At 33.4% G+C, this 62302-nt stretch overlaps 4 protein-coding genes across 4 annotated transcripts; 2 read left to right on the top strand and 2 right to left on the bottom strand.

Moving 5' to 3' along the window:
- Window positions 1-5084: 5084 nt before the first annotated feature.
- On the bottom strand, window positions 5085-8271 carry LOC7457180 (porphobilinogen deaminase, chloroplastic). The gene is made up of 5 exons (XM_002310037.4): window positions 7850-8271; window positions 6771-7176; window positions 6018-6224; window positions 5632-5809; window positions 5085-5431 (listed from the first exon to the last, which is right to left on the bottom strand). The coding sequence occupies exons 1-5, from the start codon at window positions 8074-8076 to the stop codon at window positions 5319-5321; spliced, it is 1131 nt and encodes a 376-aa protein (XP_002310073.4). The 5' UTR covers window positions 8077-8271; the 3' UTR covers window positions 5085-5318.
- A 14581-nt stretch (window positions 8272-22852) lies between these two features.
- Window positions 22853-25287, top strand: LOC7456308 (chaperone protein dnaJ C76, chloroplastic). Its single transcript, XM_002310612.4, has 4 exons — window positions 22853-23339; window positions 23896-24152; window positions 24269-24452; window positions 24554-25287. The coding sequence occupies exons 1-4, from the start codon at window positions 22968-22970 to the stop codon at window positions 25169-25171; spliced, it is 1431 nt and encodes a 476-aa protein (XP_002310648.3). The 5' UTR covers window positions 22853-22967; the 3' UTR covers window positions 25172-25287.
- A 2384-nt stretch (window positions 25288-27671) lies between these two features.
- LOC7456307 (thioredoxin-like protein YLS8) lies at window positions 27672-30183 on the bottom strand. Its single transcript, XM_002310036.3, has 2 exons — window positions 29998-30183; window positions 27672-28205 (listed from the first exon to the last, which is right to left on the bottom strand). Exons 1-2 carry the CDS (start codon window positions 30115-30117, stop codon window positions 27897-27899), a joined length of 429 nt encoding a protein of 142 aa, XP_002310072.1. The 5' UTR covers window positions 30118-30183; the 3' UTR covers window positions 27672-27896.
- A 24097-nt stretch (window positions 30184-54280) lies between these two features.
- Window positions 54281-58455, top strand: LOC7457178 (sugar transport protein 10). The gene is made up of 4 exons (XM_002310611.4): window positions 54281-54521; window positions 54626-54948; window positions 57139-57768; window positions 57882-58455. Exons 1-4 carry the CDS (start codon window positions 54386-54388, stop codon window positions 58329-58331), a joined length of 1539 nt encoding a protein of 512 aa, XP_002310647.2. The 5' UTR covers window positions 54281-54385; the 3' UTR covers window positions 58332-58455.
- The last annotated feature ends 3847 nt before the right edge of the window (window positions 58456-62302 follow it).

Genomic DNA, 62302 nt, shown 5'->3' on the forward strand with positions numbered 1-62302 from the left:
AATTAGAGAAAAAACTACATCAAATTGTAAAATTGGTCTAATCATGCACTAATGATGTGTTATTTAGCATTTTTTAGGAGTGCTAAATGGAGGATGACTAAAATTTAAAATTATTATTTTTTGTTTAAAATTAAATATTTTTTTTTATATTTTCAGATCGTTTTGATGTGTTTATATAAAAAATAAATTAAAAAATTATTATTTTGATGCATTTATAAGTGAAAAACACTTTGAAAAGCAACATCTATCATACTTCCAAACACACCCTTAGGATGTATTTGTTTTTGTGGTAGAAACCGCGTTTTATAAAATTTTCATTTTTTAAAAAATAAAAAAAATATTAATTTTATATATTTCCGAGTGAAAAATGCTAGAAACAACTGCCACCACAACGTCGTTAGAGCTCGTTTGATATTGTGGTATCAGTTTCTCTTCGATGTGTTTTTCGTTTGGAAATGCATCGAAATAATTTTTTGATTTTTTAAAATTTATTTTTGACATCATCATATCAAAATAATTTAAAAACACAAAAATAAAATTAATTTGAATTAAAAGTAAATAAATAAAATATTTATTTTTTTAAAAAAATATTTTTAAAATATAAAAACAAAATATCCTAGGTCCATGATGGTAAGAATTTTTGACTGGGCACGAGAATAGGAGATCAAATCTTTCATCCCAAGTGATGCAAAACCTAGTAAAACGAGTCAGTGTCTGAGACATAGTGATGTAAGAGACCCAACTTGTTCCTAATTACTGACAATGGCTGTGGACTGTATTAAATAGTTGTAGACCCAACATGTTTTAAAAGAACCGAGACAACCATACATGAGGGCGGAGCAAAGACCAACCGACACAACCATCCATTAAGATTGATGAATTGCAGATCAAATGAACATAGGCGGCACATCTGCTGAATGGATCTCGAAATGCCTTGTAATTGGTTAAAATAAAGATCAAGATCTGTAGGAGAACTCGTGTTTTCCACTTCTAAAATCAGCCCAGGAGCCGGCTTCATGTGCAACAGAGGCACGTAAAGAATCTGAAAGCAGTTTTTATGCCAACCCAGCAGCGACTTGGTAATGTAACTCTGCTGGTCCTCCTTAACTGGGTCCAGGTCCACGCATGAGAGGGGCCAATCTAAAAGTCTATTGATTCTATGTGCTGATAACATGCAAGCCATGCTGCAATCATATCTATTTAGCTAATCAGGATTCAGAGCTGTTGATGAGACTAGCCAGCCACATTTTCCTTCATAATTTGATTATTACGACCTTAGCTAGGTTCACTGAAAGAGAACCAATGGTGTTATATATTATATCTCTAGTGGCCATGGAGAGGCAGAGGAGTTAGGCCCTTTCTTTCCCATGAGCTAATAAAGTTCAGTCCTCACACATGGAACAATGGTAGGTAGAGCTAGCATTTCTTGATTGTTCATGTTAATTAGGCAGCAGCAGCATCAGTCAATTTGCCTTATAATTTTTGTCCCCAGTGGCCAATTCGTTGTTTGTTGAATCTCCTGTTTGGGTTGGATTTTCCTACTCCAATATTTCTAGTGATCTTAAACAACTTGGTGACACAGTTACATATGTTGTCCATGTTTTTATTGTATATTATTCTTAAGAACAATGCTGACTTTATTAAAAATCACTCCGTAAATGTCCCAACCATTGAATTCACGAGATCCGCTGATAAGATCTACTTGTTAAATGAATATTTTAATGCAATAATTTCCTCAAATTATCCAGACATTAACTAACCAATTTCTTGTAATGATATTTAGCTCAAGATTCATATGTATTTCTTGTGAAATGGTTTCGAAGATCCCCACAGTTCAAGTCACATGTGTTCAACATTTCTGGAGAAAGATATGCAGGTATTGGTTAACAACTCATATCTGATTTCTCTTTTGATTAAGTATCATTTCCTGATTATATTAATTATTTCTCAGGGCCCTACGTTCCACAGCTTGCCGAGTTCATTTATGATAGCTTAACAAGAAACATCACATAAACTTCAAAGGTTTATTGTGAGTTTTCAAAAATCCATTCCATTTCTCCCGTTCATGGATGCCCATGACATGCTTTTGGAATTGAGAAGTTTTTTTTTCATAATCTTGCTTCATGAAAACAAAATAATTTTAATTGGTTGGTTCAAAGTGTTGAAAGTAAATTGATCTCTGAAAATTAATTGAATCGATCGACCGATTGGGAACAGGTCGGCCAATTGATGCTAAGCAATTGGGTGGAATAAATTGAAGCGGTCAACCGATTGAGAAGTGGTCGACCAATTCAGTTAGCAGAATACAATTCTTGTTCAGAATAGGATTTTCTTGTATTAATTTAATTCCTTGATTATCTACGATTTTATACCTATAAAAGACTTGTAATTCATCATTGTTAAGCAGTGCAAAAACAAAGAGAATAGCTAAGAGAACTTAGAGATAAACACTTAATAAAAGTATATCTTCCTCTCAATCGTCTTCTTGTTCTTGAGTTTTTGATTATGTATTACTGTTTTTGATCTTCTACCACACTTATCTTTCTTCCAACAAATGGTATCAGAGTTTATGTTTGATTATTTAACATGGTCAATCCAAACTTCTTACTTCAATGTTCTAGGTTAACAAAGAACAACTATGAAACTTGGTGTATTCGAGTAAAAAATTGGCTAGGCTTCCAAGATGTATAGGAGATGGTTGAAAAAGGCTTTGATGAGCCTATAGATGGAGTAACATTGAATTCATCTCAAAGGAAGGTTGAGCAAAAGGCATGAAGGAAAGATCAACAAGTACTAACAATCATCCACCAATGTTTAGATTATGCCACTTTTAAGATAGTGGCCAATGCAACAACCGCTAAGCAAGCATAGAAAGTTTTGCAAGAATCAAACCAAGGAGCTGACAATGTGAGAAAAGTACATCTATAAAAGTTACGTAGTGATTTTGAAAAGTTACATATGCTTGAATCAGAGAATATTTCAGAATACTTTGCAAGCGTATTGGTTATATACAATCAAATGAAGAGATATGAGGAGAAGATGAAATAGACACGTGTGGTAGAAAAGATCCTAGGCTTGTTGTAAAAAAAGTTTCATTATATGCTGGTCGCGATAAAGAAGTCACAAAATATGGATATTCTTTCAATCCAAGGTCTCATGGGAAAAGTACAAACCTATAAGGAAATAGTCAATGAGATTCAAGAGGATGTGAGTGCACAAGCACTATTTTCAAAGCAATATGGTTTTGGATATTTCCAAGGTGGTAGAGGACATGGACAAAGCAAAGAAAGAGAAGGATGAGACAGATTTAGAAGAGAAGGTTATGGCAGCCTCAATAGATCAACCGGTCAACTGTATGGAGCAAATCGGCCGACTAGTTACACTAACAATGGCAATCCAAAATCTAGGTTTGACAAATCAAAAGTTAAATGCTATAATTGTCAAAAGGTAGGTCATTATGATAGGGATTGTTGGAGTCCAATCAAGAGGGTTGAGAAGAATACAAATCTAGTGATATAAGAGGAGAAGGAAGTCACCCTATTACTAGTGCATGATTAGAGAATGCAAGACAAAAAGAACATGTGGTGTCTAGACAATAGAGCCAGCAATTACATGTATGGAGACAAAAACAAGTTTATGGAGCTTGATGTTGCAATTAGAGGTAATATCACATTTACGAATCATTCAAATGTTACCATAAAAGGGAAAGGTACAATTTTGATTAAATTAAAATATAGAAGTCATCAATTTATTGGTGATATCTATTATATACCAATACTGAAAAACAACATATTGAACTTCAGACAATTGTTGGAGAAGGGGTATGAGATTAAGATGAAAAATCATAATTTGACAATACTTGACACTAAAAGAGCTATAATTGCAAAGGTATTTATAACAAAGGATAGAATGTTCTTACTAAACATAGAGATAAATGTGCCTAAATGCCTAAATACATGTGTAAAGAATGAGACTTGACTTTGGCATATGAGACTTGGACATGTAAACTTTGATAGCTTGAAGATTATGGCACAAAAATAGATGTTAAAGGGTTTATCATCCATAATACATCCAAATTAGTTGTGTGAATGATGTTTAGTGGGCAAACAATTTCACAAGAGCTTTTCGAAGGAGTCTACATCAAGAGCAAGTCAACCTCTACAAGAAATACATGTTGATGTTTATGGTCCTATAAAACCATATTTGTTTGGTAAAAATATGTATTTTCTATTTTTTATTGATGATTATAATAAAAAAAACTTGGGTATATTTCTTAAAATAAAAGTCTAATATGTTTAGTTGTTTTAAGAAGTTTTTGTTCTAGGTTTGGGCATGGGCTTGAGTTTGGATGTGAATTAACTATAAATGATTTTTTAACTTATAAAAAATTATTTTTTTTCAATTTATTTTTATTTTTATTTAGTCATCCAATTAATAACATCAATCTTGATTTCAAAAATTAGTATAAAAAAGAGTTGAATGTGAGATGTTGTTCATAACTTACAATAGCTCTTTGCCTTCTTCTCTTTAGATTTTTCAGCTTCGTTTACCTATGTTCTTGCTTAGTTTTTACTCTATTCTATAGCTCAGGTTCCAGTATTTTAGAGGGAGATTTTTTAGTCTCCTTGTTTCTTTAGGATGAAATCTCATTGAATTTCCAAATCTCTCATATAATTTTTTTTAACCAAAAAAAAATCAAATGGATTAACAGTAATAAGTGAGAGTTAGATTTAGATTTTTTGTATACAAAGATTTTGTTTTAGGATCATAAAGATAGTGAACTAATTTGATAGGTTTTCTTGGGAAGAAGATTTTTTAATCCTTCACTTTTGCTTCTTGGTTTTAATTTTACTTCAAATGAGAGAGCCAAAATAACTTTTCCGACTTGAACCTGGGTCATCCGGGTGAGTGCCGAGTTTCCTAACCACCCGGACTTGAAAGGAGTTCTGGGCTCACCCCCTTCATCGCTCACCCATCTATGTTTGGATCAGCAGGTTTTCAGAAGCACAGCACTTGTGCATGCACGCCAGAGATTGAGAAAGAGAAGACAATGGAAAAGCATGGCATTATGGATGCAAGTGAGAGAACACCAAAAATTTCGAATTCTATTACTTCTGAAGATACAATAGCCTAACGTGATCGTGTCAGCGATTGAACACGCTCTTCTACTTTACAGTAACTCAAAAGATTAAACCGTGATGCTGCAACAATTAAATAGCTTTGAAGAATTAATGAACACTAAAATGGTCGACAGCTGGGCCTAAAACTCAAACACAAAGCCTTGATTTTGCTTCTTCCTTGTGCTATTATCGAGTTCCTCATCGGTCGAAGAATCCAGGGCCTGCCTGTGAAAGAAGTTCCTTGCCGGCATCCTTCCCCATCGCAATCATATCATCAAAAGCATATGGACCTTTTCTTGAAGTTTCCAGTACTGAAGAGAAAAGGTGGAAAAACTAAAGTGTCATGAAACGGCAGAAGCTACGTGAAACTGAACATACTAATAATTTAATTATTTTGATGTCCGCACATAAAAATGTTTTAAATTATAAAAAAAATTAATTTAAAATAAAAAAAACAAATTTCAAGAATTTTCAAAAATATTTTTTCAACGCGAAAACAAACATAACATACCACGTCTACCATCAGGAGAAGCAACCAGCCCCTTAAATATGCAATCACCATTTTCATCTTTTCTAGCATATCCAGCGATAGGAGTACGACAGGACCCGTCTAAGGTTTCAAGAAAGGCCCTCTCACATGCAACTGCTAGTCTTGTTTCCTCGTGGTTCAATGAAGCCAAATAATTAACCTGCAAAAGGCAGTAACAAAAGAACATGATATGTTTTATGAAGCCAAGTTATTTGCCTGCAAAACCCGCACCAGAATGGGCCATCAACATAAAATCTCCAGGTTCTGATATTAATATATATCCTAATCTATGGCAGTTATGTGGGGCATGCAGAATTTGGATCAACTATTTCATGTATGCAAAGCTTAGATGAACTAAGGTAACACACCATTTTATCATCATTGCTTCGACACGCAATTCCAATTGCACCCTGGGCAACTGCTGGAAGCATGTCATCAAGTGGAAGAATGGAAGTTACATTTTCTGTCATATTTAAGCGTTTAAGTCCAGCTAATGCCAATAGCGTTGCTTTTACAACTCCTTCATTAAGTTTTCTCAGCCTTGTCTGAACATTGCCCCGAAAATTTTCTTCCACCTACAAAACAAAATCATCGAGAAACATACATTAGAAGCAATATAAGGATATCAATGATCAAGAGATACCAGAGAACCCTGAGAATAAGCTCAACAAGCTAGAAAACGTGAAAAATCCTAAATAATGACAACTGCCTCAAGAATGCTTGCTTTTCTAAACTACAAGAATATAAAAAGCTAAACAATATTTCAAATAAATTTTCATATATCCCAATGTACCTCCCTCTCTAGAACTCAAACAGAAAAAGGAGTTCTACTGTCAATCACAACGGTTGTTGACAGTTGACAGTTGAAAGTTGACAACGGACACTTCATATGGACTACAAATAGCATTTTTCTCTTGCCTTGAGCAAATCACATCAATGGAATGGTTTTGAAATCAAGATTGCACTTCAAGTAACGCTTACAAACGACAGCTCCATACTAAATAAACAGGCATGATAGCTTTTATAAGCGTAAAATTAAATTTCATGTAAGAGCATCTGAGCAATTTCCTATCATTTCCCAAGAAGAATTATATTCAGAACATGTGGCTCAATAAACTTACACTGAGTGATGGATATCTGTGGAGTATTTGTGACTTTCTTCTGAGTGAGGCAGTTCCAATGATACTACCAGCAGGAAGATCTGCTAGTGAAGCTGCACTCAAGGAAATAAATGCATCCCTAACATCCTCACGTGGAAGGTTACAGGGGAGGATTGTCTTCTCTGGTAAATATGTAGGAACATCTTTCATTGAGTGAACGGCAATGTCAATGTCACCATTTATCAGTGCCTCGTCTATTTCTTTCGTGAACAATCCTTTCCCACCGATGTCTGCAAGTGGTTGACTTTGTATCTTATCTCCTGTTGTCTTTATTATCACAATTTGTATAGCTCCTTCTTCGGCTAGATCTGAATGCGAAGCCATGAGCTTGTCTCGTGTCTCATGAGCTTGAGCAAGTGCAAGCGGGCTGTCAAACATTTAGAAAGAAGATCAAGAAGCAGAACAACATAACTAAATCCAAAATATTTGGCACAAGATCATAAAAAGAAACAAAATCTAACTGTCTTTGCCATTCAACTAGCATGTTAAGGTCCTGGACCTACCTATATCTACTCACAAAGTAATGTCAAACGCATCATTTTCAAACAAAACTCATTGAATTTAAGTGCAAAAACATACAAAAATGAAAGCTTTTGTATAACTATAACCAAAACATACAAAGATTCAAGAATAAAACACCGATATCTAATACATTCAAAATAGAGACAAAATCAAAACCACATTTCACAGACAAGCTAATCTAGAAGATGAAACTGAGTTAAAATCAACTTAAACTGCATCTCTGATTAAACTGATCAGCAGAGTCACAGCCGAATTTCTTTTACCAAGTCAAAATCTAAATCAATAACAGCCAATTCAATAACAGAACTTCCAGTGCAAAGATCATTAATTTGAAGAACATCCCGACAGTCTATAGAAGCACATGGACCAGAAAAGAGCAACCTTAAATCTCCCAAAAACCCAGAAGCCAATTTCACTCATACACCAAAAAAATCCAAGTATTAAACAAAATTAAGTCAAACCTTAACAAACAAACCGAAACCCAGAATTTAGATTTGACCAGAAAAACTTTTGGGTACCTTCCTCTAGTGCCAATTCTAATGAGAGCAACTTTAGCTTCCTGGGTTTGCTGCTCGACAGCAACAGAAGCCTTGACAAAACTCAAAGTCTGTTTCTTTTTTGAAAAAGCTTGAGTTTTTAGAGAAAACCCAGTAAAAGAAACAGACCCACTAGTGCAAAAAATGGCTGGACTTGATGGACGGGACATTAGCGCTTGGCTTGTACATAGAGAAGATAGAGTCTCCATTGACAAGAGAGAGGGAAAGAGAGAGAGAGAGAGAGAGAGAGAGAGTTGTTGTTTAGCTTTCAAGGGATGGTTTTGTTCTGTTGGATTGCGGTGGGTAGGGGTATGTGAATCCTCTGCTTGAATGCTAATGGATCCTGCCTGGAATTGGATAGGATAATGGGATTACAATTACATGCCTCTTTGTAGCCTACTGCTCCGTTCCTCTACAATGTTTGGCCCATCATTCCTTTACGTTTTCTTCCCCCTGTTTTTATTTTATTTTTTAAAAAATTAAAAAAAGAAAAAACCACTTTTACCCAATTATAAGACCTAGCCGGGTTTAACGGTCAACATATCGAAAGTCTATCTTTTTTCATATCAGTGAAAACACAAGGAATTTCTTCATGCTTTGGAAAATTATATTCACTTCCTCAGTCAAATTAAAATTTAAAATTGTGTGAAATAACGCTACTATCCTCGTTCATAACACGTTGCAAACTAAAAAAGACGACATAACACTCGCCCTCACTCTTATTTCTCTCTCTCCATGACATTCTCTCTGCACAGGAATGGAAAAACACCAAATCGATTTAAACAAATTAGGATTTTTGAGATAATTCTCATCGTATTCAACACCTCTAGTCGCTTCTCTTGCTGCTAATGTTGCCTCTGACGCTGCATTGCTCTCATCGTAATGGCAAAAGTTAAATGGAGGCAGAGATACTAAAAGTTAATAGTCAGTTCATACCGTCGAGGAAGTCGACGTAGCAGTTCTAGCTTTTCTTCCATATGCTGTGATAGAGATTTTCTAATTTCCTTGTTTCCGCCGTCGAAGGAAAAACAAAAAAGGGTCGCCATTTAACTGTTGAACTTGCTGCTATCTTAGGAAGAGGCTTAACTAGCAGTGTTAGCAACTTCTCTTCGCTTTTCTATTGTTTTTGAAGTTGTATGATAAGAACTTAAGTCAATCCACCCATCTCACAACACAAATCTTTAGCAAGGTTCACCTTCAAATAAATTCTTATAACTGTGCATTTTTGTTTATGATCATTAGGGAAATAGTTGGTCCGATTTTTTCCTATACCAAATGAAATTCCATGATGTACACTGTTGCATTTCTAAAAGAGTTGTTTTTTTATTATTATTATTATTATTTGTCTTCAAAGACAAATTTAGTTCACCATACTATATGGCTAATTATGATAAGTTTGGTGAGAAATTTGAAACTTGATACTGCCAGTGAAGTAACGTATATTCTACTCCAATGATCAAGGAATTAAAAGTCTCAAACTTAGGAAAAGACAGCTTATTGATGAATAATGTATGAGAAAAATAAAATTTCCCAATTCATGCAAAGTGTTTCATACACGAAAAAAAGAAGCACAAGTTGTAGCTGTTTGCTGTTTAGGTGGTGTTTGATGGTTAGAAAACGAGGATAAATGATTTTTAGGGATATCATTAGAATGGTGAATTGCTGAAAAGTTTTATGTTGTTCGGAAAGTATTGGTAATATTTTGATAGTTACTTTTTAGGGTATACTTTGAATAGAAAGATTGATATAAAGAGAACAAATAATATAAATTCATGACTTGCTAAAATATGGCTTGGTTGGGGTATAATTCATGATAACACAAGTCTTAGGGTGGAGGTCTTAAGAGGGAAGTACATCAGATCGAAGGACCTCATTCCACAGGTCTAGGCAAAAGGTAAAGACTCTCTGTTATGGAAAGCTAGATGTAAAATATGGCCTCTAGTTGTTGAAGGGGTGAGAGTGAGAGTACTGTTCGGTTTTGGAGGGATAACTGGTTAGGAGGGTCTTGGGCTGCTGGGGCAATATGCCACTTGAACCATTCCGGAGGAGCTGATTAATTCTTTTGTTATGGAAATGGTGATTGATAATGAGCGATGGAGGTGGGAATCTCTTGCTCACTTGCTCCCCATACAGCTAGTGATGATCTTGGAATTACCTTAATTACCCCTCAAGTGCTATGGAATGCGCAAATTAATAAAGTGAATCCTAGTCGTCACAAGGACTCTATTTGGCGATGGGTTTGGAAATGGAAAGGTCCAAAAAGAATCAAAGCATTCTTATGGATAGCTGCCCAAAATGGTTTGTTAACAAATGAAGCTAGAGTGCGTAGGCATTTTACAAAGAATCCTAGCTATTGTAAGCAAGTGTCAAAGTCTGAAACAAACACTAACTAATCACCCGAAGAATAGAAACTATACAAGTGATAAGGTTGTTATAGTATAGAACTCTAATTGTTGTATTTGGTTGAAACTCTGGAGCATTGTCTTTGCTGTATATATAACCTCTGATTCAATGAACAAAGGCTATGCCTTTACGTTTCACATAACAGACTATCATCCTACATAGTATCAGAGCAGTTGCACTGAATTTTCTTCTCTCCGTCTAGTTCCAATTTAATCACCATGAGTGATTCCTCAAACACCACCCTTGTAACAATTAATGTTACAGCTCAAGCTCCGCTGAAACTCAACAACACCAACTACCTGTCATGGTGACTTTAGTTTCAGACACTCTTCATTGGCTATGACCTGCAAGGCTACATAGACGGCACCAAGCCATGCCCATCACAATATCTTACCACCACCACAGACAATACCACCACTCAAACCTTAAATCAAGAGTATCACACCTGGATACGTCAAGACCAGCTAATTTTGAACGCAATCATAGGATCCATTACACCAACAATTATTCCATTTATTGCTCGAGCCACAACAGCTCGCGAAGCATGGAATATCCTTGCAGCCACATATGCCACTCCGTCACGGGGTCGCATCAAACAGGTAAAAGCCAATCTAAAATCGCTGACCAAAGGCACACTCAGCATTACAGACTTCCTGCAATCAGTCAAGGCTAGAGCTGATGAACTTGCAGTCCTAGGGGCACCTGTAGACAATGAAGATCTGATGGACAAAATCCTAGAAGAACTAGGAGATGACTACAAAGAATTGGTAAGAGCGGTGCAAGCCAGGGAGAAAGCCATTAGCTTTGATGAACTTCATGAAAAACTATTGATGTTTGAAGCCTCACTCCAGACAACTACCAAGGCTGTTAATTTTCCCCCCACTGCGCATCTCTTCAATCGCACTAGCGGCAGGTATCCCTTCACCAATGCTGGTCGATCCACATCCAACACCTCGGGTGGAAATTGGCGCTCCTCTGCTAACCAACAACACCGCTACACAGGACAGGCTATGGCCACTCACAACACAACCACCAACAACCGATTTCAACCAAGGCCATATCTGGGGTATTGTCAAATATGTAGCATTCAAGGTCACACAGCGAAAAAGTGTCCCTCATTCTGTCTTGTTCCCCTCAACAACCAAACTTCCAGCCCCTCTCCGTGGCAACCGCAGGCTAATCTTGCAGAGACTAATTCCCCAAGTCCTTCTCCATGGCTCTTGGACAGTGGGGCTTCCCATCACATCACGGCAGATCTCCAAAACTTGGCTCATCACTTGCCTTACACTGGCACAGATGATGTTATGATAGGGGACGGTAAAAGTTTAAGAATTACACACTTGGGCTCCTCTGAATTTCAATCATCCACTCACTCCTTTAAACTTACCAATATATTATGTGTGCCTGATAATAAACGCAATTTACTCTCAATATATCAATTTTGCATTGATAATAATGTCTCTGTTGAATTCTTACCCTGGTGTTTTCTTGTGAAAGATTTGTTGACGGGGGAAATTCGCGCAAAGGGTACAACTAAAAAAGGTGTGTACGAATGGTCGTGCGTTGTCACCCCTCATGCTTTTTCAAGTCTAAGACTCACTGCTATAAATTGGCATTCTCGATTAGGTCATCCAGCTCTTTCTGTTTTAAAAACAATTTTGACTATGCATAATTTAAATTCGTCTTCAGTATTCACAGATTTTGTCTGCAATGCGTGTCAATGTAATAAGAGTCACAAGCTACCTTTTTCTGTCTCTACTTTGAATTCTCATAAACCTCTTGAAATAATATTCTCTGATGTATGGACCTCACCTCTTTTTTCTGTTGATGGTTTTAAGTACTATGTTATTTTTGTGGATCACTTCATTAAATACATATGGTTTTATCCGCTAAAGAAAAAATCTGACGTCAAAAACACCTTCATTTGCTTTAAAGCAATCATGGAAAATTATTTCAAAGAGAAAATTGTGACTCTGTATTCTGATAATGAGGGTGAATATATTGCCTTAACAAAATTCTTTGTTATGCATGGAATATCTCATCTGACAAGCCCCCCACACACTTCTGAACACAATGGCTTTGCTGAACGCCGTCATAGACATATTGTAGACACAAGCCTCTCACTTTTAACTCATGCATCTTTACCATGTATTTTTTTGTTTTACACTTTTGCTACAGCGGTCTATCTTATTAATCGCATGCCTACTACTACATTACAAAATCTTTCACCTTATGCAATTATTTTTCAACATGCCTCGAATTATGAAAAACTTCGTAGTTTTGGATGTTTATGTTATCCTTGGCTTCGCCCATACACTGCTTATAAATTAGACCCCCGATCCAAACCATGCATTTTCCTCGGATATTCTTTAACCCAAAGTGCTTATTTATGTTTTGAACCCGAGTCCTCTAAAATCATTGTGTCTAGACATGTGTCTTTCATCGAGAATATTTTTCCATCTCATTCTTTACATAAACAGGAGTCACAAAGCCAATCAACCGCAGTTGACATGTGGATTCCACCAGCTATCACCATCCCATCGTCCACCTCTACATCTTCTACACACTCTTCTGCGGCTGCACCTGATGCGCGAACTCTCACTCCAACCTCTTCCCTGGATTCTTCCACCACTCCTATCCCTAACCCGGCCTCCCCAACTCCAGCACCATCAATACCCACACTGTCAGAACCTCTCCCTTGCCACCCTATGACAACCCGTTCCAAAAACAACATTCACAAATCCATTCAAAAACTCACATTCACTACCACACTAAACACTCACCTAAAAGAACCCACTACCCTTGCACAGGCCATCAAAGATCCAAATTGGCGATCTGCCATGCATGAGGAGTTTAGTGCTCTGTTACGGAATGGAACTTGGACTTTAGTCCCCCCTGTTTGTGGTTCTAACTTGGTTGGCTATAAGTGGATTTTCAGGATCAAACGCAACTCAGATGGCACAGTGACTCGTTACAAAGTCAGACTCGTGGCCAAAGGGTTTCATCAGCGCCCTGGCCTGGACTATCATGAGACATTCAGTCCCGTGGTGAAACCTACGATAGTCCGTCTGGTTCTCAGCATTGCTGTCAGCAAAGGATGGAAACTTCGCCAACTTGACATTAACAATGTATTTCTTCAAGGCACCCTGGCTGAAGATGTCTACATGGCCCAACCTCCAGGGTTTCATGATCCGGACAAACCTGAGTTTGTCTGTAAACTTAGAAAAGCCATCTATGGCTTGAAGCAGACACCTCATGCTTGGTATCATGAACTACACAACTTTCTACATACTTCGGGTTTTTCTAATTCCTTGGCCGATACATCTCTTTTCATCTTCCATCAGAACTCTCACCTCATTTATTTGTTGGTTTATGTGGACGACATCATTGTTATAGGGGATAATGAAAATGCAGATAATAAATTCATTCACTGTTTAGCAGCTCGATTCTCCTTAAAAGACCTGGGTCCTCTGACATATTTTCTGGGGGTTGAAGTCCAACCTCATCCCGCTGGTGGTATGCTTCTCTCTCAGCAACGGTACATTATGGATCTTCTCCACTGAACCAATATGGCCCATGCAAAACCTACGTTTACTCCTCTGCCTCCTGGCTGTAAACTGAGCTTAGACATGGGTGCTTCTCTGGTTGATCCTACACACTACCGTGCAATATTAGGCAGCCTTCAGTATCTCTCTCTCACTCGGCCCGATGTTTGTTTTGCTGTAAACAAACTCTCTCAATTCATGCACCAGCCCACCGATGTCCACTGGAAATTGGTGAAACGCCTCCTTTGTTATTTACTTGGCACTGTCCACCACTGTCTGCTTCTTCATTGTCATTCTCCCTATTCAGTCCATGTCTTTTCTGATACAGACTAGGGGGGAAACAAGGAAGATTTATCCTCCACCAGCTCCTAAGTAATCTATCTTGGTCGGAATCCCATCTCCTGGTCCTCCAAAAAGCAGCAAACCACAACATGCTTATCCACTGAAGCTGAATATAGAGTAGTTGCAGACACAACAGCTAAAATTAGTTGGGTCTGCTCTTTACTATCCGAACTACACTTTCCAGTGAGTCATACTCCAGTCATTTATTGTGACAATATTGGTGCCACCCAGCTGAGTTCTAATCTTGTGTTTCACTCAAGAATGAAACACGTTGCTATTGATTTTCACTTCAATCGACAAAGGGTTCAATCTGGTGCTCTACGAGTGTCCCATGTCTCTTCAAATGATCAGCTAGCTGATGCGCTGATGAAATCCCTTCCCCGATCACAGTTCTGGGTTCTTAAAGACAAGATTGGACTAATTGACCCCGTCCATCTTGAGGGGGCATGTAAACAAGTGTCAAAGTCTGAAACAAACACTAACTAATCACCTGAAGAAGAGGACCTATACAAGTGATAAGGTTGTTATAGTATAGAACTCTAATTGTTGTATTTGGTTGAAACTCTGCAGCATTGTCTCTGCTGTATATATAACCTCTGATTCAATGAACAAAGGCTATGCCTTTACATTTCACAAAACAGACTATCATCCTACAACTATCACCTTTGCTTGGGGGAAATAGAGAACACGATGCACTTTCAAGGAGACTTTCCTGTTGCTACTAGTGTTTGGAACTCGCCTGTTAAACCATGGTATATGCATACATTTTCTTGGTACTCATGGAAGTTTAGAAATCAAAGAATATTTGTTGCTGATTTTATGGTTCATATTTGTCCTATAAACACGATGAAGAGTCTAGTAGCAAATATAAAGTGTGCCAATGATAGAGATGGTGAATCTTGTAGCAAAGTCAAACAAGTGGGTTGGATTGGATGTAAATATCCTCCACGGGAGTGAATGAAGCTTGATGTTGATGGCGGTAATAAGGGAAATCCTAGGTGCTCTAGAGCAGGTGGACTGATCCTTCAAGACAGTAACTAGTTTCTAGGCTGTTTAATCTGGGTTGCATTGCTACTATGAAGTGTTTATGCTCACTGTCTGTCCTATTTGCACACAGATGTTGTAATTGTATTTAAAATGTTACTACTGGCAAGTTCTTTTTCTATGAGATTTTAAGTTAGAGCGGAGTGGAGATTGAGACAAAGAACATGCGCATTCTTAAACAATCCTTGAGGCAACCTGTCTAATCAAAGTCCATAGCGTCAAAATGCTTCTGGGAAGCCAAAACCTTGTTTAGCAATAGAAAACAATTTTCCTTTTTAGTTTTCTTCTCTTTAATGAGAATACATGCTCATTTCTTCAACTCAGAAAATTAAAAAACGTGTTCATATTATATTCGGAGAAAAATGACAAAATAGAAATCATGTTCAAATTAGCTTGTTTTCCAACACATTCTTTGTGTTTTAACAGACACAAATATATTTTTCTCATCCTAAAGGTTTGTTTTTCTTTTATTTATCAAAAATCTACTTCTCTAGCTTTAAAGATGGGAAAATTCTTTCTATCATAGACCTGATCACCCATTGCTTTGTATAATATCCATGCTTATAATTTGTAAACATTACTTATTGCTCAACAACTTAAGCGTGATTTAAAGTGGTTGGTTAATGCTAACCACAATTTTTTTTTTATGTGGATCTCACTTGAAAATTAAGTTCAAACCTCAATTTGTGAAAACTAATTTACAATTGTTTCGTGCCCGTGCCCGTGTTCTCCTCTTTGTCTCCACACAGAGGAGAGTGAAAATTCACTCTCCACTGTTCACGTGAATAGTGGAGACTCTCCACTATTCCGGTCGGACCGGGTCCGGTCCAAAGCTAAATGCATTGAATCGGGTGCGACCCAGTTAAAAAAATCAATTTTTATTTTTATTTTTATTTTTAATTGTGTTTTATTCAAAAAACTAGTGTTTAACATTATTCAATGACACTACATAAATTAGAAGGAGATCGCTTGATGACGTAGCATTTGAAGAATTTGATCGCAATCCCAATTTTGTTCCTTATAATATTTTACCTGATGTTGTTGCGCGCTTAAGAAACCAAGGAAACTGTAGTCCTTGTCGGATGGATTTCGTACATAATGGAATTGTAGATAGTTTAATGGAACAATAAAAAATATTTAATATAAGTATTATTTATTTCATGATGTAATAATAGCAGTTAAATCTACAATATTTAAATTAAAAACCATCAATATTAATATATATCATTTTTAATTATATTATAACCTCAATTTGAAAAGCATTCTTAATCAAATACATTAAACTACTTTTTGTTCAACCTCAATTTCAATCACAGTTTTACCAAATATATATAAATACAAAACCAACCTCAACCAAAAGTACTTTTTATAAAAACAAATTTTTTCAAACTACAACCACAAAAGCTACCACAATACCAAACACACTGTCGTTGAACATTGATTGAGAAGGGCAAATCTTAAACATTAGAAATATAATTGATATTCCAAAGTGGAGAAGATGTTGTACATGACAGAGTGTGAAGAGAGAATCCCATGGACATGAATAAATCCTTCAAAACACAAAAACACATTACCACCTCAAGCATATAAAAAACAAATTACAAATATAGAGGAGGGAACAAATATAGAAAGAAAGAAGACTAAACTAAAGACTCCAACTACTATTGGTAGTACTAAGCCTTCTCAAGGAACTTGGTGGGCTTAGAAGGCCTGCCTTTTCAGCTTTTTTAGGTAAAAGAATTGTGTTATGGTCACACTAGCTCGTAGCTTTCCAAGTTCTTCATAAATCCTCACAGCCCATCAAGAATAAACCCTCACAATAATCTATCAAACAAGACTAAAGCGTTTCTGAGAGGTGAATCTTACAAGATTAAACCCATCATCACAAAGAAGATAAGACTCCTAACCTCATCCAACACAATTGAAACATGAATACCACTAGACACTACTTAATAAATGGGGCTTATATATTGCCCTTTAAGACATTTCAAAATAACAAAACCATAAGTTAATCCAGTTTATATACTCATGAGCGCTCTCATGTCAAAAGCTCATAAGAGTTAGGTTTTCTTACTATTTAGATGCTAGAAGAGATAATCATTGATATAATGTGATGTCTTCACCCTATCATGACCATATATTTCCATAAACACTCCATAGGAACAGACTCAAGAGTTCTCAATGGACCAACTTAATCTAATGATTTTCTAAAATTCAAGATATATAAATAAAATGTTATTTAGTGTTTGGGATAATGGTTAATTAATATGTTCACATACTTGGACTTCTTCTTTTTAATTTAAAAAACTTCATAGAAGTTTTGGATACTTATAAAAATAGTCTCAATCAGGGGACTCAAAAACCCTCCGATGATAAAGTTAATATCTTTATGAAAAAGGTATTAAATAACTTAAAAGTGCCTTAAATTTCATGAACAAAGATGTTTGTTCTAGAGTCTTAAGTTTGTTAATGTTATAAAATCGAAGTATTTTTATCTTAAGAGATAAGAAGTTATGAACCTTTTACTTGAATGGTTTAGGGGGTATTTATACCCTCTGAAGTCTGAACCTTGTCGTTTTTATAAAAAGGAAAAGCTAGATAGTCCTTTAATTTCGATGATATTAATAAAAAAAAATATCTCTTACATATCATTAATGAGATAATAAGTATGATAAGTCTCTTAAAAGACCTTATATACACCTATAAGTATAGGGAAATCATTACCTTAGTATGAATAATTATTTAGATGAAGAGATATGGCAATTTATTATGTCTTTAACACTTATATTATAGATTATTGTCTGGGATCAAGCATAAAGCCTTAGAATTTGGTAATATCCAAGTTCTTCAAGTCTAACATGTTTGCTAGACCCATGTTACTTTATACTTGGTTAACTTCCAAATTCAAGTTCAGACTCACGTTACCTTGAACTTCACTGACTGCCAAGTCCAAGAACCTTGAGTATGACATGTTTGTCAAACTCATGTTACCTTGAACTTGGCTGACTACCAAGTCCAAGTGCCTTAGGTCCGGCATGTTGGCCAAACCTATGTTACCTTGGACTTGGGTGTTGGACTTGATGGACTGCCAAGTCCAAATGCCTTGAGTCTGGCATGTTGACCAGACCCACGTTACCTTAAACTTGACAAACTGTCAAGTCCAAGTATCTTGGGTCTGGCATGTTGGCCACACCCACGTTACCTTAGACTTAATTGACTGCCAAGTCCAAGTATCTTGGATCTGACAAGTTTGTTAAACCCATTTGATTTAAGAAGATTTTTAATTATGAAAATCTTAACAAAAATCTTACCTTAATGTAGTTGCAAGTGAAGTTAAAAAGAGCAAAAAAAAAAAAAACAAATTTGTAAAGTATACTAATTAAAAAATAACTGAGAAGAAAAAAAAAAGAACGGAGAAGAAGACATACCTAAGCATGGAGGAGAAGAGAAGTAATTGAGGAGAGAAGAGAAGAAAAAGAAATGGATATTGATGTTTTTTACATATGGGGAAGAAGAAGAAGAAGAAGAAGAAATGAGACGAGTTTGTTGTGAAATTAGGGATTCTAGGCTTTTTATTAGAGCGTTTTATAGACGGATAATTAAATATTAATATTTTTAATCATTTCGTCGGTGATTCCGTCTATAATATTTAATTTAAAATTTTAATTTAATAAAAAAATTTCAGAAACCGTCAAATATCACCGACGATTTTTCAATCCGTCGGTGATTCCGTCTGTAATATTTAATTAAAATTTTTAATTTAATCTAAATTTCTCAGAAAACTGCCAAATAACATCGACCACTTTTCAATCCGTCGGTGATTTTGTTTGTAAAGAACAGTAATTAACAGTGCAATTGAGAAGTGAATAGTTCCAGAGCTCTCTGTAAAATACCAACGGAATTTTCCGTCGGTGATTCCCTTTGTAATTGACAAGATGAACAGTGCTCACAGTTTACCGACGGTTTTCCCGAGAGAATTTATTACATCGGTAATTTTGTTGGTAAAAAATGACACGTCATCATTTTTTTGCTTTTTTTTTTAATTATTTATTTTCCACTATAATTCCCTCGGTATATACCGAGGGAATATATCCGTCGGTAAAATTCATCAGAAATTTACCGACGAAAATATTCCCTCGCTATTTCCATTTGTATTTATCAATTTTCTAGTAGTGATCTATATAGAGAGATCACTTGTGTTTATAAAAAAGCTCACATGACGGTTGTGTCAGTGATCCTTAGACTTGAAATCACTAAGTCATCTTATATAAGGAGTATTATATTTTGATCATACTACACATTGTCCTAATCAAGTTAAGGTACCAAATAGGCAGATGTTAGGTATAACATGAAATATATTTGTATTTAAATAATCAATAGAAGATTCATCACCCTAAATGAATTAGAAAAAATATTTCATCTGTTCTCGAATAGTATTGATTGTAAATCCTTACGTAAGGTGAAATGAGATTTGAAAAGAATTTCAAATCTTATTCAAATAATCAATGACTATGATGTTGAGAATATAATGATTTGACAAACTAAATCAGAACGTTGTTGATGAAAAGATAATAATTGCATTGAGAAACTAGTCACTTAAAGGTTAAGTCAAATCAGTTATGACTTTCCTTATATTTGGGGGATCATAACAGGTTGCTAGACATTGTTTGTACTTTATCTTCAAACATAAATCAATCAATTGTTGAATTGATAATAAATTAATTTGTTAAATTAATTTAATCTTATTTTATTTAGGAATATGATTTATATTTGGGCCAACATATTAGGAAACCTAATGAGTCACACATATTAGAACCATTAGTCATGAATTAAAATGGAATGATTAATCAAGTCTGACTTAATTGTAAATAAATTTTAAAAATTAAGAATTAAAATATAAGTAATACAGGGAATTATAATTTTAGATATAGAAACAATCAAGTAAGTGTTTGATTAAATAAATTTCTAAAATTAACTTAAAACAATATATGTGATATTATTTAAGTGAAAATTTGATATTTTTCTATTTATAGGGTTTTCAAGTTTCTCTATAAATTGAAAATTATATTTTTTATTTTCTATAAGTAAAGTACAATACAAAAACACCTAAAAAATACAAAAAAGAAGAAGCAAGCACTCAAATATAACTCAAAAATAAATACTCATGAAAAATCAGATTATAATACAAAAACAAAAACTTAGAAAAGTTAATTTTATCACAATTTCATTATTTTTCACTATATAATCAATGGATTCAATGCTAAAAATCTTTAGAATCAATGCATGTAGGCTGTTCCAGACATTTAAACTAATGATTGTAAGAAAAAGAGGCTGTGAAAATGCATTCGGACGTAAAAAATATGAAAAACTCTAATTATTCGTTTTAACAATAAAATAATTTTTAGGGTTTTATATTTTTTTTGGACCTTTTTTTTTTTAATTTGGATTGAAGTGAAATTAGACATGATAATAGCAAATCTTAATGAGCATTCAATATATATATATATATATATATATATATATATATATATATATGCGCCACCTGGTACGAGGAGACTTTGACAAATTTGCAACATACTTTTGTACAAAATTGACAACAACTATTTCCTTGCACGTCTTGGCTTTCTTAACGTACCTCTGATCGTATAAGTCAAGGAGGTGGGGCTTTTTTTAATATTTTCTTCTTTCTTTTTTTCTTTATTTATTTTTTATTATTTAAAATTTTATTCTTCAATATTTATCTTATTTTAAATTTTTTTCTAAATTTTTTTAGTTTATTTTAGTTTATTTTTTGTGAAATTATCGTAATCTCAAATAAATTTAATTTAATACCTAGTTTATACTTAATTTCACGAGCATCTTTTTTTTGTTATAGTATAATTAAGTAAAAAATAATTTTAAAAAATAAAGTTCTTAAACCCAATGTAGTCCATCAACCAAATCATAAATTTGACGGGTTACGCTACGAAACCTAAGTTGATATATCATTATCTTAATATTAACAAAAAATCATATTGATTTATATTTAAAGTCAAACCATATTTATTACCGATTGTTTAGGTTCTTTTTAAATCTACCAAGTCAACTGGATTATATCAAGACAACCTTTATACGATTTAATTTTAAATTCGAGTTAGGTAAAAAGTTGGGTTGAAAGGTTTCAAAGTTAACTTATTGTGATAAGTTTAAAAACAATGTCAAATAATTCTATGTGCCCTAAACATTTTTTTATATTAATTTTTTAAAAATTCAACCTGTAATGTAGCGCGATCGTGTAAACTAGTTACTACTACTCTACTAAAATAATTAAACAAGTTTATGGTACTTCACTGTTTATATGAACAATGAAACACCTTAAGTTTTTCTTTTAAATAACTTTTTTTTTTATTTTTTTAATTCTAACTTTCAAAAAAATTTCTTTCTTCAACATTTTATTGATTTTGAATTGGTCATTATAATTTGTTTTGGTTTGCTTTTTATAAGGTTATCGCAATTTTAAACAAATATCCTGATATTTGGTTGATGCTAAATTTTTGCAAATATCTATTTTTGTTATCATATCATTAAATAAAAAATAATAAAAAAATAAAATTTTTAAACCATATGGAGTTCATAATCCAGGTTGCAGGTTTTGTATGTTAATTGCAAAGCCTGAGGTGATCTAATATATCATCATCTTAACATTAAAAGAAATAAATGTTATATTAAAATTGTTTTAAAGTCAAATCATATCTTTATTGATTGTCTAGATAATTTTTAGACTCACCAAGTCAACTGAGTTACTTAGAGTCAACTTATATGTGGGTTAATTTTAAACCCGAATTAGATAAGAAGTTAGGTTAAATGATTTTAAGGTTGACTTGTTGGATAGAGTTTAATAACAATATCAAATTATCATCTTCTAATTTTCTTTCTTGCGATTGAATCCTTTTTTGCTCTTTTTTTTTTAATCTTATCCTTCAATATGTGATTGATTTTGAATTAGTATTCATAATTTGTTTTTATTTTCTATAAGGTTATCGTATTTTCAAACAAATATCTTGATATTTGATTGATGCTCAATTTTGCGAGTATCTATTTTTGTTATCATATCATTAAATAAAAAATAACTTAAAAGAACTACTTCATGATCCGAGTTGCGAGTTTAACAAGTTAAGTCTCAAAACTCGGGTAGATCTAATATGTCATCATCTCAATATAAAAAGATATTATCTTGAAATTAAATTTTAAATCCAAATCATGTTTTTTATTAATCGTCTAAGTATTCTTTAGACTCATCAAGTCAATTAAATCACGTTAAAACAACACTCATACAATTTAATTTGAAACTTTAACTAGATAAAAATTTAATTGGGAGTTTTTATAGTTAATCCACTAAGTTGGATTTAATAACAACACCTCTCCGGGACTAAATATTTATTTAGGTTCAAAATTTTTTTGATTCAACAGCGGTACTTTTTTTCTCAATCCTTTTCCCAAAAATAACAATACCACATAATTTGTTTTTCTTTTCAGCTTTTGGATTAAGTATCTAACATATATTTTATTGTGAACAAAAATAACTAGTCGTCGTCTCCTTTAAAAGGAGGATTTTCACTTTTATTTCAGTGAATTGAATTTTTGCACGAGACAATCATTTTTAAAGAAATATCTCATGTCATGAACCTCCTGCCTAAAATATCTAGTTCCAAAGAACCAATAGAAGCTACAAATCTACAACCTCCTTCCCCCCCACCATTTGTTATCTTTTGTGTGAGGAGAACAAAATGCCTGCTGGTTGCCTGCCTTCTTTATACACGCCATTTGCTTCAATGACAACCAGAATCTTAACCCCAAAAACCTTCACTTCCTTCCCTCCGACGTCGTCTAGGAAAACATGTAACTATTCTTTGACATGTAGGGCTACTTCATCATCATCGTCATCGTCTTCTTATTCATCAATCACAGACTTTGATCTCTATGATCTTCTAGGTATAGATAGCTCAAGCGATCATTCACAGATAAAAACAGCTTACAGGACTTTGCAAAAAAGATGTCACCCTGACATAGCAGGGCCAGCAGGACATGACATGGCTATTATACTCAACGAAGCTTATTCACTTTTGTCTGATCCAAATTCACGTTTGGCTTACGATAAGGTCAGTTTGTTATTATCCATACATTAGAGAAACTAAGGTTGAATTTTCCGACCGTGGATGTGTTGTGTTTCTGTGGTCTATCATCGACATAGAAACGATAAAATATGAACAGATTTTAAACGTGCATGTCGAGAGTTGTGGCCCAACCATGGCTAATGAGTTCTTATCTTGGCCCGATAGGTTTTTGATGTCTTAGGGCTTGCTTGTTAGTGCAACCCAAATGAACTTTTTTGAGGATTTCTAACATGATGAACTTTTTTGAGTTCTTATCCTGGCCCGATTATGTACATAATTAATCTCAAGCTCTAACATTATTAAGTCACCATAGCTACAAGACCACCCCATTTGTTTTATCATGAAGCACTTGTTAAAGAGAAATTCTAGTCAAATTTCTTAAATTACGGTCAATTTAATTACGAACCAAGTTTGTAGCAGGACATGATTGAGTCATTCTTTAGGAGGATGAAGCAAAGTGTAATGCAATTTTAGATTCTTGTGTTTTGCCTAGATGTGAGAATATCTCTTTATTTGATTTTCTTGTTCATTTGCTGTACAGGAACAGGCAAAGATGGCAGAACTTCGTGGCTACTCTGGCAAACCAATATATTCAGTATGGTTTGGCTCAGAAAGTGAACAAAGAGCGGTTTTTGTCGATGAAGTGAAGTGTGTTGGTTGCTTAAAATGTGCCTTGATTGCAGAGAAAACGTTTGCTATCGAATCACTTTACGGAAGAGCAAGAGTTGTTGCACAATGGGCTGACCCTGAGCACAAAATCCAAGCTGCAATAGACGCATGTCCTGTCGATTGCATCTCGTAAAGATCATAAATCTTTCAAATAGCTGAATACATTGATTTCTGCTGCTAGAGACACAAGACAGTTATAACAAAATAAATTCATTTTGTTTTTAATTTTCCTGAGACAAATGCAGGACTGTGGAGAGGTCAGACTTGGCAGCACTAGAGTTCCTGATGTCCAAGCAGCCTCGAGGCAGCGTACGAGTTGGTGGAGGCAATACAGCCGGAGGGCGTGTCTCAAACATTTTCATAGATGTGAAAAAATTCCAAAACAGATTTGTTGATGCCATGAACAAAGCCAACCCTCAGAACTCCATGGTAACTTGATCACACCATTAGGATAATAAACATTAGTTATGAACCGATGGCAATTGACATCAACTATAACATGATTAACCATAGAATATTTTTCATTTCAGGAATCTGACCTGCAAAGAGAAGCAAGAATATCAGCTTTCCAAGCAATTAGATCAATCTCAAATTGGCTTTACTGGCAATCACCAAAAGGAAGATCAGACTCACCAGAATCCTGTCAAAAGCTGGCAAGGATCGTCAGAAAATCTCCTCAGCCAAATATCAACAAGATTCGGGAGGCTGCTGCAGCAAGAAAGAAAGCAAGAGAGAACACAAGGCCCTTTCGTCAAACCCCATCAAGTTCCTTATATTATGATGAGTATTGGACTCCATCAACTCAGTTTCTTCCCGCCTCAGTCAATAGTTCTAGCTCTAGCGCCACCCCAGAGACTTCACATGCTAAAGAACCAAAGAAGCTTGAGAAAGATAATAGGGGAGAAGAGAAAAGGCAAACAAATCCCATAAGATGGGAAATACCAATGGTGCCTGCAATAATTGCAGCTGTTATAATACATTTGCAAGTAGGAGAAGGGACGGTTGGTAGATTGAATGAGCATGTCGGTGGTTCGTTTGCATTGGAGATTGTAAATAGCTCTTGGTTACAAGTTACATTAGCTGGGATTACATGGTATTTGATTGGTTTATCAATTATAGGAGTAGTTGAAGCAATTCGCAAGAGGTAGAAGTACCAAAGTAGAGTAATACTTCGTACTTTGAAATGGACTTGATGTAAAATTCATTGCTATGGATCTGATATATACGTAAATAGACAATTAAAAAGAGCAATATGTTCTTTGTATGACCCCAACAAATAATTATGGAAATTAGAGAGTTAAAGGAAAAGGAGTTAAAGTAAAAAGGTTGTTTTGTTATTTTTTTAATTGAATATATTTTTAGTTTTATGATTTAATATCATTTAATTTTATGTTAATTATTGAAATTAATTTTCATAATTAATTTTATTTTTTTATGGAGTTATCGATGCACTTAACACGTTTCTAGAAAGCTAATATGAATTAACTCGAGTTATTTTTTTTTAATTTTATTATTCAATACTAGTTTGATTAGGGATTCCAATTCATAATTGTTTTTTATTTGCTTTTTATGTGATCATTATGGTTTCATGACTTGAATCGCGGGTTAATCTTATTGACTTAATTTTTTTCAATTGTATCCTTTAATATTGAGTTGATTGGAAATAAAGTTTTATAATTTGTTTTAATTTTTTTATACGATTATTCTGATCTTACAACTCAAGTTTAACAGGTTAACCAGGATTTACTCAGGTAATTTATTTATTTTGTCTTTTTTTTATTGAATTCCAACACACACGTATTCAAGATAGTTCCAAGATTTGCTGGGGGAACATGCCTACTCCTCACTTGTTGGATCTTTCACGAAATAAATTAAAAGGAGATATGCCAAGGTGCCTTTGCAAAACTCAGTCATTTGCTGTGCTGAAGATTTCTCACAACCAACTGATTGATGCAAGATTCATCAGTAACATCACTTCACTTCTCTCAAACATTTAGATCTCTCTGATAATTTGTTTGCTGGGGAATTCTCTTCGTAACTTAACAAAGATCGAGTCCTTCATCATCTCACGTAATGGTTTCAAAATCGCTCACCTTGACATTTCTAATAACGCAAATTTAACCTGAACTAGCAAAGCGGCAAAAATGTCTGCAGGTTCATAACCACACCTTGCAATTCCTAGATTTATCTTGTAGTTTACTTATTGAGAGCATTCCCTGTTTGCTGCTACACAATGTCTCTTCAGAATTGCTGATAAGAGGAAACAATTTGAATGGTTCATCCCCAAGAAGATATATAAAACATATGCTGGTGCAATTCTGCATAGCAAAACAATAAGAGAGAAAGAGAGGGAGGGAGGGAGGGAGGGAGGGAGGGAGAGATTGCATTTGGTGATTTAATTAAAATTCTCCTCTCCCATTTGTTACCTTCACCAACTTTGCCACCAAAACTATTGTTACTGTCAAGAACCTCTCATCGTCTCCACCACCACCTTCTTCAATAGATAGTAACTAATAAATAAAAAACTTACTGAAACTCATCTCCACAATCCAATAAATCCACTCACTTTCCTCCAAAAACCAACTAATTCAGTGACTCCATCCTCTCAACCGCTTAAAATCATCAAGATTTCTTAACATAATTACATGAATCTTCAATTCCGTTCTTCCGGTTGAAATACTTTTCCATCAGCATGTTTGCTTTTACAGAATGCAGAGTGTGTCCTATCTTATCTGTCCAAACACTAATAACTTATCAAAAAAAATCCCATAGGATCTGGGAATGTTGAAATTAATCCTTCTGCTTCAGCATGGAATAACAAGTTCTCCATTATATATTCGTGCAGTACTGGAATCTATGTATTACAATAGTCGTGGCATCTACCCTCAATAGTGTAAGGATTAATCAGGATGTTGCTTTTAGCAAGTCGACTGATTAATAAAAAAATAAAAGCTATCTAACTACACAGTCCACAACAAAGCAAGACGAATATGAACCGGCCCACAAGCTGGAGAGAAGCCTAACCTCCAACCATTGTCTTTCTTTTTCCTCATCAAGTTTTGAAGCTCAAGTATTCTCTTTGTAGATAAAGCAAACTCTAATCATAATCTAGATTCTCGGATTTGGCTCAGGTTACTGACACTGAATCAGAGATTTGTATTATTTTTATTATTGTCTTCGAGGGATTCAGAACTCAGGCTACGCAGACAAACCAATAAACACTCCGTGAGGTTCAGCACAGAAAGTGGACACAGCAGTTTTTGGCTCAGAAAACATTTGCAATAATCAGTTCATGGAAGAGATGTGGAACATGCCCTCTCATATACTGTCTTACCAATTTCTATTAAAGTCAAGTCTCCTCTTTTGGGGGACAGGTTTGTTAGATTTCTCGACTATTTGTAAATAACTCCAACAAAATAACAGAACTTCTGGAAACATAAAATGCAAAATTCATTATTGTTGTGCATTCAAGGTTATTGCTTTCTTATCTCTTGAGCACTGTCCTTCCATCAACACTTTCTTGACACCTGTGAATCACACGCTGTGGAAGCTCATCGTCGACTGCTCAATTGCATTTTCATACATGATGACCCGTGTGTGTGTGTGCGCGTGTACTACATACTGACAATTACCAGAGACAGAAACAACTATTACAAAACATGTATGAATGCTGTTTCAATTCTAGAATAGTTGCCGAGTTCAATGCGTCTTAAATGTCCAAAGCATGGAACTGGTTATCCACACCAACCAGTATTACAACATGAGATTTTGAATTAACCAGGGCACCCCCCCTTTTGTTCTAAAAGACAAGTTTGACACAAGCATGATGTTTTCAAGGCAATCTCCTACAGTTCAAACAATTAGCAAAAGTACCTAGTAGCGGTACTTTGTGGAGTAGTCTTTCGGAGCAATGACAAGACCACGACCCTTCCTTGCCCCCCGGTAGACAGTCTCAACAATGTCAATGAATTCCTGCTTGTCTTTGAGAGCCCAGTTGATCTTGTTGTTATTACCAGTTCCAAGATCAATCATAATATGCTTGTTCCTGAAGAAGAACATGACAGTAGATGGATCATACAACTCATACATTGTGTTAAAATCAGGAACCTCTGTGATGTCCACCAGGTATATCACAGCAAAATTCTTTATCGTTTCTGCTACTGATGCCAACACTTCGTCCATCTGAAAAAGAAGAGATGAAAATGTTTAATGAGGCAATAACTGGAAATGCTATCTCCCCAATAAAGAAAACAACTTAACTAACTCAACATCATCAAATTTCAACATCCAGAAGCACTATATATATATATAGTGGAAGCAGTTACAAGCAAGTGTTGTCAACCTACAGAACTATAAAAAAGTTGGGGCTAGAATCACTGAGATCCTTTCATAAAAGGTATATCTTTAATCATTCATAATGACCAACCGGGGCATGGTAACCTCTAACAACTGAGATTCCACATAGGCAAAACTTCTCACTTTGCACAATACCACATTCACTAGGACATCTGCAACAAGTATCTGTTGATTCTAAATTCATTACACACTTCCACACAAATGAAACACCTAAAAACAGTCAAATGGGAAAGGTACATTTAACAGAGGTTCAGAACCAAACCAATCCAAAAGCACCAGTCAAGAAGCAAGCTCTTTTTAATTAAGGTTAAAAAGTCGAGACAATAATAAACCAACAAGGTAATTTGCAAACAAGAATCTAGAGGGCATACAATGACATGCATTCTCCACTTAGTCTCGGGTATTGTAGAAAGGAATGGAAGAGCCAACGACAATTAGATTTTTGTAAACAGTTCAAAATTGTAGACTGTTGCTAAACAAATGTAAGGCAAGAACAAAGTTTAAAAGGGGAGGGCAATAAGACTGGAAATGCTTTTACTAACTTTCTCCAACTGAAGGTTAACAAGGATCAACAAATTTAATTCCCACTTGCACTTTAACGGGATAAAACACAGGATCTACTATGAACCCAGTTACACTTTCACGAGATAAAACACAAGATCTACTATGAACCCAGTTTTTGCCATCAATATAACATTCAAATTCAAAACATTTTTTTTCAATGTGTCTCAAACAACCTCAATGGCCTTCACAGAAACTACAAATTTAACAAAAACCACAAAAAAATGATAATACTAAAAATAAAATGAAAATCTTCAAATAACATATTGTTCAATAGTCCAAAAGCATTCTATAATTAAGGTGGTTCACAAGATTAGAGTCATTAATCAAACATCTAGGATTGCAAACATTCACACACTTATAAAGACATTTTCTTTCTAAACTACACGTAGGAATCCAATTTTATTAAGATGTAAATCAGCAAATTAGCAATTCAGCAGCGTCTCATGAGTCAAATTAGCTTAAAGTTACATATCAAAATAAAAAAACACTCATTAAAATGCACCCAAGCATTCACAAACAGTTAGCATACACTGCTAAAAACAGGGTCTCCCTTTACACAGACTCAAAATGAACCAAAATTCCGAGTAATAATAGAAAGTCGCACACTGCTAAAATAAAGTCTCCCTTTACACATACTCAGAATGAACCAAAATCCAGAGTAATACCTTTTATTGATCAATTTTCCAAACTTTTCCTAATTTTCCCCCATAAACTCAACAGCTAAATTTCACTATTTGAGCTTAATTGAAACCAAACCCAACTAGAAATATAAATCCAAAATCATGGGACATCACAAAACAAAGAAAAATACCCACATGCGGGAAACCCACCACATATGCGAGAAACCCACTAATAACACCCGAAAACACAAAAAGAACATGATTTTACCAAACACCAAAACACAAAAACAAATATTAGGGCTTAAAAAAATGAGGGATTCTCAAACGCACCATAATTATGCAATTTTATGACAAATCCATTCACAAAACCCACTAAAAGTCCCAAAAACCACAGAAATATATTTATAAAAAAAAGTTGGGAATTTGTTGTAAACCTGCATACAAGTCTCATCCCAATCATGACCAAATCGAATGACTACCAATCGCTCTTCTTCAGCTAGAATCGCCTGGTCTACAGCCCATCCTGAGTGCAAGTGAGGTAGCAGGTACGACATCTCTCTCTCTCTCTCTCTCTCTCTCTCGGACTAGAATTTTCTACGCTATCTTCGATTGAATTAAAACGAAATAGTCCGTGATTCTTATGGAGATTTTTCTCCGTGCGCGTTCACTGTACTCACACGCGTGACCAATAAGACTGCAGCTTTCAAGTCTACTTGGGCCCAACTAGCAAGAACTGACCTTACTTAGGAAGTAGACCAAAGCCCATAAACCGGGTCTCTTCTATGTTGTTTATTGTGTTTGGTCCGAGTCTCGGAGAGAAAATGCACGGAAGCAAGAGAACAAAAAGGTTAAACTTTCCTAGTTTGAATCTTTTCTCCTCCTATTCTACTAAAAATAGATTTTACTTAATTCAAATCAGATTTTATTTTTCTCACATTCCATGATCCAATTTGCCATTACATAATATGACTATATTTGTAGTCTTAAAAAATATCAAAACAGGAAAGAAGGAAGAAGAAGCTGAGAGAGGAGGGTTAGGCACCTGCATGCAGGTGTCATCCCAGTCATGACCGAATCTGATGATGACCACACGTTCCTCCTCCGCTAAGATGGCTTGATCCACTGCCCATCCAGAGTGCAAGTGTGGTAGCAAGTACGACATTTCCACCCAACCTTTGAAAGCTAAAAGGCTGAGAGGTTTATCAGGAAAGAAAAATACCAAAGGCTAAATGCAAGAAGATTATGATGCATGGTGGTGATTTGGGCTTCCTTGTTTTAATTTTCAATACAGTGACCAGAAGGCTCTGGAACAAGCTGGGGCTTTCTTACGGGTTTTTTCCCTTCTTTTTCATGCCAGATTCCTTGGGAACTTGGGAAGCCACGTGTATCTTCTTAATTGCTTGTTCATAACGACATGAAAATATAATATAAACTGTAAAATTATACATAAGTGTTTTTTAATTAATTATATAGATAATTTGAGCTAAATGGTAAATAATAGTATTATATAGTTAAGATAAAAGTAAAATAAATAATATAAAAGTTGAACTATTTTAAAATATTTAGTTCAAGTAAAAATTTATGTATAATATAACTTAAAAATCTCTTATAGTATAATTATGTTAATAAAATTTCTTAATTAACAATCAACAAGTTGATGTATTATGTAAACTAAAATTAAAACTAATATTATTGCTTTAATTTTTTTTTGTTATTCAACAAGATCATTATTATCTTAAAGATTATTAATGATATTCTGAATATTAATATCACTATCAATACCAACACCAATATCGTCAACAATATTTAACTTGCACTAAATTTTTCTTAAATTTTTATCAATATGTATACTATGTTGTCATCCCACATCATGTCTAATACTATTGAAATTTTTTTTTATTAACTTGGGTGTCCGGGCCAACTTGCGCGCACCTCAACTAATCCCACGAGCCCTAAAGTACGTTACCTCCAGTAGTACTGGGATTTATAACACTCGAACTAATAACATCTAGAAAGCAAACTTAAAGTTTAATAAGTTGAGTTACACCGTTCAGTATTACTATTGAAATTTTATTTAGATATGATGTGATCAATAGTTAAAAAATCAATTCAAATTATTCATCTAAACAATTCATAGAAGATTGTTAATCTAGAATTAAATTCTATACTACAATGAAGTGAAGCAATCGTACACTATCAAACTTTAGCAAACAATTATTGATACAAAAAGGGAAAGAAACTATTATACAAAATTATTGATAGTCGGTCGACATGTTATTCAATCCATCCGGTACTGAAGACAAATGGTTGGAATGCTTGGTTATTATGCACTCTATCCAATACATTCATATCTTGTCAAGCATGAATGATGAAACAATAAATGTATAGTTTATTGAAGTGAAGATTCTTATAAGATCAAGCTCAATAAATCGGGCATAATCACATTCACAGAGATTTGCATGAGTTCACATGACAAAGGACAAAAGTAGGGCATAATTACACCATGGACACAATTGCATGCTAGAAACAAAGATTAGAGAGAGAGAGAGAGAGAGGAGGGGTCAGCCCTCCTGGGCTTTGCAAAAACTCTTGAAGACACATATAATAGTCAAGTGCTGGCAGAGCTTGGAGCAATTTCCTTTTCCTGGGCTTTGCATTTGTGTATACAGAATACTGAATATGGGTCAGGGACTGAAAAGGACTCTTAGCTAGATGCAGAAAGAGAGAGCTGCTCATCCATTTGGAAATGGAATCTTAACCCTTCTAGACTTCAAGTGTCCAAATTCACGTTCAATTTTATTAGATTTTGTTCCAATTCTTTGAGAGAAGAGAAAACCTCTAATCAATGCAAGTTTAGAGGCTCTGCATACATGAAAACGTAAAAAAGATTGAAAGCAACGTTAGCTCCACTTGCTTGCAGGCATAACTGGGAAAGCTCAGAATTCATTGCACTCACAAATTAAAGGTAGCCAAATATTCTTTTTCTCCATCCACTAAATTCCCAACTAAACCATTGCGTCTAAATTCAACCTAGGAGTCCATATTGAATAATGGTTGGTTTTCAAGAGAATTCATACATTAATCTTTGGAAATCATTAAATTTGAATAAGGCTCAATTTAGTAATAGAAATCGTCACACTGGAAGCCAAATCGAAAACGATGAAATGTGCCTCCAAGTATCAATGAGAGGCCCAGTCAAGCAGAGAAAATTTTGGTTGTGACAGCCAAATGTTTGAAATAGCCTTTAAAGGGTCTGGTAATTTGATTCATAGCAAAATCCCTAGCCAATGTGCCTATTGATATTATCCAGTTAAAGCCTTGAAGGCTATTCCTTCTCCAGAGAAACTACAGTTTAAGAAATTTGAGTAAAATGTAGCATAGTCGGCCAGAGCAGTGGAAGGAATATATTCCATCATGGGAATTAAGAGGTTGACATAAATAAAGAAGGATCAGAGAATAGATGTCTATGAGGAGGCAAAATGCAAGTGAATTATGATGAGATATTGTATTTGCAACCTTCATTGAATACGATTATTCATTTCAGCTATAAATAGGCTTCAAACACTAGGTATTTGCATTGCAGATATACGAGAAGAAGAGTGGTCAAATATGAAGATAAGAGTGCTGTTTTCTAGCCAAGGATGACTTGCTCGTTAGCCCTTGAAAGATGTTTCAAATTTAGGCTGCATATGCTCAGAACCTTTTTCTGGCTTCAGGCAATCATCTTGGCTAAATGACAGGCTCTTCTCATTCATATTAGGCTTTTCTCTTCTTACCATGACAGTCCTCCTACGACATGATCTTGGTGTCAGTTAATTTCCTTTTCTTCAACTGGGTTCAGCAAACACACACACACACACACACACACACACACACACACTGTCTAGAACCAATGGATCCTAGGAAAACTCCTTGGCTATGCTGGAAGGCTCCTCTCAAATGTCAGTCCTTCTTTTCTTCTACCATAGGATCTTGACATCAGCTTGCAATCTGATTAACTTTCATACTTCATAACAGGCACATAGCGCCGGCAAAATGCACAGACAAATGTTGTGTTAAAAAAATAGATGGTGGCCGAATCCCTGCAATGTTTCATTACTAGGTTTTAGGATGCAGCGTTTCTTTCTCCATCTTGTTTTGCAGGTCATTCATAGTCAAGATTTGCAGTAGCCTTATAGCAGTGAACAAATTACTGTAGTGTGGTGATCTAGACATTTATAAATTTAGAATTCATTTCTTCATATAATTAAAAAACTCTAATCAATGGATATTAACTCCAAAATTCCTTTTGCTTAACAGCTTTATTATCAAGTCGATACTGCATAAAATGCATGCAGAAGGTTGCAGACTTGCATGCGAGATAGGAAAGTGAAGGGCTTGTCCAAGAAAAACATCGATATGTAATTCCACCAAACAATCTATTGGGGTACCTGTTATTACTTCATGTCAATCGAGTGTTTTGCTCGCTTTAAGCTCAATAAATCTTAATTGGACTAGCGATAGTTGTTGCTTAACAAGTCAATATAATGACAAACTCAAGAATGCTTGTTAATGAGGATATATTACTAGGGGTGAATAAGGAGTCATGCAACGATCGACCAGCTAAGGCTAGATAAAAAAAAAAAAAAAAACCTCAGGAAACAAACAAGCAGCAATAATAAATTGCACAAACCTCCTACTAATCATGGATTTAGTTATTGTTATTAGCCATATCACAGATTACGCAGCACAAAAACTATTTCCCAAAGGCAAACCATGTCATCATGCACTGTGAATAAAATGTTATGCTCAATAAATCCTAAATGAACCTCTAGTTGTTGATCAATAAGTTAATATAGGGTATCAGTACAACAAAGTGTTAGTGTGTGTGTGTGTGTGTGTGTATATATATATATATATATACACGCGCATTGTAACTAATTAGTTGGTTACACGGGGCATTAATATTGATCATGTAAATATATTTAATTTAATAATAAAGGTTTATTTATCTTTAATATTGATTAAGTATTTTATTAATGAATTACATATTTGATCAATGAATCTAGAGTAAAGATAAAGTTCTTGGGACAAAAATGTTTAGCAAAAAAAATTTATAAAATTGTTATAATTATGTAATTCTTATTGCATCAAAGCATTGTTCCTAAAATGTTTCTGGTCAATACTCTATTAAGACTAGATATTAATTAGATATGTTTAGTTTAATACATATTATGTTCTTTCTTTTGTGAAAGGAAGAAACTATTCTTATAAACTGAGGTATGAGGGATACCTAGAGCTAATATGTAAATGCTTGTCAGATGATATGTTCACTGAATTAACTCGTATGAGAATTCCATATGGAGAGATCAATTATGTTTATAAAAAGGCTCACGTGATGGTTGTGTAAGTGATTCTTAGACTTAAGATCACTAAGTTATCTTATATAAAAAATGTTATATTTTGATCCTGTTACACGTTGTCTTAATCAAGGGCAACAAATTGACAGTTTTTAGGTATAACATGAACTATATAAAGGTATTTAAGTAATCAAGAGAGGATTCATCACCCTTGGTGAATTAGGAAAAAAATTTCATTTGTTCTTAAATAGTATTGATTGTAAATCCTTGCGTAAGATGAAATGAGATTTGTAAAGAGTTTCACATATTATTTAAAAGAATCAATGACTATAGTGTTAAGAACAAACATGATTTGACATAGTAGACACACTCCATATTATAAAGTTTAAATTGAAACATTATTGATGAAAGGATAATAATTACACTGAAAAACTAGTTACCGAAAGGTTAAGTCAAACTACTTATGATTTTCCTAATATTTGGAGAATTATGACAGGTTGCTAGACATTGTACTTGATCTTTAAATATAAATCAATCAATTATTGAATTGATAATAAATTAATTTATTTAGTTTATTTAATCCTATTTCATTTAGGATTGTGATTTATATTTGTGTCAACTTATTAGGGAACTTAATGGGTCACACACATAAGAACCATTGGTCAGAAATTAAAATATGATGATTAATCAAGTATGACTTGACTGCAAATAAGTTTTAGAAATTGAAGACTAGAGTGTAATTTATACATAGAATTACAATTCTATACCTAGAAAAATCAAGTAGAGACTTGATTGAATAAATTTTTAAAATTATTTTAAAATAATATATATGATATTATTTAATGGACAAATTAATATTTTAGTATTTATATAATATTTTAGATTTTCTTCTAAATAGAAATTTCTTGCACATTTTGGACCTCAACAAGTTTATTTCTACCACTACATTTCACTTTTGGTATAATTGAACTACACTTTCTCCATTTTTGTAATTGGGAGTGCACAGAGATTTGGTTCATTGGCAACCTTTTCAATTAATTTTCAAGGAGTTTGTAGAAAAATGCATTTTCTAAATTTTTTATTGTGATAGAATGTTTTTTAATTAAAAATACATTAAAATATTATTTTTTTATATTTTTATATTTTTAATATTAACACATCAAAATCATTCAAAAACACATTAAAAAATATCAATTTTATATTTTTTAAATAAAAAAATATTTTAAAAAACATTTTAAAACACACAAACAAACCCTACTGGATCATCAAAGGCTGCAAAACTTCACTATTACTTTTTAATTAACTATATAGGCAGTCATTTATCCTATACGAAGTTTTCATCTATCTTTGTCTTTATGCCTTTAACCCATTGAACATCTCATTATCAGCAAAGATAGTCATGTTGATGCAAGAACCTTTACAAAGTCAACCAATGCAAAACTACCTCTCCTATCCTATTGTGGAAAATGCGTTGACTTTAGTTTGCTTTATAGGTGGGGAGCCTCTCAATTTGGTTGATGCCGAGAATTTGGAATATTGACCCAATTGTGAAGTGTGGGAAAAAGCTTCGGATAGCAGAAAACTGTATCTATCTTATAACAATTGAATCAAGAAAGGTGTCACCTTCACCTCTTGCTATAAGATCTAATGCGTTTTTTATTCTAAATTGAGGTCAAAACCATTTCGACATGGGAGAGGGTCAGTGAGTATATTCAATTATGGGGCAGCTAAATGAGAAAAGTGATCATGGTTGAAGAGAACCAAATAGTGTTACCGTTTGTATCTAATCTTTGTTCTCTGGTTAAGTATAAAAGGGCAGCATGAGAAACCTGAATTCATCAAACCATTTGAGCAAGAACTTGAGAAGAAAGGTCTAACATGATGAAAAGGGTCTTGTTTATTGCCAATGATGATTTGCCTGAGCTCACATTGAGGTGTCGAGCTTAGTTAAATATACAAATTTGATCTCTATTGAGGTTCCCAGGCAGTCATCAGCTTAGGTAACTTCACAGGCTTTTCTTTTTCATGCTAAGCCTTCCCTTTTTCTTATTCCTCCACACGTACATGCCCTTGATTGACATGGCGTCATTTCATTGAGATGATGGTCTTGCATGAAGATAAGAGTGATGTTCGGTAGCCAAGGACGACTTGCCCACACTATGAGACAAGTGGTTAGAATTAGCAACTTCTTAATTGGTTATGGGAAGTCTCCTTGGCTATGCTGACAGACTCTTCTCGATCATGCCAGGCATCTTCTTTTCATCCCTCAACATTCTGCGTTGTAGTCTGATAGACATTAACTAGAAAACCACAGAAAATGGCAATGTGAAAACAAAACAGGACCGATTAATTATTTAGTTTGTTTTGATACTTGAATTTTATTTTTATTTTTTTCATTCCTTAAAGGAGATTGACTATACAAATATGTAGTATGGCCACAGAGCTGCTGATTCCCACTTGCTTGCGGGCATAGCTAGAAAGATCAGAGAACTCATTTGACTGTCAAACTTTAACATTTGCTTTATCCGCCTACACTGAGAAATGGCGCCATGGTGTTAAAACTCAGGAGCCCGTGTGGAAAGATGGTAGGTTTTCAGTACTTGATAGCTTGCAGAATTAGTACTACGGAATTTATCTTCATAGTAAAGGATTACAAACTATTTTTCTTTGCTTTGAAAGCACTAAATACAAGCAAGGCTCACTTTAGAGTTAATATTTGTTATAACTTGGGCCAAATCGAATATGATGAAATGTGAATCCCGATATCAAAGAGACCTTGTCAAGCAGAGAACATTTTGATAACGTTTGGCATTAGTTTGATCAATGTATAAATTTAAGACGATAGCCTTACTTGAAGATAAGATCATGTTTGGCAGCCAAGGAAGACTTGCCCGTCATCGTCTTAGCTGGTTCCAGTGTATTACTTAGCACCTTTTGTTTGGTTTTGGGGAAGCACCTTGACTAGCTGACAGACTCTTCTCAGTCATACTAATCTGTTTTCTCTTCACCATTATGTTAGCGTGAGCTGTGTTGCTGTAAATACATGATTGTATGATTTATTTCCTTTATAGGTTTCAGCACATCAATATACTTTGGCCTAGAATCAAGTTATAATAGGACTAGAAGTTACCTATTATTAGAATTGTAAAACTAGTATATATATCTACCACATGTACAAGCTGAAATTTATGACAGAAAATTTCAAATATCAACATGGTATCAGAGCAGCAGCCATTGTTCATTGCAATCTTAGTTCTCTAGGGTACCTGCCGCCACCATAGAAAGATTTGACAGCCTTCTCAGTCACAAGTTTTTTCTTCCCTGTCATCTCGAAATCAGAATTTGCACAGTACAACAAGAGAAATATACTCTTCCAATCACGTACCTGTCTTCCCGGAGTCTTCGTAAAATTAAATGGGGATACTGACTCATCCATCATTCAAAGATCACAACCTCCAGTGATAGGTCAACAAGTTCAATCATATAATGCTCCATTCTTCACTGGATGAACCCTAGATGAGAACAATTATCCTTTATAGTCCCAACCAATGGAGATGCGTATTGGCACCTGCAACAAACTCGGATTTCTCACTGATGCTACGGCGAAACCAGCCCTGGAAGAAGCCACTTTTGACATATGGATTGCTGAGAATAATAGGGTCAAGAGTTTGCTTATCAGCTCCATGACCCCCTCCTTGATGCAGGGTTTCATCCGTCTTCCTACAACCAAGGACACATGGGAGGTAGTGTCGAAAACCTTTTATGATGAATTTGATGAAACTTGCTTATTTGAACTAATTAAACCGATGATCTTTCTCTACCAAATAAGTGTTAGAAATAACTAGGGGAGAAGCAAGAAAACTCTTATATCACTACTAAAAAATGTATTAATTAGCAACGGATTATTCCATTGCAGATAATACTAAAATCCGTTGCTAAAACAATTTAGCAACGGAATCAGCAACGGACAAAATCTGATGCAGATTTGTCGTTGCTGATTTTTCAGCAACGGATTTTTCCGTTGCTGATTTCGCAGCAACAGATTATCCGTTGCTGATTCACGAATTAGCAACGGATTTTCCGTTGCTGAATATATTATTTTTATTAAATAATGACAGGGACAGGTAACAACTAAGGCAATGACAGGGAAGAAGCTGATAAAAGAACTAAACAATGACAGGGACAGGTAACAACTAAGGCAACTTTCCATCATATCAATTAATATAATTGAAGCCATTTGAATGGTTAATACTTAAAAACACTGGATTAAGAAACGATTGACACAGACAAACATAAAAAATTCATAAAAAGAGAAGGAAAGAACTGAACTTGCAACTTATATGCTGTCCAATGGGAAGGCCTAAAACAGAAGTAGGTGTAGGAAGTGCAAATGTGAACTTTGCCACATTGTGGCTCAACTAAACACGCTTGACAAGTTTAAACTGCTTGAAATTTTCTGGATCTAAGCAGCCTGTAATCAAACAGAAAAATTAGTTAGCTTCATAAAACACAACAAATACATTGATAGAAAGAATAAAGGCAAAACAAACTTCACATAAAGTTAGCTCAAATGTAAAATCTAAGGGATTGAACGTACGAGCAAACAAAAGTACAAAAAGGCTAAAAGCCAATCCACTTAGTTACTCATGCTTTAGTTAATAATGAACTTCAATCTAGGCGCTTGAGAGAATCTCAATTTGCTCATTAAAACCTCATTCATGGGGAGTTCACCAAGTTCTAGCTGTGGTACAACAATACTAGCTCTCCATAATCCATGATGAAGTATAAGGCTCTTTTACACAACCATAAATCATTCAAAGAGAAACCGTAGAACAAAACAGCAAAGCCTATATCACCTTAAAATTAGTAACTCAGAGATACAGAAATAGAAGAGTATGCAATTAGAGCAACCATTGCTAATAAAAATCGCATCAAAGCCTCGTACAGCAAGCAAACTTAAAATGACAATCCATTTATTACTATGTTAGAGTATAACATTTGCGCAGCTTGAACTGCATTCAACATCAAGAACCATCCTTCTCAATATGGATACTGAAGATTTGGAAAACCCATAACCCAAATTTCATAGAACAATCACAAACTTCGTAAAATATCCAATCTTCCTAACAGAAACTTAATCAACATGCACAAAACATAGGATAAAAAAGCACAGAATTAAGAACAAAAGAAAAGAAAAAGCTCAGACCTTTGGGCTTTTTATAGGAGAAGAGAAAGACAACACCAATAACAATGGCCACAATAGCCACAGCTACAGCCCCAAGAATCTGAACATCAAGAGTGTGCAAGAATTCTAAATTCATTGGGTCAGTGATACTGATTACCTTACCCTAAAAGAATTCAGCTTTACCCATAAAAGAGTAGAGCAGAGAGCCTCTGAGTCTGAAAATGTGGTAGGTAAGATTATTTGACGTTTGGTATGGCCTAGCCTAACTCGAGATGTTGGAGACGAATGAGAAGAAGATGAAGAGAAATATTAGGGACAAAGGAAGATCAGATCGATGAAGAGAGAGGGCTAAGTTAATTGTTTTTCTACTGTTATGGATGTTATTATCAGGGGACGAAGGGGATGAAGATTCACTGCAAGTTAATTAGCATTTTCTGGGTTCTTTGTTTATTGTTCTGTTTACGTTTCTGAAGGGGAGAGAGTGTAAGATTAGGATTGCTAATTAACGGTTGAGATTGTAAAAGTAAAATACCTTATCAACGGTCTGTGTAATTTTAGCTTTATATTAAAATTTAAATATTTTTTTTAATCAGCAACGGATAGTCCGTTGCAGATTCTATATTGTCTTTAGCAACGGATTTTCCATTGTTAAAGCCTGTTGCTAATATTAAAAAAATAATAAATATGCAATCCGTTGCAAATCTGTTGCTGAATTTAGCAACGGAATTATCCGTTGCTAAAATCAGATGCTAATAGTCCCCTTTTTTAGTAGTGTATTATGTATTCTCAATATTAGAGAATAATATAAATCATATCATGCGATCTCACCTAACAGTTTAAGCTATTGGATTGAGATGGTTCTTTGACATGGTATCAGAGCCTTTATGACTAAGCGGTCACGAATTCCAATCTCACCATCTCTATTTATTTGATAAAAATTAAGTACAAGGTAATATAGGCATGTGCAAGTTTCAAGCCCAAAGGGCTTTCACTTGAGGAGGTGTGTTAGAGAATAACATAAATCATATATTGGGACCTCACCTAACAACTTAAGCTTTTGGGTTAAATTGGTTCGTTAACACTCAAATGAGAGAAAGTTTTGATGGACTTACTTAGATTACAATACTTTAAACATGTATATTTATACTAATTTATAAAAATTAAAAGATTTACAAAGATAAACACATTTTTAATAGTTATACATATACCCAAGAGACACTTGGAAGAACAAAAAACACTTTAACTTCAAAATTAATTCTAACACTCCCCTTTAATTTTGAAAGTCTCATAGATCTTGAAAATTAGATTGTGTTTAGAAATCATCTTATTATGATTATTGCACCATTCTCATCTTTTGTTGATAATAAAAAAATTAAATGTCTTGTCATGGCTACTCGACAATTTCTCATTTCCTCCAAGAAGAGTTTCTTTTTTTTTTTTATGTGTGGTCTCTCTTGTACCACATTATCCCTTGTCTTTATTACCACTTTGTTAACCCAAGAAAGAAAAACAACAGATTATTGAGTTATTGTTGCAAAGCTCACATAAGAAGAATCTGTTATTGTTGAACTTATCTTTTTTATTTTAGCAATTGTATTTGCTTAAACATCGAACACTTGAACATAAGTGGTGCTTTTAGACCCATTTTAGAACATAATAAAATGAAAAAGCCAAATCCTAATTTATTATCTACTATCATTTTGAGTCCAACACCCATACTTTAAAAGTGAGGACTAGGCCTTATTGTCGAGTTTAGATCTCAAATCACCATCTTAAATCTTAGTAGTCTATCTTTGAAAATAAAAGCACATATATTAGTTTAAGGAAATTCTTAGCTAGTAAGTACAATAGTTATATTTTTATCATTAAAAACAAACATGAATCAACTTATCTTATATAGTATATTTTATAATAAATTTAATCTTTCTTTTATTATAATCAATCATTTACCTAGAACCTCTGAAAACTAGTTAGGATTTTTAATTATCATAAAATTAAATGACAATTTGTTTTTTGAATTGTTTTTACATATAGTTCGTAGAGATATCTCTATAACAATATGTTCATGTGGCAGCTATATAACTTTTGATGATATGTAATCAATATGTTATATTGGCCATGGTTGACCACTTTTTGTTTAACCGATATATACTAATACGACTATAGTTTATTCTCATATAGTTGTCAGCCATTCTTTAGCACCTTATATTTAGTATCAAATTTGCACTCAAGTGGTAACAAGGATGCCATTAACCAAATAATGTTGAACTTACCAGAATGATTTAGTAGTTACGAAATGATGTTGTTACATATAGGTGATTTCATATTTATATGAATCACAAATTAAAACAATAGGAAAAAACATTTATTTCCTCATTAGTAAAGGTTAATTGTCATAGAATTAGATTTTTTACTTGTTTACATCTATGCTACGAGTATTGGGTAGCTTGCACAAGTTTTTCCTTAGGAAAGAAATTCTTTTTTTTTTCCATTGATTTTATGCTTTTGTGCCTTATCTTCACAAGTCTTTTCTTTTACTTTGTTTTTATGTTTTGTCTTAGCCAATTCAATTTAATGGTTGCTTACACTACCAGATATTCGCTTAAAACCAACAGAATTACCGACAGACACTTTTCCGTGTGTAATTTGGTCGATATCTACCGATGGAAGACTTCGGTCGATATATTCTGAATTTGCAGATGAATTATGTATGTCGGCATTTCACAGAGAGCTTAACTGGAAATGCCACAATCACCAACGACTTTGCGGACGACTTTCGTTCGTCGGCATTTCACAGAGAGTGGTGGAAATGTCATAATCACTGACGACTTTGCAAACAGATACAGTCCGTCGGCATTTATCGGCAGTTCATAATCATTGACCAAATCACCGACGAACGGTGTGAATTCCAAAGGGCGGGGTATTAAATGCATCTCTGACCGCGTGTAGTTGCCGACGGAATTACCCATGGACTACGAAAAATATGGAGGGTAATTAAAAATTCTGGTGCGAAATTCAAAATTTACCGATGAATTTTCAAAACATCACCGACGAAATAATTAAAATTAATATTATTTAAATGTCCGTCGGTTATTCCATTGGAAAAACTACGTTATAAATCCCAGCGACTGCCCCTTCAGTTCATTTTTCATCTGCTCCGTTATCAATCTTTCATTTTTGTTTTTTTTCCTCTCATCTCCTTCAAATCTTTTGTTTGTTTAGCTTGCAATCTCTACTTGAATCTTCAGCAAATTAAAAGGTATGTATTTCCTCTACTTCATTTTACTTCAAGATTTTTTTTTCTTTGTTTTAGCTATTGTTATTTTTGTTATGTTTTTTGTTTTGGTGTATTTTTATCATGTAGATAAAGTCTTGAAATAAACACATTATTAAGGTAAGCATTTTTCATTCCTAAAGTCTATAGTTTTTTTTTTTATTTATTCAATATATTTTATTGTTTGTATTGCCATAATAATTGAATACTTTGTTAAATTTTAATTGTTATTGTGGAATTTACCTTGTAATTAGTAATTGAATATGTAGGAATAAATTTAATTATTTTCTCTCAATTTTACTCTATTATTGCATGATATGTGTTTAATTATTTCCATTAATTTTAATTGTTAGTCTATAGTTTTTTTAATTTATTCAATATATTTTATTGTTTGTATTGTCATAATAATTGAATACTTTGTTGAATTTTAATTTTTATTGTTGAATTTACCTTGTAATTAGTAATTGAATATGTAGGAATAAATTTAATTATTTTCTCTCAATTTTACTCTATTATTGCATGATATGTGTTTAATTATTTCCATTAATTTTAATTGTTAGTCTATAGTTTTTTTTTAATTTATTCAATATATTTTATTGTTTGTATTGCGATAATAATTGAATACTTTGTTGAATTTTAATTGTTATTATTGAATTTACCTTGTAATTAGTAATTGAATATGTAGGAAAAAAATTTAATTATTTGCTCTCAATTTTACTCTATTATTGCATGATATGTGTTTAATTATTTCCATTAATTTTAATTGTTATTTGTATAGATGTTAGGTTATATACAAGATTTTTGAATGGGGTCAATTGGTTGTGGCTATTGTCAATATTTGCAGGTTTGAAAACTTTGAGTTGTCTCCAGTATAGGGGAGGTGCTGCCGAATTGTTTTTTAGTCATCGAATTTAATTATATAATTATTCGTATAAAATTGTGTAGAACGAAATCAACATCTCGTCGCTTACATAGGATCGCAGCTAGTTCTTCTAGCAGCGAGGATGACATGTCCTTAGGTTCCCATCAAGAAGAGGCATTTGCACCGTCTACCAATGCTGCCTCTTCCAGCGCAGTTTCACAGCGCAGAGGCGAGATGCCTTCACAGCGGAATCAATTCACCCGCAATACGAGGCACGGTGGAAGGACGACCTTTCAATGTAAGTTTGTTTCGGTTTTAGTTTTTTTTAATTATAACATAATTTATGAACAACTAATCAATATTTCATTACTTTAATTTATTTTTAGGTTCACAAACATTGAGGCCGCCCGAGTAATATCATCGACGTTTAAATCATCGATGGAGATTTTATTATTTCAATAGAGTCAGATATCCAGACATCCTGAATGGATACCTCAAATCGATGCATGGTTTGACAGATTTGAGGTTGGTGTTAATTTCTAATTTCTAGCTTATTTTTAATAAATTATTAATATAATTGTAAATAAATTATTATTTTTATTTAAAATTAATTATTTATACACAAGACAAATTCACCTAGGACAGTGCACATGACACTGTTGTGAGGAGGATATGGGAAAATCATGTGGCAACTAGGTAACATCGAAAACAATACAATATTTTTTTAAAAAAAAATTGTGTTTTAAAATCTAATTTCTCACTATGGAAGTAGGTTGCGTGATTTTTTGTATGAAGCACAAAAGAAGGCAAAAAAAAAATGCAAGAGATAACGGTCTCCAAGGTTTGGAGGGATTTCAAACCGCTATACATCCCAGCCAATTCATGGTTCGGTGGCAACGCACACCGGTGGCTCTCTTCTGTTTGCTGCACATGCAAAACAGATGGTAAGATTAATTTAAATGAAACATATCTTTAAATACTTTGTTGTTAATTAATTAATTTTTTTTCCTTAAAGGCTACGTCTCTTGGACGTGAGCCGAGCCCAATGGAGTTGTTTGTTGAGATGCATGTGCGGAGTCAAGATCGTCAAAAGGGGGTGCAACAGTTCGTTAACAACCGCGCTCAACACTTTGTGGTATGTTCGTTCAACCATTTTATTTTGTAAGTTATTGTTTTTATTGAATTGAATATGATGATTTCTTTTTTCATTTTCAGGAGACCTATAATAGCCGGTTGAGGGAGAGATATGGGACGATCCTTCGACCCATCCGGATTTCGATCCAGATTTGTGGATGGAGGTAGGATTGTCAAGTGAACTCGATAAAAATCAGGTATACGAGCTCTCCAACACTACAGCCGAGAACTTGCGGGCGGCCCGTAGTGTCTCAACCGTTGGGAGCTCCCAATATAAGGAGTTCATGGCCTTGCAGCAACACACGGCTCTTCTCATCGAAAAATATGAGCAACTATCGGCGAATTATGAGCAACACACAGCTCATCTCACCGAGAAATATGAGCAAGTCTCGGCAAATTATGAACAACTTTGCCAAATGGTCATGAACATGACATCACAAAGTAGTGATACATGTGCTCCCTTTTTTGGCCGTATAATAACCAGCCTCTTCCTCCTCCTCCAGCTCCGCCATTGTGCTAATTTAATATTTTTTGGAAACACATTCAATTTGTAATGAATATTATTTAACTTTATTTTTTATGTTTAATAAAATTTATTTGCATAATTGGTTTTTTTACTATTAATTTATATAATTTTATATTATTTATTCTAAATAATGTTTTTAAAAAAATTTAAAAATACCATCGATGGATTTACAGACGGAATGTATCCGTCAGCATTTCACAGAGAATTAAAAAATATTACTGGAAATGCCACAATCACCGATGGTTTCACTGGCGGATACTGTCCGTCGGCATTTTACCAAGAGCTGCAACATATTTACTGGATATGCCACTATTACCGACGAAATAAATTCGTCGGTATATTTCGAGTGAGAATTTTTTTTTTGCGCGCAATTTCCGTTTGTAAAACCATCGGTAATATTTCTTTTACTGACTGACTTCGCGACGGAATGTGGTATTACCGATGAAAGATATGCGGACGAACACTTTTCGTTGGTGATTTAGTCGGTAAAAAAATTACCGACGAAGTCTGAATCTCTTACCGACAGTTTCTGTCCGTCGATAAATCTGTGAAATCTTGTAGTGTTATTGCGGTTACAAAGAGTGTGAAAGGTTTGAAGTTCACTTCAATCCTATGTTGCAAGGCTAAGAAAGTCCTCAAAGAAAAATAGGCAATGCATTTTGTAACTTCATGATTCTTCCATTATAATCTAAGACTGCTTAAGATATTTGTATGATGATTTTGATTTAATGTAGTTCTATTAAATATCCATTAATAAATAAGAAAAAAATATTTATTGTGAAGTTTTCTTCTATATCAAGACATTAATGGAAGTGACTTGTGAAGAATAAGAATATCTTGCCCAAGTAGAACTGTGGAGGTTGGTTAGAAAGGAAAGTAGATCAACTTACAAGTTATGTAAAGAGGTACATGAAATTTGGTACAAGTTATGTAATGGATTTTATTTCAATATTATGAGCAATGAAAACTATATATATCTTCACTCATTAAAGAAAATACATCTTCACTCATTAAAGAAAAAAATTTCTGAATTCATTTATAGCATATTTGAAACTTACTAATTGAATTCAATTCAGAAGTTTTAATCAAATCTCATTGAAAGAATTTTAAATGTTAAAAATTAAATTTCAAATAGAATTAATCTCTAAAAATAATACAAAAGTAAGTCAAAAATCAACTATTATTGTTCACTATACTAAATAGGAGAATTAACATTAAAAATAGCTTTCTAAAATACTCATCTATCCATCTCTTTTTTTAGAGACCTTTAAAGGAATAATATAAAGGTGATGAGAGTAATATAGAAAACAAAATAAATTGCATTCTATCATTTTCAAATATGTTAAATCAACTTATTTATCACTTATATTTAAATTAAACACTATAGTCAACTTCAATTTAATTTTTTCTTATTTTATCAATTGATTATAATCACTACATTGAACATTTGGGTCACACTCAATAATTTTGCGTTATTTGAATTACAAATAAGTTCGCTTTTAAGGATAAATGAATATTAAGTTATATACTATGTTTTAAAATGAATTAATTTTGTTTTTAGGTATTTATGTTTGAGAGTTTGTTATTTTCTCTTAGAAGATACTTCACAACAAGTTTTATTATTTGAATTTTTTGTAAATTGTTTGTCTAAAATCTTTCTTCGAATTTTGATTTTGAATTTAAAATTTGTTATCATATAACTTCATTCTAAGTAATTGTTATAACTCTTAGAAAATATTTAAAGCACTTCATTATACTAATGATCATTAAATTATTTATTTTTAAAATAAGATTTAAAAATATGAATAATTTTAATATTTTACTATCATAATTTGATTTGATATAATCCAGAACTAAAATAATGGTAATATAAAAATAGATTACAATCATAAACTATTTTACAAGTTAGAGAAATTGAATATTCAGAAAAATCATTATGAAAAGTCTTTTTAAGAAAACAAAACAAAGAAAAGAAAAATAAATTAATTGATAATTTGTTAGTTATATAAAGAGGGTAATAAAAATAGCATTAGATCATTTACTTATGTTACGTTGCAGATTGGATCATGTTTTTTATTTTAATGTTAAAAAAATATCCAAGCACTGATAACGTATTTTCAAAAAGAAAAACAAATTGTGCAGAGATTAACTCGATATGACCTAGTCAACTTGAAAAGTTCAAAGGCAACCTGAACAATTAAAAAAAAAATTAATTTGATTAAAACAAATTTCAAGACGACAATTTAAAAAAACAATATTGAGACAACAATTTAGATAAATCTAGGTCAACCCATTTTAACATGTAAAACTCGTAAACTAACTCGTAAAATCATGATAACCTCATAAAAAGTATATAAAAAAAAATATTGAAGCTCAATTCTCAATCATTTCAATATTTAAGAATAAAATTGAAAAACAAATCAATTAGAAAAAGATTCAAGTCAACTTGAGTTAACCTGTTTACCTGTTTAACCTTGATCATGAGACCGGAATAACTCAGTAGAAGATTAAAAAATAAAAAGGGGTGAGACTGAAAATAAAATTGTAATTTCATGGCTTATTTAAAATAATAATAATAATAATAATAATAGAGACCAAATATAAAGGGGAAATAAATTGCATAGGGCTGGTTTGATTTTTTAAAGGGGCTGACATGAAATTCAAGGTGGGGAGAGAAAAAAAAGTTATCGACACTAATCCCGATGCGTGTTTGTGGCATGGATCATTCCATTATGTCGTAGGCATCAAGACGTTTCAAACGTCGCCCTGGAAGATGATGTTTGGTGGCTGGACGACCCCGCACGCGTTGCCAGGACAGTGAGGGGGCCGTCCATAAGCTAGCTCATGTGTAGTTTTTTTAATTATATTTAATTAATGTAAATTACAATAATGCCCCAATCACCCTTGGAATTTACAATAAAAACCAAAGTAAAATGACAAAAAAACCCTTGGGTGAGTGTTATGTTGTTATTGTCTTTAAAGGCATCAAAGTAATTACACTATTCTAAAAAAAAATAAAAATATCCCTAGGTAATAAGCATTATATTATTTTATTCTAAGGTTAAATTAGTAATTTTGCTATATATAAAAAAGAAAGAAAGAAATGATCAATCTAATCTCATATAATTTATAAAAGATAATTATGTTATAGTAAAAAGATTATCTTGGCTTCGATGCCTAATTCAAAAGCTTTTTTTTTTTAGGGCAATTTTATAATTATATTATTACAATAAATAGTATTATGAGTCTTAATGCACAATTACTTCTCAAGAATAATTATTTTTTAAAAAAATTAAATTAACCTAATAAGTTAAGAAACAATATTGAAATTTAAATGGACTACTGTTAAAAATAAAATGTTATTAATAAATCAGTTATTTTGATTTGTAGATAATAAGTATTATTTAAAATTTTATATTAACTTATAAAATTAAAAATCCCAAAATGTTTCAAGAACTTTTTTGGTATGTTATTCTTTCCCAAAATGTTTTTGAAAAAAAATATTATTTTACAAAAATGTCCCAAAATTGTTTCACCAAAAAAATAACAGGCAATCTCTGACACCATTTTTATCCATGTGCTTAGCTCACAAGTGAGAAAGCACACAGAGTTCATGCATTAATGTTTCAGATTAAAAAAAGAAATGCATTAATGTTTTTATTTGGATGAATGGATGCCACTTGTCTTTTAAATGGAAATGGAAGTTACAGCTCTTGCCCGGTAAATTCGACAGCTGTTTTTTTCTCCTTTTCTTTTTTTTCTTTAAAATTATAAATAAAATACGCAATAGCAATTACAAGTATTTCCTTTTGAAGTTGGAGGAAATCAAGCAATTATAGATACAATACAATATGCATTTCAAGGTTCCCTAAAAATACCCAAAATAATCCAAGGTAAAAATATTATAGTTTCTTTTGTAAAGGAGAACATATTGTTTTGTTTTTCAAAAAAAAAACAAAATTACTGTTTAGGAGCCAAAATTAGGTCCAAGAAAAGATTTTGACTAATCAATTTTTTTAAAAAAAAGCATATAAATTAATTTTATTTATTTATTGTTTTTTAATCTCTTTATTCAAATTAATAATTGAACTAATGACTTGGATCAAAATTTTATTTTTCTTAGCATTTTTTTAAGTTGAAAAAACTTTTGTCTGGCCCGCAGTGGAACGCGGACCACTAATCTACTTAATAACTATAATAATTATCAGTTTAAATAGATAGGATTTCCTAGGAGGTTAGTTGTAGTCAATTTAAGTCTTAATAGCATTTTTTAATTTAATAAGATAATTATGAATTATGAATAAAATTTCAAGAATAAAATGATAATAATAAATCAATTATTTTGATAACTAAAAATTTTGAAAGAAAAAATTAAAAGGAAACTAATGAAAAAAATAGATAAATATTATGAAAATTAAGTCATGTTTATACTTGACATTGGGAACAAATGAAATGGCTACTCCTTTTAGGATCAATATTAGTATATTGGCTCGCGCTCAGTAGCGGGTCAATATCAATTTTAAAAAAAAATATAAAAAAAATATTAAGATTATATAGAATGTTTTAAGCGTCTTGGGTCTGGTATGACAGATCTAAGAGCATTGGGTCTGGCAATCATGCCAACCCGAGCAACTTGGTGAGTTTTGTAGCCGAAAAATAGGAGTTTGTCAACTTTCTCTCCCCTTCATTGTAATCCATTAACTCTCTCGCCTCTCTCAAACTCATAAACTTAAATGAAAGAAAAATAGAGTTTTGGACCTAATTATATAATTTCAATACTGCAACAAAAAAAATAAACAAAAATCCCAAGATGATATATTTTTTTAAAAAATATAGCGACGACAACATATTGGATTGATTTAGATTTTGTGGCCCAACCCATCAAAACCACGATATGGATCATGGACTCCAAAAATTTTAACTTTTTTAGACTATTTTTTATTTAATTATATAATACGTAAGCCAAGCGATGGACTAAACTTTGTTTAAAAACTTCGTTCTTTCTAAAATATTTTTTGTTTAATTATACAACAAAAAAATAGATGTTTGTAAAATTAAGTAAGTATTGAAACGTTTGTTTCAAACCATGAAAAACCTAAAAATATCAAACCAAAACATATTACATTGATTAATTCAAAACAAATAAAATATTAAATGTTGAAAATAAGAAAAAATTAGCAAGAAAAATAAATAAAGGTGAAAAAAATCAAATAAATAAATAAAAAACTAAAAGCACTTGTTGTTTGTTGTTACAGATCCCGGCCACAAAAGGTGGCCAGAAAATCGAGTAGTTAGCCCTTAGGTGTAAAATAACTATTATTTTCAGCTAAAAACACTTAAAAGCACACCATAAAGTAGGGCTGAGCATTTTCGGTTCAATTCGGTTTTGAACCAAAATAAACAACCAAACCGAATTTATTTTTTTTAATTTTTTTAACTGAACCGAAAACCGGTTCAAATCAATTAATTTTGGTTCGGTTCGGTTCGGTTTTTTCCCTTCCAAACCGGTTCAAACAGAAATTATTCCAACTTATTCACAGTCCCAAAAAAATCCCCACGTCGAAGAAGGCAACTAAAAATCTTCCTTGTTTGGGCATTTTGATGCTCTGTGCCTCAACCGGCCACAATTAAAATAAGAGCCTCCAAATCCAAAGCTTCTGCTACGCATAATAAAAAAAAGATGTCATGTTTGTTGGTGAAACTTGTATGAACAAATATGTCCAAACCCTCAGCCACATAAGCCAGCAAAAGATAAGAAATACAATAGGGAAAAAAAGGGGGGAATGAAAAGAAAAAAATCCACCACTGGGCACTTGCCCACATCATGCATGCACCCCATAAAGCCTGTAACTTTAGGTTTATAGAGAGTAAAGGGAGGGGAGAAAAATCAAAGCAAAGCAGAGAGTAAAGGGAGAGATATGCAGAGAGCAAAGGGAAAGGGGAGAGATATGCAGAGAGGAAAGGGGAGAGGGGGGCTGATGGCTGAATGTTACTTTAGGGTTAGAAAAAATTCTATTTATACTTGCTTTTTTTTAAGTGCTGGCTGGTTGAACCGGTTCGGTTCGGTTCGGTTCAATTGGTTTCAGACTTTAGAAACCGAAACCGAACCGAACCAGAAATTCTTTGTGATTTTTAATTGGTTAATTCGATTTTTTTTTGTTATTTTTTTCCGGTTTTCTCTGTTTAATCGGTTTTTTTTGCTCACCCCTACCATAGAGACCTTAAAAACATGTTTCTGGTAAAATAAATCACCATTTAATCAGTTAGAAAAAAAAAAAAACTCAACTCAAGTAAAAATAAAATTTGAAGTCCGATCTACTTTTTGTGCTAGATAGATGGAAAAGAAATATAAATAGAACTCCTATGAGTAAATGGAACCCATTGATACCAATAATTATGAGTTTTGTAGCTGAAAAATATGTGTTTGTCAACCTTTTCTCCCCTTCATTGTAATTCAGTGACTTTTTCTTCTCCCTCAAACTCAGAAACTTAAATGAAAGAAAAACAAAGTTTTGGACCTAATCACATAATTTCAATACTATATGTACCAAAAATTATTTTTGACGTACCTAAAGGAAAGAAATTTGGAAAAGGAGCCGACATTTTGTTTTTTTTTTAAAGGACCTTTAAATATTTTACTAATATAATTTTGATCCTCTAATTTTCAATCCTTTTATGACAATAAAATTGGATCTCTTTTATGTACACGAGCATGAAAAAAATGGTGTGATTAGTTTTAGTGATCGAGATAATCACATGAAAGGTAGATAAAAAAATATCAATTTCAAATATCAAATAACACAATATTAAAGAATCTAATTGAAAAGAAAGGAAAAAAATAAGATGATTGAAGGGTGGAAAAAAGAAAAGGTGATACCTATTTTCATAAAAAATAAAGGCATGGTATTTTTTTCTTCAACTTTAGTCCCCTCACTTTTAATTTCTTGTAAGCAACTAAATTGAAATTTTTTCCATGAAATTAAGCACTTAGCAACCATAAAAAAGACAAATAAAAATAAATTATCAATCTTAAATTTCAATTAATACAACATTAAAAAAATTAAAAAAAAATCTATAACAGAAAAAAAACTAAAACAAAAAAAATATAAAACATTATTTTAATCAACAATAAATGCTCATAATCCACAATAAATGGTAATGGTCTCACAATTCACAGTAATCCACTCTTGATTACTGTTTTTTTTTTTTTTTGTATAATAGATATTTGAGAAAAAAACGAGACCACGTAATTTTGGGGGCGAGTCGCGTAATTAATTCAAGCGATAATCTATAATTAAGTTACAGTTTGGTCTCATTAATTAATTAGTATTTCACATAATCTTTTTATAGAATATGGAGGTTTCGAGAAGAGAAGAAAAAATATAAAAGTTGAATAGAATTGATGATTTTTTAGAGATGGTAACCTGTACTATAAGATAATACTATATGGCATATTAATTAATGGGACCATGTAGTAACTTATAATAAATTAATTATGCCAAGCTGATGTGTATTATTCAACAAATTATTTTGTAAATATTTAATTATATTGAATAGATATTTAGATGGTAGATGTGTGAATACATCTTTATTTGATATTTTAATCTATCATCTGACAAAACAAATAATGGTATAGTTTATATTATTATTTTCATAATTTGAGAATAATTTAGAATTTAAATTGAATGCCATCTAGAACTTTTATTTTATTTTAAATAAATTTAATTAAAAATTAAATATGTTGAATACGTGTGTTTAGATGAATAAATATGTGAATATATTCATGGCTAAGTTTCTATATGATATTACTCAATAAATTAATAATATTAGTCAATTATATTTAAAATATTATTATCAGTTATTTCTATATATATATATATATATATATATATATATATATATATATATATATTAATGGGATTGTATCTTATCCTTTGTAAAAAAAGAAGAGTAAATTAAGCTGATCCTCATAATAAATCCCATAAATCCAATAATTAAAAAATATTGGGAAGTAAAAATCTTACAGGACGATCATTGGCATTATTACTCATGAAAGAAAAAGAGCACGTATATCTGGACCCTGATCTGCTCGATTCCAGCCGTTGATAAAGTCAACTTCGATTTTATCCTGTGTGCAAATTCTGTAACTTCCATTACCATTAAAAGCATGGTCTGGACCTTAAATTTCTTCCTCCTTAATTAATATTATTTTTTATCTATATATATACTAAATAACATTAATTTCCTATTTTGTCCATTCTGTATTATCCAATATTTGACAGTATTAATTAATTATTTTCATCTCAAGAGTCAGAAAGGAAATCTCTCAATATCAATCCAATCTCTCAAATTTGGAAACCACATATATGTCCACGCATGCTGGCCTTAAATGGAATCATTTCACGAAAGCTATCCCTTATGCTATCCAGACAATAGCATAAATAAGAGAAGAACAGACCTACTTCTCAATATTTTGAGGTATTGCTTTTGCCTTTTGAAAATATGGCAGGAGGAGGTTTTGCGGCGGCTCAAGGTGACGGGAGAAAATACGAAGGTGGTGTCACTGCTTTTGTGGTCATCACTTGTCTGGTGGCAGCCATGGGGGGGCTCATGTTTGGCTATGATATTGGCATCTCAGGTGAACAAAAGATCTTGAGTCTTGATGCAGTAAGAATGATTTTCATGAATATACATATTTTGTGTTGATTTGATGATGATCGTTGGCTCTGTAACATCTTGTAGGAGGGGTAACAGCGATGGATTCATTCCTTAAACCATTTTTCCCCCATGTGTACAAGAAACAGCATGGAAATCATGAGGAAAATATGTACTGCAAATTTGATGATCATGTGCTAACGATGTTCACATCTTCCCTCTATCTTGCGGCCTTGATAGCTTCCTTCTTTGCCTCTGCAACAACGAGGAGATTTGGTCGTAAGATGTCTATGATGTTTGGAGGCCTGGTTTTCCTTGGCGGAGCTATTCTTAATGGTGCTGCTGTCAATGTTGCGATGCTTATTGTTGGTCGTTTGATGCTTGGTGTGGGTGTTGGATTTGCTAATCAGGTATGATTTTTATTTTTTTTTGTTTCTTATAGATAGATTTTGAATATGTTAGGCTAAATTATACTTTCTTTAAAGAACCATTAGTCTCTAATTTTCACTTACCTCGGAATTTAACATTCAGTCCAGAAACTAGTGGCACAGAATTGTAATAATACTTCGGCCCAGTGTTATCCAAACTGAACCAGAGACCTCAGTTTCCCAGGAAAGGTGACGGGTCATATGTTCATCATAAATAAATTGTACAGAATTCTCTTGAACTAGATCTATGGTTTGACCGACAGCCTTTTGACCAAGTTATACACACACACACTATCTAGCTTCCAAAAATTCTGGGATTTTTTTCTAAAATTAGATTGGATTTTTCCTAATTTCTGTGCAAAATTTTAGCTTCAAATACTAAAAAAATAAATTTTTTGCTACACTCGGACTTGTCATTCAAAAACCACTTCAAACCAGGTTTTATTAGGTTAAAAACTTAAGTTGTCTTATTTAAAAAACAAACCAATTTAATGATTGGTTCACTAATTAGATCATCTGCTCCGATTTGGTTCTGATAACATTGCTTTTGACCAATAATTTAGAGAATCCTATTTTTTTTTTTCCCGTAAAAAATGATGTTCAGGTGTTACAAGCATGTTTTTTTTTTAAAAAGAAAAATGTGCTCTTGGATCATAAACCCATTTGGATCGAATAAACTTACTTTATTTTAACTAGATAAAAAAAAATAAAAAACCACTGTAGATGATCAAATTTACAAAGAAAAGCAATTAAAAACTAGGAGGAAAAACAAATTTTTTTTTTCAAAAAGAGACAAATGATGTATCTCAATTTACAACCTATTAAATACAAAAGAACAAAATGGGGTAAGAAAAAACATAAAAAAACATGGTCCTAGTCAATCCGAGTTATCATGATAAACATGTAACCTTGTTAATCAAGGTCAAGCCAACTCAGGATCATCACGCCAAACTTGCAGCCCAGATTATAATATTGAAATAACCCGATAAAAAATAAAAAGAACTATAAAGACCTTTTTTAAATAAAAAAACTAGAGCCGAAGTAAATTTAACTTTTTAAATTTGTGACCCAAGTAATTAGAGCTGAAGCACCCTATCTGAAAAAACTATAAAGTTCAATTCTAAATCGATTAAATATTGAATGATCGTTAAAATTAAAAAAATAATTTTAATTATACAAAAAGATTCAAGAAAAAATAGCAATTAAAAAAATAATGATCAAAATAAATTTTATATTTGATTGAAGGGTGAAACTAAAAAAGAAAAAATAATATATAAAAAATTAGGATGGAATGATGAAATTTACAAAAATAAAAATTATATAAAAGGGATAAGAACAAAAATTAGAAATCAAAAGAATAAGAAATAAAATTAAAATACCATCACAAAGAGGATCAAACTGTAATTTTTTAAGAAGAAAAAGAAGAAGAAAAAAGGTCTATTGGTGAGAAACTAGACCACCAACACCGACATGTGTCACTCCATATGTGAGAGGTCACAGCGCCACTTCTAATTATGACAAGGTGGAAAGATATTTCTGGATCGTAAGAGGCACTGCATGCGCCCATCAAAGGGTATGGCTGCCCCTGAGCTCACTTAATAATTATGCAAAAATAATTGTGAAAATACCAAAAGCCCCTTGACTTTAGTTTTTTTTTTTTTTTTGCTTTTAAGGGTATTTTTATAGTTTTACTATGCATTTTAATTGTTTGTTTTTTTTATATTTGGTTAAATATCAAACTACCCCTAAGCTGACTTAATAATTACACAAAAACTATTGTGAAAATACCAGAAAGTACTTTGACTTTAGGTTTAATATTTTTTACTTTCAAGGATATTTTCATAATTTTACTGTGCATGTATGTTTTTTTATATTCGATCAAATACTAATTTTTTTAAAATTAAAATTATAATAACAAAAACAAATAATTATAAAAATATAAAAATGGTCACTGATACTTAGATTTAAATTCTTTTACTTTTCAAAGATATTTTATGTTGTTTCATTAGAAAGTAAAAAAAAACTTATTTATTATTGATAAATTTAATAATCACAAATGAATGATGTGAAAAACGTGTGTAACTACACTTTTTTCCAACCAATTATAGCTCTTTTTTATATTATATTATAAATGAGCCACTGTCTTCAATCTGTTTCTATTCGTTTTTGTAGTCTGTTCCGGTTTATCTCTCAGAAATGGCACCGGCGAACCTTAGAGGAGCACTCAATATTGGATTTCAAATGGCAATCACAATTGGTATTTTGGCAGCCAATCTCATCAATTATGGGACTTCCAAGATAAAAGCTGGTTGGGGATGGAGAATTTCTTTAGGCCTTGCAGCAGCCCCGGCAATTCTTTTTACAATCGGCTCTCTCTTTCTACCCGATACCCCCAACTCCATTCTTGAGAGGGGCAACCATGAGAAAGCGAAGAAAATGTTGCAAAAGATTCGAGGCACGAACAATGTCGACGAAGAATTTCAGGATCTTGTTGATGCTAGTATGGCTGCAAAGCAAGTTGAGCACCCATGGAAAAACTTCACAGGCCGAAAATATAGACCTCAATTAATCATTTGCACCTTCATCCCTTTCTTCCAGCAACTTACGGGAATTAATGTCATCATGTTTTATGCACCTGTTCTCTTTAAGACTTTGGGTTTTGGTGACGATGCCTCGCTTATGTCTGCTGTCATAACCGGCGTAGTCAATGTTGTGGCCACAATGGTATCTGTTTATTCCGTTGATAAACTAGGAAGGAAGGCTTTATTTCTTGAAGGTGGCGTGCAAATGATCATATGTCAGGTATACGACAACCTTAATGAAATTACTCCTAGTCAGTCTTAGCACTAGTGTATAAACGACATTAATGTTGACTTTGAGCTCGACTTAGTCGATGATGTTAAACTTGATTGCAGGTTCTTGTTGCAGTTATGATAGGGCGTGCTTTTGGGACAGAAGGGGAGGGAGGGATGTCTAAGAGTGTATCCTCCTTGGTGCTGTTTTTGATATGTGCGTATGTCGCAGCTTTTGCATGGTCTTGGGGTCCTTTGGGATGGCTAGTGCCGAGTGAAATTTGCCCTCTGGAGATCCGATCAGCAGGACAAGCAACCAATGTCTCGGTTAACATGTTCTTCACATTTGTAATTGGCCAATTCTTCCTCTCCATGCTTTGTCACATGAAGTTTGGTCTCTTCTTATTTTTTGGTGGATTTGTTATTATCATGACCATTTTCATATATTATTTTGTGCCTGAGACCAAGAATGTCCCAATTGAAGAAATGAATCAGGTGTGGAAAGAACATGGGTTTTGGAGCAAGTATGTCTCAAACGATGATGTCACTGGCAGGACAAGCAGCCCACCCTAGAGTCCTAGACAACACAATATTTTTGTGTGTGTTATGATGAAGGCAGAATGACAAGACACAAATAGGGGAAAGGACTGTTTTTTTTTTGTTCTTTTTTTTTTTTTGTAAGGCAACTCATTTTATAATTTTCTCAGATTTTTACTGAACTTTCAATAGAAACTGCTTATGCTTAAGCGTATTCATTCGTTTTGGGTATTCCTTTTTTCATGTTTTTTTTTATGTCATGTGTCATAATCTAATTTTAGATTATTCTTTAAAAATCAATTTTTTTTTCAAAATAAAAATCAAAAAATAAAATAAAGCTGGCAATGTGGAGAAAGCAAATCAAGAAGGGCTACAAAAATAGAAAAAATCAAGCTGCAATTTTTGAAGGAAATTCAAAGCCTAATTATACCCATTATGCCCCAAAATAGAGAGAAAATGTAAATTCAATGTTAAATTAAATGATTATTGGATGAATTTGCATAAGTATTAAGACTAAGGACATAATTAAATTTTTAATAGGCCAATTTGATTTAATTATGGGCCAAATTAAATTTTAATTATGTTTAAGAATTAATTTGGGTCCAATTGAAGGATTTAATTAAGTGCAAGGACTTAATTATACTTTAAATGGGTCAAATTAATTTTATTTGGGGCTTAATTGGTGAAAAATTAAGTTTTGGAGCCTAATTTGGGCTTAATTAAGGAGATTGAAATTTTAAGAGACCAAATTTAATTTTTACCAAGTTAATTGATTGAAATTAGGGGCTAAATTGCAAGAAAATTGAAGTTTTGGGGTCAATTAGGGGCTAAATTGAAGAAATTAGCAGCCAAGGGCCAATCTGCAAAAGGCACAAAATTAAGGGGCTTAATTGAAAAACACCGGGGGTGAAATTGAAGAAATTGAAAGTTTAATGGTCAATTAAGGGTTAATTTGCATAAATCCGAGACCAATGACCATATTGTAAACGGCGCGTAACTTTGGAGTTCCAATTGAAGTTCATCAGGGACTTAATTGCATTAAATCCAAAGTTTAGGGTCAATTAGGGGTTCAATTAAAACCAATTGAAAGATAGACTACATTGAAAATCTATTAAAATCCCTAATTCAGTCCAAAACGACGCCGTTTTGCATAAAAAAAAAGTACCAGACGACGCGTCGTCTGGTCACTGTTCATTGTCTTCCCCGTTTTACCCGAAAGAAACAGCATGGGAGCCTACTTTGCAGGTGCATTTAATGCTTGATTTCTCTATAAAATCGAACAAAACTTGCACGAAATGGATCCCCTATAGTTCCTCTACAACCTCATGTGAACGTTTCAGGATGAGTGACAGCACGGCGACACCGGCGACGGCATGAATAGGTCAACTCAAGCAGCCTATTCCTGCAGATTTGACAACTCAGGGAGGCTACTTTGAACCAACGGTTAGGGTCCTTACCAACCAAATCAAGGGCCGAAATTTTACCCCGGTGTAGACGAGATTACCCTCTTCTACCTCCTATAAATAGACTCTCCGTTGATGGCTTGAGAGAGGAGCAAAATTGGGTCCAAATTCGGAGAAAAACCAGCCACCTCCCCTGTTTTTCTTCTTTTTCTGCTGTCTCTCTCTCTCTCTCTCCTTTCTCCTTCTCAGCCGTGCCTTCATCCACCGCCACCATTTTCACCGCCGGCTCGACAACCATCCTCTCCACCACACTTCTCCCTCTCCACTGATGCTTCTCCCTTTTCCTCCACAGCGGCAGTAGCTCATCAGCACCGCCATTTTCGTTTTCTTCCTTCTCCAGCACCGGTAGCAGCAACATCAGCGCCGACCTCCACCTCCACAACTGGTTTTACCACCATAATTTCCATCAACCCAGCTCCTCATCAGTGGCAGAGCAGCCACCGTGACCTTCTCTCTCTTCTCCTTCCAACTTTTCTCTCTCCTCTATAACTTTTTCTTCTTCCTCCCACAGCCGACTCCAGCCACCATCACCTCAGCCGACGCCCCCTGATCCACCGGCCGAACCACCTCATCACGACCGAGACCCCCACGCCAGGCAACTTCCTCCTCCCAGCTTTGCCTCTTTCTTTCTCGTCGTGGCTGCTGCATGCAAAATTCATTTCTGCATGCAGCAAGCCAATTAATTAGCCCTTGGTTTGGGCCGGGCCACAAGTGGCTAGGTCTGGCCCGACCCCCATTTTTTTTGAAAAAAAAACAAAAAAAATCCTTTGAAAAAAATTATAATTTTCTCAAATATTTTTCTACCAATTTTTGTATAATATCGGGTTGTATATTTATACTGTAAAATACAAATCCGGTATTAAAATACCCAGTTTTCTCTGAAATGTTTCAAAAAAATCAAAACATTTTCAAAAAGAAAAAAATATTTCATTGCATATGGCCAAATCCTAAAATTTTTCCAAGCATATTTTTCATTAAAAAAAAATTGCATCTTTTTCATGTTTTAAAAAAAATAAAAAATGGATATCGTAACCAGTTTATGATTATCCATTAGGATTTAACCAACATATCAAAAATATTTTTCCAATTTTTTTTTTAGGATCTAGATGTAGACTTTAATATTTGTGAGGTGTAAAATTACACGATAAAGTACACCCTCGTGTATTAAAGATACAAGGTGTAAAAATTCGATGCTAAAATTCAGACTTTAGAACGGTTAAGATTTAACCCAATAAGGTAAAGACTCTCTCATGAAAAGAGATCTGCCTTGAACCTTAGAAAAGACCAACAAATAGAAAACCGACTTAGAAAAACAATCAAACAACAATGCAGCTTACCTTAGGTAGGGTGCACTGGGGGTGATGGGTCTTTCTTTTGCACAACCAGTCCCTTACTCAGACTCTCGCAGACCATAGATTCCTAGTGACCATGATACTAGGTGACGACTCCTGAACCTTAATCATAATTTTATGATTAAATCTAAAAGAACCTTCCCAACACACAACACACCTCACACTAGAGGCACGACACGAGCCTCCACCGTCGCCAGATGACGTCGCGCCGCGCTTCTCCACCCCGCGACATCATGCAAACTTCATTAGTCTTCAATTTGTATTTTCGCACCAGTACACATACTTCTGACTCACATGGACTGAAGGATGAGTGTTTATTTTTTTTATAAATTGAAGGATGAGTCACTAAGCTAGATTATAAGCTTTTAATTAAAGCATAAATTTACTATTGATGAGTCAATATTATTGTGCTTTGAAAGAGTTCAAAATTATAAATAGGTCTAGCAAGTTGTCAAATTTAATATACTTGAGTTTAGCCATGAGCTGAGCTCAAGTACCGTAGGGTCTTGTAAGATTTCAAACCCAAGATATTTTAGTTTAGTTATAAGATGAGCCCAAGTCACTATGTATTTGGCAAGATGTCAGACCCAATATACTTAGGCTTAGTCATGAGCCGAGTCCAAGTTACTGTGAGTCTGGTAAAATGTTAGATCTAATATATTTTGATTCAGCTAAGAGCTGAGTCCACGTCACCATTGACCCGACAACATGTCATACACATTTCTTTTAGGTTTAGCTACATGTCAGACCTAATCGGACTTAGACATCCATGTTAAGACCATATGTTTCTATTTACATGAATTGTTCATGTAGGAGGTAATAATCTTCCTACATCTATAGATGTATGAAAAGTCTCTTAAGATGCCTACTATATTTTTCATCTCATTAATGATGTGTAAGAGATTTTTTTTTCCTTATTAATAATATGTAAGGAATATTTATCCCTCATTAATTTCATCAAAAGCAAAAAACTTCCTAGTCTTTCCTTTTTCCTAAAGACAACAAGGTTCAAGGGTTATAAATACCATTGAATCACCCAGGTAAAAGGTTCATAATTTTTTCTACTCTAAAAGTTCATATATTTTAGAGCATTAATCACACCAAAAAACAAGAACAAACACTTTTGTTCTTGGAATTTAAGGCTATTTATTTCATTTATTGTCTTTTCCATTAAAAGTTTTTGACTTTATCA

This window comes from Populus trichocarpa, chromosome 7, assembly GCF_000002775.5.
Source record: "Populus trichocarpa isolate Nisqually-1 chromosome 7, P.trichocarpa_v4.1, whole genome shotgun sequence".
Classification (NCBI taxonomy): Eukaryota; Viridiplantae; Streptophyta; class Magnoliopsida; order Malpighiales; family Salicaceae; genus Populus; species Populus trichocarpa.

What these genes read in the sequence shown, in the direction of transcription:
- LOC7457180 (XM_002310037.4), bottom strand. Translation starts at nt 8,076, where the DNA reads ATGGAGACTCTATCTTCTCTATGTACAAGCCAAGCGCTAATGTCCCGT. An exon ending in GAAGCAATGATGATAAAATG is followed by an intron (nt 5,810 to 6,017) that starts GTGTGTTACCTT and finishes TGCCTTTTGCAG; the next exon opens with GTTAATTATTTGGCTTCATT. An exon ending in TTCTCCTGATGGTAGACGTG is followed by an intron (nt 5,432 to 5,631) that starts GTATGTTATGTT and finishes TTTTCTCTTCAG; the next exon opens with TACTGGAAACTTCAAGAAAA.
- LOC7456308 (XM_002310612.4), top strand. Translation starts at nt 22,968, where the DNA reads ATGCCTGCTGGTTGCCTGCCTTCTTTATACACGCCATTTGCTTCAATG. An exon ending in CACGTTTGGCTTACGATAAG is followed by an intron (nt 23,340 to 23,895) that starts GTCAGTTTGTTA and finishes TTTGCTGTACAG; the next exon opens with GAACAGGCAAAGATGGCAGA. An exon ending in TGTCCTGTCGATTGCATCTC is followed by an intron (nt 24,153 to 24,268) that starts GTAAAGATCATA and finishes AGACAAATGCAG; the next exon opens with GACTGTGGAGAGGTCAGACT.
- LOC7456307 (XM_002310036.3), bottom strand. Translation starts at nt 30,117, where the DNA reads ATGTCGTACCTGCTACCTCACTTGCACTCAGGATGGGCTGTAGACCAG. An exon ending in GGGATGAGACTTGTATGCAG is followed by an intron (nt 28,206 to 29,997) that starts GTTTACAACAAA and finishes CTTCTTTTTCAG; the next exon opens with ATGGACGAAGTGTTGGCATC.
- LOC7457178 (XM_002310611.4), top strand. Translation starts at nt 54,386, where the DNA reads ATGGCAGGAGGAGGTTTTGCGGCGGCTCAAGGTGACGGGAGAAAATAC. An exon ending in CTATGATATTGGCATCTCAG is followed by an intron (nt 54,522 to 54,625) that starts GTGAACAAAAGA and finishes AACATCTTGTAG; the next exon opens with GAGGGGTAACAGCGATGGAT. An exon ending in TGCAAATGATCATATGTCAG is followed by an intron (nt 57,769 to 57,881) that starts GTATACGACAAC and finishes ACTTGATTGCAG; the next exon opens with GTTCTTGTTGCAGTTATGAT.